Source organism: Microcaecilia unicolor, chromosome 1 (assembly GCF_901765095.1).
Source record: "Microcaecilia unicolor chromosome 1, aMicUni1.1, whole genome shotgun sequence".
Lineage (NCBI taxonomy): Eukaryota > Metazoa > Chordata > Amphibia > Gymnophiona > Siphonopidae > Microcaecilia > Microcaecilia unicolor.
Genome location: NC_044031.1, coordinates 537,378,149 through 537,450,237, shown reverse-complemented (window position 1 = coordinate 537,450,237; position 72,089 = coordinate 537,378,149).

Below are 72,089 nucleotides of genomic sequence, written 5' to 3'. Positions count from 1 at the left end.
AATGTCTCCATATGAAGGCATCATAACATTCAAAACACAGTTCACAGCTTCTATCATCGGTCTAAAAAGACCCCTGCCAAAACCGTTTTGTGCGAAAATAGTTTTTAAACATTAAATAAAATTATGGCATGGTCAATTTTCTTTGTCATGCACAACTTCCATATAAAGTATAAAGATATGTTGCTAAACAGCTAAACTTAACTTTGAGGTGATCTGAGGCAATCGGATGGTCCCGAATAATCCCAATGGGGACCCATTTCACCACTTGGCTTCCTCAGGGGATGTAGTGTACTGCCCACATAGCAACTTGATGCTATCAAGAGTTCAATCTATTATAGTGAGTTGGCTTTTCTCTCTCTTTTCTTGATTGAGTTTGGGCAGGGTTTTTTTGAGTGATATTTTCCTCTTTTGTATTTTGTTCCATTAGTACATGACCATTAACGCATGATCACTTACCTACACCTATTTTGTAGTTGGTAAAGGCTCACACGCTAATCGGTTATTTATTTATTTATTTGTTACATTTGTATCCCACATTTTCCCACTCATTTGCAGGCTCAATGTAGCACACAGCAATGCAACTGCGTTAACTGATTAGTGCAGAACACAGCCTACTCTCCACCCCCAACCCACCCCCAGTGCTAAAAAAATAAAGTTTATTTTTTAGCATGTGGAAAGTGCGCACATATGCAAAAATTACTATGGGCCACCCGAGCATGCCCCACAGTATGCAGGTTTTGCTGCAGTAGGCACACATTATTGCTTACTGCAGCTTAGTAAAAGGGCTTAGAATGAGAGAAGAGACTTCAAGAGGTTGTCCAGTCCACTTCTCTGTCCAGGATCACCTTACCAAAACTATGTGTGATAGATATTTGTCCATCTACTTTAAAAAAGTTTTAATGATGGAGATTCAACCACATCCCTAGGTAACTTGTTCCAGTTTGTGACAGCTTAAAAGTTCTTTCTAACTCTCTCCAGCTGCAATTTAAACCCATTATTTCATGCTGTTTCCCCAGTGAAGATGGAGCTTTAGAGGACCTGAATACAGTCCAAATTAAAATGAAGTTCTAAATAATTCATCCCCATTCTCTGGACTACCTATCCTCTGTAACACCTCTATATTCTCATTAATGGACCATTATCTAACCAATATACTCATGTTCTACTTCGATTAGTCTTAGAACTTTTTTTTTTATATCTAATAAGTGCTTCCTTTATTAATAGTGTAATCACAAGATGCAATGCAACCAGAATACAAAAATGTATACTTAGCAAACTAAACACATTTCATTCTATCACCTAGCTAAGATTATCCTAAAATAGTTTTGAAGGTTAAATGATAATTTGAATGCTTAAGGGTCTTATTTATAAAAATTTTTTCCATATACACAGTATAAGGAAAAATCTTTAATAAATAAAAGTTTAGATCTGTTTATTTGTTTAATTACTTTTTTCTTGCTTAAGACTTCAAAATAGTTTACAAATATAACCCCCCCCCCCCATTTCAATACATAGTTAAAAGCAATTACAGATAAAAGGTTAGAACTAATTAAACAGAAACACAGGTGGTATGCTACATATCAAAAGACATGCCTATGCAGCCAGGATATAACCCCTTTTCAAAATATGGAGGAGTATTCCTAAAAGGTGGTATGGGAGCATAGCCCTTGTATCTGAATTGATTTGGTTAGGCGCAAAGAATGGAAATTAGCAGGTAGGATTTGGGGGGAGATTTTTCTTTATATTCTCCTTCCTTATCCACAGATCTATTTATTTATTTATTTATTTATTTATTTATTGGTCTGGTTCTCCTGTCACTTTTCTTCAGACGGCCTTACACATCACTGTCATTATTGGGCTCCCAATCTTTGTTAAGAAGTTGCTTCTTCCTGGTACTGTATCCAGGAGAAGAATGGCAACACTGTGCTACATGTAGCATGCAAGGAGGGGCAATACTCCTGTGTTCAGACCCTGCTGCATTCTACGTATCTCCATGCATGTGCCCAAAATATCTGTGAGATTAAGAAACAGCTAGACAGCTCCAACTATGACAGTAAGCAGCTCTTCTGTATCCGTGTGTAATGTATACTTCACCTGAAAAAAGAATCAAGAAATGAACATATGGTGTGATTTAGTGGTGTGACCTAGCAGCAAAGGACCAAAAAAGGTCTGTCTTCATTTTCATTGCCCTTCCTTTTGCAGGTTACGCAGACTTAAACATTGCTATCATCAGGAAATATCTGCAAATGATCAAACTCCTCCTTGCATCAGGAGCCAATGTTAACGAACAGGTTCATACTGAGAATGGGCAAAGTAAAATGTGATGGATGGGGTTTGAGGGAGAGGCTGAACAGGAGCTATCTGGAGAAGGCACCACTCTTTGGGGATAGAGAGGTGTCTTGGACCATCTAGAAAACATGAATAAGGCCAGCCTAGTGACTCAGTGGTAAGGCCTTATAGAGGACTTAGGTTTAGTTCCATGCCCAGGCATGTGTTCCCTGATCCAGCCATGAATGCTATGGAGAGTATGGGCAATCCTCATTATTGCACAGGGTGATACACAGGGTTATTTTATAAAGGTTGTTTTACATGTGAAAAAGGTTTTTAATAAAACTACCCTACAGTATACACACACAAGTATGGATGATGACAAGACAACGTGTACTTCTATGCATGACACATATAGGGGTTCAGGGGGGAGAGAGGTTGGGAGGGTTGCACGTACATATTTATAGAATACATGAGTATAGGCATAGACTAGATGCAAATGTTTGTGTTGCGGGGAATGGTTCTGGCATATTTCATAAATGTGGAACCATACAATACAAATGCAAAGTGATGCACATTGGGAAGAATAATCCAACTCATAGTTACCTGATGCTGGGGTCCACCTTAAGAGTCAGCACTCAAGAACAAGATTTAGGCATCATTGTAGACAATATGCTGAAATCTTCTGCTCCATATGCAGCAGTGGCCAAAAAAGCAAATGGGATGCTAGGAATTATTAGAAAAGGGGTGCAAAATAAGACCAAGAATATTATAATGCCTCTGTATCATTCCATGGTACGACCTCACCTTCAGTATTGCATTCAGTTCTGGTCGCCGTATCTCAGAAAAGATATAATGGAATTAGAAAAGAGTGACCAAAATGATGAAGGTGATGGAACTCATCCTATATAAGGAAAGGCTAAAGAGGTTAGGACTTTTCAGCTTGGAAAACAGACGTCTGAGGGGGGATATGATTGAGGTCTATAAAATCATGAGCGGTGTAGAATAAATAGAAGAGAATTGATTTTTCACTCTTTCAAAAGTACAAAGACCAGGGGACACTCAATGAAATTACATGGAAATACTTTCAAACCCAATATTTTTTCACTCAAAGAATAATTAAGCTCTGCAACTTGTTGCTGGAGGATATGATAATGGTAGTTAGCATATCTGAGTTTAAAAAAGGTTTGGACAAGATCCTGGAGGAAAAGTTCATAGTCTGTTATTGAGATGGACATGGGGGAAGCCACTGCTTGCCCAGGGACTGGTAGCATGGAATGTTGATACTAACTGGGTTTCTGCCAGGTACTTGTGACCTGGATTGGCCACTGCTGGAAGCAGGATATTGGGCTAGATGGACCATAGGTCTGACCCAGTATGGCTATTCTTATGTTCTTATGACAGATATTTTAGACTGCCCCTACATGAGGGTCAAGGTCTTGAAATGTGTGATATATGAGATAAGAATCCAGTGAACATTGATCATAAAGAGAATTGAAGGTTTTTTTCCTTGTCTCTAAGATTAGTTTATCTGATGTATCTTATAATAACTGAATACTGACACCCTGATATAGGGTATTACAATAAACCAGGCTACTTAAAATCAATGAATGGATCACTGTTTCAAGGTCCTGTTTTCATTAAAAAGGGCCACAGCTTAGATAATAAAAGATCATGAGTACTATATAGAAAACTAGAAACTATATATCAAATAGTTGAAAGAATCATGACAGGATAATTTCCTCTACTAATCTACAGATCCTTAGGTTTTTTACAATTAAGTTTAAATGTATGTAGAACAATATAGCAAGGCAGAGCATCATTTGTGGTGAATCAACATGTGAATGCCCAGTTAATTCCAAGGTTTTGAATTAATTTTTTGCCAGGGATATTGGATATAGATTGAACAGCAAGACAACCAAGATTGTTTCTTCAGAGACTCCATAGAGCGATTGTCTTACTGAGGAAAGTATGGAGTTCTAACAATTCTGTTAAGAATGTCCTAAATCAGTCCATTAGTCTACCGAGTCTGCTCATTGCATCTCAAAACAGATATAAAGGAATTGTAAAAGGTACAGAGAGGGGCAACCAAAATGATTAAGGGGATGGAAGGATTCTCATACAGGGAAAGGCTAAAGAGATGAAGACTCTTCAGCTTGAAGAAGAGATGGCTGAGAGGAGATATAACAGAGGTCTATAAACTCCTGAATGGAGTGGAATAGTGAATCAATTGTTTACTTTTCAAAAAGTACAAAGTACAAAGACTAGGGGACACTCCACAAGTTACACAGTGGCACATTTAAAAGAAATAGGAGAAACTTTTTTCACTTGGCATATAGATAAGCTCAACTCATTGCCAGAAAGTGGTAAAAGCAGTTAACATAGCTGGACTTAAAAAAGGTTTCGGCAAGTTCCCAGAGATAAAGACCGAAAACTGTTATCAAGATAGTCTTGTTTATCTCTGGGGGTAAGTAGCACAGAACCTTGCTACAGTTTGAGATTCTGCCAAATATTTGTGACATGGATTGGCCAGTTTTAGACACAGGATGCTGGGCTAGATGGACATTTAGTCCATCACATCATGACAACACTTATATTCTTATGATATTGGCTATTCTCATATCCAAAAAAAGGATTATGGCATCCTTTTTACCATTAACCTTGATAAGGGTTTTGTGTTCTATTGCAAATAAAGCAGATTCATTGCTATGTCCCTGGAGAATCTTTATGTACACTGTTTCAAACAAAACTGTACAACTCTTGTTTTCTGCATAACTCTGTCGAAACTTGATGAATTTCTATAGCATTTGGGATTTATCACCCTTACAAAATTTGCAATAAGCCTACACTACATCAGCCACCTCACCTAAACAATGTCCCCACTTCATGCAGACAGTACTTTGCTTTAAACATAAAGAGTTACAGTGGTTTTCAGTCAGGAAGAGCTGATCCTTATTTTAAAAAAATTGTATTTAGAGAAAGGTAATGGCTCTCATAGACTGGTGCAAGAGTTTCCAAAAAAAGAAGTGGAAGAGAGGGAGCATAGAATATGTTTTGAAGAAATTGCGAGAAATGGGCTCAACTAATTATCAGTCAAGAAGAGGCAGGGCCTTATCAGTCTGATGAAGAAAACATTGCGACAGTTGACGAACCAGGTAGTGAAGTGACATTGTTTAGGTGATGTAACCAGGGTGAGTGTGGGCTTATTGCAATTTATTCAGGATGATATATTCCCAATTTTATAAAATTGGTCAAGTTTTGGCAGTTAAGCAGAAACAATCTTTATATATATATATATATATATATATATATATATATATATATATATATATATATCTACTATAATAAAACTCACCCTCAACGTTCTGAGGACACTAACGTCAGTGAAGCCAAGTTCTGACTTCCTTCAAAAAGGTTCGAAGGTTCGTGGTGGTGAAGCCACCAAAATCACTCTGGGCCCCGCCCTCGAGGGTGGAGCAATGGCGGAACAACGAAGGGGTTAGCAGGGAGGGAGGCAGGGAGGCGGGGGTTGGGAAATCGCTCCGGGCCCCACCCTCGAGGGCGGAGCAATGGCAGAACAATGAAGGGGTTGGCAGGGAGGGAGGCAGGGAGGCGGAGGGTGGGAAATCGCTCCAGGCCCCGCCCTCACATCAAACATCATGACGTTGGGGGCGGAGCAATGCGAGAACAACGAAGGGAGGGAGGGAGGTGTTGGCGATGAAAACCTTGCTAGCGCCCGTTTCATTTGCTCTGAAACGGGCTTCTTATACTAGTATATATATATATATATATATATATATATATATATATATATATATATATATATTTTAAACACAGTATAGTTTTGGACCTGTTTGAATACCATGGTTTCCATAAACTTGGAAAAGGCAGGTTTGCAAGTGGTCTATAGTATTTAAGATTTGCAAAATTTAGGCCTTCTTTCTTCAAAAGCAAACAAACCTTTTCTTTTTTCATGGCGGGCGACAAATTGATCTTGTTCCAACCTGGTATTAACCACTGAAGTATGGTGTTAGAACAAGTTCCTGTTCTTGACCAATCATGAAGGTATGGGATTCAAAGAGGAGATATAGAAGCCAATAGCCTGTAAAAAATGTCCTAGTCTGTGACAGAAATTATGTTGAACATAAAGAACTTATTTATGTAGGTATGACCAAATCTGTCAAATCTAAAGTTTAAAAAGATTTCTTTTTAACATACGTTTCTGTCTTGGCTTGACCAAAAGATGAGGGGATGGCAAATGGAATATTTTATTATCAAAATAAGTTGCAGCACACTAGCTGACCCTTTGGAGAAATGTAACACAAGTTTGGAAAGCTGCTTGGGCAATTTCCAGCCATCATAATAGATTCAAGCAGGATTCTTATTTTGCAGTTGTAATCACTTCCTTGAATCTAGTAATATTATTCTTTCACATTTGAACTTAACCAGGTTTAAGTCCCAGTGGTAGCATGGCAGACTACATATTGGATTAATAGAGTAATTTCTGAGAAAGGCTACCTTTTGCACAGCAGACTAAGATCACAGTCCAAGTCTTAATCTGCATGTCCACAGAACTCTCAACTAACTCATTAGGAAAATTCAGTAAACTGATTGCCAATACATTCATATTAATGTATAAAGATTCTTGAAAGTAATTATGATCTTGTTGTTTGGCTGCTATTGCTTGTCAACATTTGCATAAAAGGCAATTAAGCAGTGATCAGACCTGGACAAGGGCACTCTAAACTATGGCTCTTGAGATGGAACATGATTTCCTGATGCAAAACCATAATCTAACCAATGTTCTGCCGTATGAGTAGAAGACTGTACACATTCTGAACATCCCAGATCCTTTAGTGATAAAATTCCTTGTTCCCAGATCTTGCTGGATCATCTGTAGGCACACTGAAGTCATTAAGCACTACCATATTTTTGTGCATGCTGAGATTTTAAGGATTAAGTCATTTATTTCATCTAAGGAATACTGATCTGACATACGAGGATGAGAGATTAAAATACAGGATAATTTTAGTTTAATACAAAGAGAATCAGCGATGCATAAGGTCTTGGTATGGGAGGAGAGGAGGTCACAGAGGCCCTGAACCAGATTGATTATCTATCTATCTATCTATCTATCTATCTATCTATCTATCTATCTATCTATCTATCTATCTATCTATCTATCTATCTATCTATCTATCTATCTATCTATCTATCTATCTATCTATCTATGTGGAGGAGTAGCCTAATGGCTAGTGCAGTGGCTTGAGATCCAGGAGCACTGGGTTTGATTCCCACTGCAGTTCTTTGTGATTCTAGGGCAAGTCACTTAACCCTCTATTGCCCTAAGTACAAAACAAGTACCTGTATATAATATGCAGACTGCTTCAATTGTAACCATAGGAAGGCAGTAAATCAAATTTCATCCCTCTTATTATATACAGTTTTAGAGAGCTTGATGAATCGTTGACACTTCACTACCTTCTAATTTCTGGTTCCTTATTCTCTGTTTGCTAGGGATTAGTTCATGTTATGCACCTGTAACTGAGGTGCAGTATCCTGCTAGTGTGTAGTTTCTGTGTAGGGATCAGATTTTTCTGCTGCTCCAGTAGGTGATAAACTGGTAATCTAGAACAGTGCTTCCCAACATTCTCCTGGAGGCATATCTAGCCAGTCAAGTTTTCAGGATTACCACAATGAATATGGTCTCCAATATATGCAAACATATCTCATGCATATTCCGTGTGAAAATCCTGAAAACCTGAGTAGCTCCTTGTGCCTCCTTGAGGGGGTTATCAAACACTGTTCCAGATTTCAGTATGATATTTGTAGTGCTGTGTCTATGTGGTAACGTGGTTGTTATTTAAGTTTTGTCAGTGTTGCTCTGTTATTGTAGATGTGCTACTGATTCTGAGTTCATTTTTTACAGACTTCATAATGGAGGCAGTTCTATAACTCAGCACCTCCATTTAGGTAGAAGCCTATTCTATATCAAAACCTAGGTGCCATTTTAGAATACTGGCATAACCCAGTGCTGTTGCACCTAACACCAACAATAAACCTGGTATAAGTGTGGTCACCTAAATGCACCAGCGATGCATATAGCTTACAACCATCTATAAGTTACCTGTATAAGTGGGAACCCTGCTTATGTCCTAGCCATGCTCTGCCCTTGTGTATACTCTCTTGTAAATATACGATATACAAAATAGTTATATATTTACAGAATTGTGCTTAGGAGGAATATTGGCATATGCACATGGATATGTTAGCATTCTATATATTTATGCATGTAACACACATGTAAATGTAGCATCTAGTTTATAGAATTGTTCCAAACGTATCTGGTATTGGAGAGAAGTTGTGTTAAACTGTTACTGAGGAGACAACAGAACTAGAATATTAATTTATGATTAAATAATGGACTAATATTTGATTATGTATTTTTACTCTCGTAATAAATTGCTCTGAAGGAAGAGAAATTAAGATCAGTGCTTCATCAAAATCTTGGTTGTGGGATTTATTGGGTCTTTTAAGTACCTAGCAATGCCTCTCCTGTCATTCATAGGTTCTATCCATTATTTCTCTTTCCCAGTTCCTCAGCTATTCCTCACACCTTAAAGCTCAACTCTAGCTGAGAGCAGAAAAGCACAGTTGATAGTACAATAGACATGGTGTTTCTCTAATCTGTTCGCCATGCCACTGGTTCCTCTCCCACCTGATTCACAGCTGTTTGAAACAAATGGTATGCCACAACAATTTACAAAGTGTCTTATGGTCCAATCTGAGCTTGAGCTGTGTGGGTAAGAGAGGTGCTGGTGGAATAAAAAAACAAGTTAGAAAGAATTATAACCATTGCACCATCGACTTTGTGATCAACTGGGACTGTCCACCAGAGAGTGGACATCATGAGTGGTGCCCATAATGAAAACTTACATCAGGTACAGGTGATTATTGGTCTACCACTGCATACAGTGATTGAGTTTCTGTGTCAGAGACTACTACTACTACTACTTATTATTATTATTATTATTATTTCCATAATTCTACTAGACGTACGCAGCTCTATACACTTGCTGCAGAACAGATAGAATCCATAGTGGACAGTGTCATTGAATATTAGTATTAACTACCCCTATATTGTCTGTGTAGGGTCCGATTCAGTAAATGGTGCCCAAAGTTACGCGCTAAAATGATCTCTGTTAAACTAATATTATGCAATGGGTATTTGCCCTTTACAGAATACTAGCTTAGTGCAGATCTTGTGACTAACTAGGTACTGGAGTTACACCTGATGAAACCTGGTGCAATGCCAGCATCCAACTTAGGCATGGATATGACACTGCTTTATAACATTGTGGATGACTTCTGAAAATGCTCCCTGATTCACTCATACATCTGCCATAGTTATGCCCTTTTTGAATTGAGCATCATGAAATTTAGGGAAAGATATGATAGAATAGTGAATACACCAGATGCATGTGCAAATCTAAATTGATGCCAATTAACTCCAATTATTGATTGTGTTCACCTCATTAACTCATTAATTTGTGTACGCTTCTGGCCTGCACTCCAAAATTTGGACAACCTATATAGAAGCTGGGAGTTAGTACCAGGGTAGTCCATGAATAGAGCTCGGGTGGAGCCAGTACTTAACCAATTGGCAGTAATAGTCAGACCACTAACCAATTAAGTAAATGGATAAAGTTAGGACAACAAAAAGGCTGTCCTAACTTTATCTGCCAAGATAACTGCATGTTGGTCTGAATTTAGACCGTTACATGGTTAACTTCTGGCTGGCTACTGAACCAGATATTCAGTGCTGGAACTCCTGCAGTCCATAATGGACGGGGATCCTATTCCAGCTAAAATGGGTCTCTGGAACCTCTCTTTAGAGTCTATAAAGTAGTGAGAAGTTATGAGAGGAGTGAGAGAGATAACCAAGTCTTCTTGCCAGAAGAGGACTGTAAAGCTGTTGTAAATCAATGGAAGATACCCAACCTCAAGTGTTCTTTTTACTACTACTCATCTTAATGAGTCTGAGTCCCAAACACCAGAGGACATGTACCTGATATCAAAATCTCTATTGGGAAGTACAAACTCCCCCTCAAATCACAAGTCAGGAAGTTTCTGTGCATGCGTCTGATGTCAGACGCACGCACAAAAACTTGAACAGCTGATCATTCATGAAGCAACGCCCCGGCGCAGCCGAGAAGAGAACTTCGGCTGTCGGGGGTTGGGGTCCCCCATCAGCACAGTTACGTGACGGCAGCGGGGGAGTGTTTTCGTCTGGAAGGGGGGGTCGAGGGGGTCGCAGCAGGGGGTCCAGGGGTCCGTAACGCGGAGGGGGGTGTTGAAATCGGAGGGAGGGCAGAGTCTGGAACTCGGTGGGAGGGGCGGGAGGGGCACATGTCATGATGGTGCCTAGCAGACCACAGGAGCCACGGTCACAGGCAGGACAGAACGTTGGAGGTGAGAATTATATATATAGACTATAAATTATTGCCAATTAGTGCTTACTGATTCCAATTATTGGTACTTAATGCTAATTTTGTGCCAGTTAACTAATTTAGTTATGCATATAAATGACCTCTGTGTATTCAATTGCATGCCAAAGTTTTAGTACACTTTGAGGGGCATAATTGAACGAAAACGTCTATCTTCATGGGCGTTTATCTCCGAGAACGGGTCCATGAAGGGGCAGACCAAACCGTATTTTCGAAAAAAATAGACGTCCATGTTTTATTCGACAATTTGTGAGCTGGGCGTTTTTGTTTTTCAGTGATAATGGAAAATGAAAGCGCCCAGCTCAAAAACGAATAAATCCAAGGCATTTGTTCGTGGGAGGGCCAGGATTCGTAGTGCACTGGTCCCCCTCACATGCCAGAACACCAACCGGGCACTCTAGAGGGCACTTTTACAAAAACAAAAAAAAAGTAAAAGAGCTCCCAGGTGCATAGCACCCTTTCCTTGTGTGTTGAGCCCCCCAAATCCCCCTCAAAGCCCGCTGCCCACAAGTCTACACCATTATTATAGCCCTAAGGGGTGAAGGGGGGCACCTACATGTGGGTACAGTGGGTTTGGGGGGTTGGACGACTAATAAGCATTAAGCAGCACAATTGTAACAGGTAGGGGGGGATGGGCCTGGGTCCACCTGCCTGAAGTCCACTGCACCCCCTAAGAACTGCTCCAGGGACCTGCATACTGCTGCCAGGGAGGTGGGTATGACATTTGAGGGTGAAAATAAAAAGTTGTGAAACATCCTTTTTCGTGGTGGGAGGGGGTTAGTGACCACTGGGGGAGTCAGGGGAGGTCATCCCCGATTCCCTCTGAGGGTAATCTGGTCATTTAGGGCACTTTTTGGGGCCTTATTTGTGAAAAAACAGGGTCCAAGAAAAGTGCCCTAAATTCTAGCTACAAACGCATACTTTTTTTCCATTATCGGCAAAAGGCGCCCATCTCTCCTCGGCCGATAACCACGCCCCAGTTCCACCTTCACCACGCCTACAACACGCCCCCGTCAACTTTGTATGCGTCCGCGATGGAGTGCAGTTGAAAACGTCCAAAATCGCCTTTCCGTTATACCGATTTATTCGTTTTTGTGAGATAAACGTCTATCTCCCGATTTGGGTCAAAATCTAGGCGTTTTTCTCTTTCAATTATAAGGTGGTTTATAGAATTTAGGGGTTAACACACAGTTAGCAAGTGGTAAGAGGCTACCGTAAAAACATATTATATAGTTATAGTTTATTCATTCATTAAACCACTTTTTTTTAAACAATGTAAGTCAGGACGATGTACAATAAAATCAGTGTCCAGGAAAGGACTCCATTAAACTGATAGGAAAGGTAAAAGAACATCCATTCAGTACAATCAGTCACACGAATGTGCCATTGGTTGTAGGTTCTCATTAATGATGTAACAAACATACTTTATACTTTACTTATTCATTTCTTATATTCTGCCTACACCAATACTGGTTTGAAGCGGATAACAAAAAGACAGACCAGAGACATTAGTTCTGTGATGTACAGAATACAATCAATTTATATCCGTTTACATCCACACAACTAAGCTAACAGTAGTGATTAGACAAACACTTATTTGGATGCAAATATTTTTGAAAAACAGATTGACCTGACCCTGCGCCCACCAGACCTCTAAAAGGCCACAATAAAAAGTTGGGTTTTTAAACCAGCCTTAAACTTCTGAAAAGATGATTCTGAGCACAGAGAGGTTGAAAGGTTATTCCACAAAAATGGCACTAAAAAGTAAAATGCACTCTTCCTGGTAGATTCCCAGAAAGCCTGGGAGGGTCTGGGAAAAATGATTGCAAAGATCGAACTGGTACAAACAGAATTGTTAGTCTAGTCAAATAATCAAGTACTCCAGTACGAAGAGCCTTATAACTAAGAAGAAGAATTTTGAACTGAACTCTCTGTTCAATCAGTAGCCGATGAAGTTTAATAAGTAGTGGAGAAATGTGAGCAGTCGTGTACCTATATTTTGAAGAGTTTGTGGTCGTTTTATTTCAAATTTAGATACACCTTCATAAATAGTGTTGCAATAATCAAAATGAGAGCCTACAAACTCATGGTATAAGATGTGTAGGGCGTCATATATAACATGGTAACATAGTAGATGACGGCAGAAAAAGACCTGCTTGGTCCATTCAGTCTGCCCAACAAGATAAACTCATTTGTGCTACTTTTTGTGTATACCTTACCTTGATTTGTACCTGTCCTTTTCAGGGCACAGACCTGCCCAGCACTATCCCCGCCTCCCAACCACCAGCCCCGCTTCCCACCACCGGTTCTGGCACAGACCGTATAAGTCTGCCCAGCACTATCTCCGCCTCCCGCCACCCAATCTCGGCTAAGCTCCTTAGGATCCATTCCTTCTGAACAGGATTCCTTTATGTTTATCCCACGCGTGCTTGAATTCTGTTACCGTTTTCATTTCCACCACTTCTTAATCTGCATAAAGCGAAGAAGCCAGATTTAAGTACTGATGGAAAATTTTATTTGGAGTTCAACAAAACTCCTAGATACCTCAAGTTATCAACTGGTAGAAAAGGGGCACCAAAGAAAACAGGAGCAATGGAAGGAAGGGAGCACTACCTGTGTACCAACATGTGATAGTTTTCTACAGATTTAATACTAAATAGTGTTCCCTTAGCCATTTGGAGACCTCATCCAAACAAACTTGGAGGAGTCCCAAATCAGGCACCTTGCCGAGGTATAGTGAACAGAAAGAACATTGTTAGTATTAAGAGATAGTGTCATAGTTTGCCTGTTAGCACGTGTTAAGCTGTGTGTTTCTGCATATTTCTGATTTTGTCTCTGAGGGGGTGTGGCATGGGCACAGAGTAGGAAACCAAAAAGAAAGCAGACCTTGTGAAGAAAAACAGTCTTTATGAATTCATGAAAGCTTCCAGGAGTCAAATACAGTTGCCCGACATCGCCATGATGGAAAGCAGTTGAGGACATCCAAAATTGGTTTTCGATTATGCCGATTTAGGCGACCATGGGAGAAGGACGCCCATCTCCCGATTTGTGTCGAAAGATGGGCGCCCTTCTCTTTCGAAAAAGAGCTCATTAGTGTTTGCAAACTGACGAATGCAGAGTTAATGTGGGAGCACTTGGTTGAAGATGGTCCTTCATTAGTGACCTGCAAGAAAAAAAAATAGAAGGAATGCCCCTAAAAGGTGACACATTAAATCAGGGCTTAACATGCTACAAAATCCTGCTTGACAACATGTAAAGCCCAGATTTTGGTACACTTTAATAAAGGGGGCCCCTTTGTACCTGAGACAATGGAGGGATAAGTGGCTTGCCCAAGGCCACAAGGAGTGTCAGTGGGATTTGAACCCTGGTCTACTGATTCGCAGTCTGTTGCTCTAACCAAACCAGGTAATTATTGTATAATTTAAAAGGAAAGCATACATTTTGATATAATGGAAACTATAGGGTCAATATTCACTGGCGGTACTCAGCATTTTGCTGACCACACCAGCATTATGCCTGGAAATTCAAATGCTGGGCCATGACCAGGTTCCAGAATTCAATTTCCAGGTTTACGGAGCTGGCTATGCCATAGCCAGTCGAGTGCAATATTCAGCATTTTACCAGCTATGGGGCAACACATAAAGATAGGACTGTCTTTTATACGGTCCTATTTTTGTGGTGACCTTTGCCAGCTAAGTGCTGAATATCAGCAACTAATTAGCCAAGTGCTGACTACACACCTGGAATTCCCCCATAATAGCCAGTTTTGCATTAAGCGCTGACTGGTCATTTTCAGTGGCACTAACTGGTTAGCCCCAAACAGGCGATTTAACTACTACTACTACTACTTATCATTTCTATAGCACCTCTAGACATACGCAGCACTGTACACTGGACATAAAGAGACAGTCCCTGATCGACAGAGTTTACAATCTAATTAGGACAGACAAACAGGACAAAAAAGGGATAAAGGAAGTACTAAGGTGGGAATCATAAAACATAGGCACTGAATAAGTGAGTGAGGGTCAGGAGTTAAAAGCAGCATCAGAAGGTGGGCTTTTAGCCTGGATTTGAAGACGGCCAGAGATTTAACCAGCCAGGAGCCATTTCTGGCAAGTTGAATTGCTTTGAATATCGACTCCTATAATATATTATTTTTAATGATCTTGATATCCTAACAGACATTGTATATTATTTTAATGATACTTTTTTTTAAATTCATTTTATTATTTTTAATTATTTTCAATATAATGTTCAAGAAAATGGAGATTTGCCATGCTTTATTGTAAAATTTAACATTTCTGAACCAGTTTTGAATACTTGAGCACTCCACAGAATAGGTGAAAGACCTTATAGAAAGATAAAATAGAAAGTCTTGACACATAATTTAATAAGTTTTGAACCAGCATTAAATCCAATTAAAGTTTTGCGAAATTTTAATTAAGCTTGTGTGCATTTTATAAGAAAAAGAAAGAACTTATTGTCATGTCTCTGTCAACTTTATCCACGGAATCAATTCTTCATGAGTTGTCCTTGAGTATCTGTTGCTTCTATATGTATAGTTGTATTCCTTCTGTGTTACCAAGTCTCACAATAGCCCTTTGACTTCCTGCTGAACGAGGTCAGGCTTTTTCTACTCTTGCTGCTTTTGGAAGTTTAAAAAAATTGCATTGAAACTCTGAAGCAAACTACTTTTTTTTTCATATAGCATATGCCTTTGTTTGAATCTTTGGTTTAACTTTCATTTTCTCCTCATGGTGCAACTTGAAAGTTTTGTAGGTTGAAATAACTGGATAAAGTTTTGTAGGTTGAAATTACTGTTAAATTGCAATTACGTATTGCCTCAGTTGGATTTTGCTTCAAAATTGTAAAGCTATGTTAGTCATTTCCATTTTACTACTGTTACCAATGTTCTTTTAAATTAAGAGAGCAAATGACAGTCAGTGTTTCTTTAAATGCTGGACACGCTGGCTCAATTAGATCTGGATAATTCGGGTTGGTCCCTATCCAGGTATCAGCACTGAATGTTCAAGTCTGGAGCAGGGTCATTACTTGGATAACTACACCATTATCTAGCCTTTTTGCTAATTAAACTAGGCAGCAGTGGTGCAGCTAGGTGGGACCATGGGGGCCTGGGCCCCCCAAAAAAATTTGTTCTGGGCCCCTGGTTGACTGGCAGGGGTCTCCCAACCTCTGCCAGCTGAAGACTTCATCCAGCTGTGGTCCACAGCGGCACCACATGTCCGAAGAACAACAAAGAGAGTCCAATTCTCCTGCAAAAACACACAAAGAAACAACAAGTCAAGCGGAAGATATTCAGAAGGACCAGACTGAAGTCACAGATGTTGACTTCAGTCTGGTCCTTCTGAATATCTTCCGCTTGACTTGTTGTTCCACAGCGGCACCACAACATTACCTGCCCTGCTCTCTCTTCCCCTCACGTTGGGCACACTCCTTTTAGTGAAATTGGGCGTGCTCGCAAGCGAGCCTTCTCCAGAGTAGCCCCCACACTCTGGAATGCACTCCCAGAAAGGCTCCACTTAACACAAGGCTATCTCTACTTCAGGAAGCAGGTTAAAGCTTTGCTCTTCTACCTTTAATAGAAGAAGTAACTAACTTCTTAGTCTCATTCACACACACAAGGAGTGACATGGGCTGCACATACTGCAGCAGGACATGTTTATCCACTCCTACCCTAGCTGAGATATTTAACCATCTCTCTGACCTCATATATACCTTTCTTTAAATTAGTCACCTTATTTTCTAACTCCTCTTACTCTCTTACCTATCTATATGTTCCATCCTTGCTTATACCCTACACTGTCAATTAAAATGTTCTATTACATATTGTGTTGACATTGTAAGTAGTATACTATACCATAATTTGTATTGTTATTTGAATATTTTTACTGCTGTAATTGTCTCTCATGTTTGATTTATTCTTCATGTACACTGCCTTGAGTGAATTCCTTCAAAAAGGCGGTAAATAAATCCTAATAAATAAATAAATGAAGAGGTAGATATAATAGGTATATCAGAGACCTAATGGAAGGAGGACAATCAATGGGACACTGTGTTATAAGGGTACAAATTATATTGCAATGATAGACTGGATCAAATTGTGTGGGGGGGGGGGGATTGCACTGTATGTTAAAGAGGGAATTGAGTCAAATAAAATAAATATTCTACATGAAACAGATTTTAGCGTGGAATCCTGGTGGATAGAAATTTAATGTGTTAAGGAAAAGAGTATACTGGTAGGGCTTCACTACCATTCATCAGGACAGAATTTATTTATTTATTTATTTATTTATTTATTTTATTTTATGCGTTTGTATCCCACATTTTCCTACCTCTTTGCAGGTTCAAAGTGGCTTACAATGTATCGTTCTTGGTGGTAGTGGATTAGAACATAGTTACTTATTGTTACATGGAGAATTAGAGTAACATGGTAGAAGTTTAAAACAAGCCGATATTATAAAATAGTTACATATTGTTACATAGAGATTTTGAGTAACATAGTAGAAGTTTAGAACAAACAGATATTATAAAAATAGGTCTGTGTAAAGGTAAAGGAGACGCATGCATTTATATTTGTTGTTCTTTGTGGTATGCCTTGTTAAAAAGATGGGTCATATCATGGCTCATAGGCTGGGTAGGGTCTTGCTCTTGTTGGTCCATGCAGATCAGGCTGGATTCATGTTGGGATGTTATGCTTCCATGAACATCTTGCGAGCCATGGCGGCTTTACAGTTCAGGGGTGGAAAACCGGGGGATGCAATAATAACTAGTCTAGATGCAGAGAAAGTGTTTGATAAGATTCTTTGGGATTATTTGTTTTGGATTCTTCCTTAGTTTGGTATCTTGGGTGAGTTTTTAGAGGAGGGGTGCTTTATCGTCATCTAACGGCCCAAATTATGATCAATGGACAGGGCCGGTCTTAGGCCGAGGCGACCGAGGCGGCCGCATAGGGCCCCGCGCTTAGGGGGGCCCCACGCGGCGCCTCAGTCAGCCTCTTCCCAGGGCCGACGGCGATCTGACGACACGCTATTCTGCCCGCCCTGGCGCCCTCTTCCTCGAGGGCGGGACACTGAGAATGAACGAATCAGGAAGCTTCTCCATTCTGCTAGAGACGTCGGGTGCACTTGGGAGGGGGAGGAGCGCTTTCAGCGACGATGCCTGCTGTGCTCTCCAGTCAGATTCCAGCGAGTCAGCGACAAAGGCGGGTAAATTTAAAAGAAAAAGCATGCTTGTTGGTTGGGGGGGGAGAAGAGGGCGCCAGGGCGGGCAGGCAGTTGAACATGGGAGCGGGAGGGCAAGGGAGAGAGGACCTGGACATGGATGGCAGGGCTCAGGGAGAGAGGGGGACTGCTGGATAGGGATGAATGGAGGGGCAGGGGACAGAGGAGCATGGGAGGGCAGGGCTCAGGGAGATAGGGGAATTGCTGGATAGGGATGTATGGAGGGGACAGAGGAGCATGGATGGGAGGGCAGGGCTCAGGGAGAGGGGAATTGCTGGATATAGGGATGATGAATGGAGGAGGCAGGGGACAGAGGAGCATGGATGGGAGGGCAGGGCTCAGGGAGAGAGGGGAATTGCTTTATAGGGATGAATGGAGGGGGCAGGGGACAGAGGAGCATGGGAGGGCAGGGCTCAGGGAGTGAGGGGAATTGCTTTATAGGGATGAATGGAGGGGGCAGAGGACAGAGGAGCAGGGCAGGGCTCAGGGAGAGAGGGGAATTGCTGGACATGGAGGGCAGGGGAGAGAGGAGAAATGTTGGGCACGAATGGAGGGAAGGAAAGACTAAGGAAGGAGATGCACATGGATGGAGGGGAAGGGATAGAGGAGAAATGCTGGACATGGATGTAGGGAAGGGGAGGAAAGTAGATGCACATGGAAGGAGGGGAGTGAGGAGAAATGCTGGATATGCATGGAGGGGAAATTGCTGAATTTAAGGGCTGCATTGGAACACTGAAGGCAGATCCTGAAACTCGAGAAAGGATAGGGACAGGGCTATAGATGGTAGACAGGACACATAAGGACACAGGAGGATGGTGGACATGGTGAGAGAAAAAATATCAAATGGAAAGAAGACACTGCATAAAACAGAAGACACTGGGACCAAAGCGAATAGAATAACCAAATGATCAGACAACAAAGGTAGAAAAAAGTATTTTATTCAGAATTTATTAATTGGAATATGTCAGCTTTTGGAAATGTGCATCTGTGATATTTTGCATGTAAGTTTCAATTTTTCTAGTATTGCTGCATGCTGAGTCTGACTTCTTGAGGTAACTTTCCAGTTCAGTATTTTGCCTTCATATCTGTTGTGTCGTGTTTTTCATGTGTGATCAAGGTGCAGTATCCTGCTAGCGTGTAGCATTTGCAGCCCTTTTTGTCTTGTTTTTTTTACGAGGTAGTGTATTGGTGTTTTAGAGCCTGGTGTAATTACAGTTCTGCCTTTCCACGCATAAGGTTGTGCTCGTCCTGTCCTTGGAATTAGTGCTGTTATGGTTTGGTAAGGTTATGAGTGTGTTTTTGCACAAGTTTGTGTATAGTGTTTTGCAGTGGAGAGATTGTATGTCCGCACCTCTGACCCCACTCCCCCCCCGGGGTTATGAGAATTGGAACTACTAATTGTAGTGGACTTGAACTGAATAATTTCGGGGGGGGGGGGGTCATGATAGCATTGTGCTTATTATTTCAATCAGTTTTTCTGTACAAGTTTAGCTTCATTTGTCTTTATTTGAAATTTCATAAATAAAAGTTTTTCTAAAAATTGAATAATATTATCAATGGGGTGGAGCTGGGGTGGGGGCGTGGCTAGGATGGGGCGGGGCTAGGATGGGGCCCCACCAAATTGGTCTGCATAGGGCCCGGCACTTGCTAAGACCGGCCCTGTCAATGGAGACCTAACACCAGAGTTTACCCTGGCGTGTGGTACGTGCCAAGGATGTCCCCTCTCGCCAATGCTATTTGTGTTCTCCATAGAACCACTAGCGGCAAGATTCTACAATTGTCTTAAGTAGAGGGCCTCCACATGGGCTCCCAGGAGTACAAAATTAACCACTTTGCAGATGATATCCTTATCTATTTAGATAACACCACTATTATCATTCCTTTGCTGGTTTCCCTTATCTTCCAATATGGTTCTTTTTCGGGACTAAAAATTAATTTTCAAAATGAGGCTATGCCTGTTTTGCTCCATTGTGCTTGCCAGCAGCTGTCTACCTTTCCCTTTGCTTGGTCTTCAGGCACTTTGAAATTCTTGGTGATTTATCTGCATAAAGATATGGCAATTGTATCGCAAAAATGTCCAAGATAAATTGTAAGCTATAAAAAAGCTTTATGTCCGCTGGAAGGATTTACTACTCCCTTTGCGAGGGCAAGTGGCACTGATAAAAATGGTGTTGCTCCCCAAAGTACTTTACCCCTTACAAATGATGCTTCTCTGGATAGCTAAGAAGGACGAGGCCTCCTACAGAACAGTGAGCTCTTTCATATGGAGAGGGCGTAGAGCATGGATAGGTTATGCTAAACTTACTCGCACCTGAAGGCAGGGTGGGTTTAACTTGCCGGACCTTCACCTCTAATGTGGCTGCTTTAATGCAGTGGGTCTATGCATACTGGGATTTATAAATTTGCACCTAAATATATCTGGGAGAATTGCACACATCCTTATTCAGTCCTTAACAGCATACAGTTCCCACAACATGGAGGACTTCCACCTCTGCTGTGCCCTATATGCCAGGCATGGCACTGGTGGTGATCTTGCCTCAGAGGCGCTTCTGGCTTATCCCCTTCTGTAGAGATAGTTAATAATCCCAAATTCCTAGCAGGTCACGGTAGATCACATTTTTGTGAGTAGGCAGAACGTGGGTGTCGATACATTGGGCATTTTTTGAACCCAGTAGCTGCTCCCTTGGTCTGATTTTCTGGCTTTCCTTCAATTGCGTCACTTTTGTGTCACTCTCACTCCCCTGGGAGTGATGGGCCCTTCTTTCACCTTATTAAACAAGCTTTTCTGTCAACTGCCTTTTCCCGCTAACAAATTGGTGACTTGGTATGCTCTGGGTAGAGAATATGCACCCTGCTTTTCTTTTGCTAACTTGGCCTCATGGTGGGCTGTGCAATTGGGAGAGGCTATACCTGTGAAAGATCTCGCTGCCTGCTTTGAGGCAGCTTTTAGGGTCACTCCCAATGCTAACCTCCATGAGACACAGTTTACATTATTACACAGGATGTCTATAGCCAGAGCCAGGGGGAGGCAAATGGGTTTATGGGATAATGATCTATGCCTGAGATGTCAAAGCTCTGTAGGTACCCTGATACATTCTTGAAATGTGTGAAGTTGCAAGAGTTTTGGCATGGAGTTATGGATGCGTTGGAGCTAATGACCCACCCTGTCTCTTGAGTGGTCATATCAACTGATACTGCTGGGAGATGCAGTTGCTCTACAGGACCAGGGGGTTCTGGAATATCAGGTCCTCTTTATTAGCCTGGCTCTGGTATTAGCAAAGAAAATCATTTTGGGCCATTGGGTAGCGGAGCACCTGCCATCGCTGCAACAGTGGCATGCGGTCATGCTCCAGATGGCTCAGTGGGAACAACAATGATTCAAGTATGCCCACAACCTGACTAGATGACTACACTGTTCCATGTGGCAACTGTATGCTGAGAAATTCCCGAGGACCAGGGGAATCTCAGGGGTGGGGGAGGAGAGCTAGGATAGTGCAGATTGTTTGACAGTTTGACCGTTTCTTTGTTTAGCAGTTGTTTAAAAATAAAAAGAAATATATATGGGATGTTTAGCTATTGTAAAAATGGGGCAAACCATGCCCTACATACTTTACATGCTAAGTTTTTGATTGTTATTGCTTTGTTTCATGTTTTTACTATTCAATGCATTTGTATGCGGAACATTATTGCATTGCAGGGTTTGTGAACATTCTGTACTGTAATAAAGATTTTTTTTTTTTTAAAGAGTTGGTCCGTCCCAAGAAATAGCTCCAGCTCCAGCTGTACTTCCACTCCAGACCGGGTTTTTGAACTGCCCCAGTAGCAACTTCCCTGGCAGGAGTTCGGCTTTCACTACTTTTCTGTGAGCGTAGCTTGGAATCTTGTACTCCTCTGCTCTGCAATTTCCAAGAACCAGCTTCTTACTAACAGCAAGATGCATTCAGCTATTTTTTTTTTAATCTAAAATGATTTTGCTTTTGTTTGGCTGACCTATTGAGATTTCAAAAGCTAGCTGCTAAATGGCTTTAAGGTAAACAGTGATGTGCCTCGCAATAAACTTTCATGATTCATTTAATGGGAGCTAGGAGTCACTAAACAGAATGGGTCTTCTGTCATTTTAATACCTTGCCATGTGTCAACAAGAACAACCTTTTCACCAAGCTTTAGTATCTAGAAACAAATGGGCCCTTTGCTATAAAACATCGCATTATAACATTTATATTAAAAATAACCTATGTTAAGAATACAAAAATTCCCTATAGTACTAGCCAGTCAATAGATTGACAAATTGGAGAGGGGGAATAAGAAACAATTGTATCTATAAGCAGTATAATGAGCATAACTAAAGAATAATTATTAAGGCTAAATGTTTTTTAAATGAAGAGAATTCCCAATTTTCATGTCAAATGTAACTAGCCAGAACTGTAATGCAGTATATTGTGTCTTTAGCAAGCATTTTTGGGGGCTTTTGGGTCTCCAAGCTATGTGATATTCTCAGTTTCTAAAATGAAATTAATTTCTCAAACATAAACCCTAGCTCAAAAATATTATTTTCATAAATGCAGGTGTACAAAAGCCATTAAGAGGAAACTGCAGTCTATATCTAATGACTGCTTTACTTCAGCCACATTTCTGTATTTATGCTTTATTCTCAGTAGGATTATCCAGAAGAGAACTTAACAGATGTGGAAAAAAAACCCATAGATGATATAAATTAATCATTACCAATTGGAAGAATTAAAGTAAAGCAATGTAATCAAGTTAATAAATTCAAATTTCCCAAAATGTGCCTTCATTTTTATTTTCATCTGAATAAGCAAAAAAGTGAAACATGTTTGAAACAAAGGCAGTGCTGTATGTGCATCAGATATTTTTTAATAAAGACTATTATGCAATAATAAGCAGCTAGTTTATTTGATACTGTCAAAAGATGAATGAGTGCTTTATTTCCGAGAAAAGATATCAAAGTTCACCAGTTATTTATATTATTGCTACATGCTTAGGGGGAATTCATCAAGGAGAGCTAGGGGTCCTTTTACTAAGCCACAGTAAAAAGTGGCCTGTGGTATTGTAGGCATGTGTATTGGGCACGTGCCGGGCCAGATTTTACCGCAGCTACAAAAAATGGGTTTTTTTTAATGGGACGGGAAAAGGGTTTGCAGTAAAAATGAAACCAGCATGCGCCCAAAAATGACCTAAGCCCTTAACGCCACCCATTGATCTAGTGGTAAAGGCTCATGCACTACATATGCGGTGACTTTTTGACATGTACCAAGTGCTGATTACTGCTGGAACCTGTGCGCGTAGGAGGAAATAAATAATTCATCCAGGTGTTATGGGCGCATGTCAAACTGAAATTACCACCAGGAGGGTGTGCTGGCTTGATGGTAGTCTCATTTTGGTGCACTCTACAAGCACATAGAGCCTACTGCAGCTTAGTAAAAGGGCTCCCTAGTGACTTAAGTCGTGCTATTTTATCCTTAACACGACTTAAAAAGCCCTAATGTTGCTTGACCAAAAATGCTATGGCAACATTTAAGTCGCCACTGGTTAGGTAGTAGTGAGATGCAAAATATGCAAATGCATCTTATTACTATGCATCTCATTACTATGCAAATATTCTAACGTGACTTGCAGTGAAACACCACATGTCACATTAGAGCCGATAAATCACAGTAAAGCAACCTTAGCTTTTTGCTGGGGTTATTTTCTTCTGGCCCTCCATAGACATAAGCTTCCCTGGCACAAGGCCCACCCACCCCCTACAGGGGCTATCCTTAAAATTATTGGTGGTCTGGGGGTCCAGGGTGGTTGTCCTAGGATCTGGAGGGGGGTCTTCCTGAGGTCCAGGGGGTCTTCAGGCAGGAGTAATGTCCAGTTGTTTCTGTCCAGTCCTACACCAGCTTCAAAATGGTTCAACTACCACTAGGGGTCATATTACATTTTACAATCATTTTATAAAAATGCACAATTGGACATCATGGCTTTAATGTCAGGACTTATGTTTTGCTTTGATGGCAGCTGCTTTTTGCTAGCTAATGGTTGTAATTAATTCCACCATACATCCAGTGGATCCATGTCATTGTACCCCATCAGAAATCATTTCCATAAATTGCAAATTGTCACAGATAACCAACTGGCTTGCTTCACATAAATTAGCTCTAAATCCTAACAAATCTAAATATATCCTATTCTCCAACACAGAGACTCTTACATTGCCCTCGCCAATATTTCTTGCAAATGTATAAATCTCCCAGGATCACAGTCATGCTTGGAGTCATCTTAAATCCAGTCTCTCTTTGAAACCTCAGGTTTCACAAGTAGTCTGGCGTACTTTCTATAAATTATGTCTGATTCGTTCAATGTATTCCCTAGTTTTTCTGTCTGCTCTTAACATATTAGTTCACTCCTTGGTTATAACACAATTGGACTACTGTAACTCTCTTTATAAATGCCTCATTTGCTGACTTCAGACCATCCAGAATACCACTATCTGATTAATCTGTAACTTACAAAAACATGACCACATAACTCCCCATCTAATAATTCACATTGGCTCCTGATCACCCATCGCATTACTTACAAGATTTTACACCCAGTCTTTAAAGTTCTGGCCTCTACCGAACCACCTTACTTGTCACATATCATTCTCTATAGCCCAACAAGAATCCTACGATCTGCGCAACTAAACCAGCTAGTCATACAGAACCACAGAGAAATAATTCATGAGCACACCATGCTCGGTGTGTGACAAGTGCTTCACTTGCCACATGGCTGTTTCTTTTTTCTTCTTTTTTAAACCTTTTACCCACTGCAGTAAAAGGGGGCCTCAGTGTGTGTCAAAAACATACGCTGACACCAGTAAAGCCCCCCCCCCTTTGCCACAGCTTGGTAAAAGGACCCTTAAACGTGGAAATGCCCAAATTGTTTTGGTATAATGCCTGCTTCAGGGACCTCCTAAATGTGGAGGAGTGGCCTAGTGGTTAGGTTGGTGGACTTTGGTCCTGAGGAACTGAGTGCAATTCCCAGCACAGGCAGCTCCTTGTGACTATGGGCAAGTCACTTAACCCTCCATTGCCCACCACATTGAGCCTGCCATGAGTGGGAAAGTGCAGGGTACAAATGTAACTAAATAAATAAAGCATCAGGATACTGAGCTGAAAATTCTGCAAGACACCAGACAAGAAGTTGCTTTTGTATATATTTGATGCTTATGTCATCCTGACAGATTTTAGTGGGTTCATTTTGCCCTTGCTATATATATATTAAGGCAAGCTGCCTTGATCATTTTATCATCAAAGCATTTAGGAGGCCCCTGAAGCAGGCATTATGTGGAAACATGTTGGGCATTTGATATATGGTGGAATTAAATACAATTAACTGAAAGCGGGCAGTTATTTGGTTGTATGGAAGCACTGTTTTTATTTTTGTGATAATTCACTGTACTATGTCTTGAATTTTGTGTATGTATTTTTATGTAAAGTTACTTTGCAATTAAAATCTGTTCAATTATTTGAAATATTTTATAACTTATGTTTTCCTGATTGCTTTTCGTGTGACATGTTTTAATAAGTGATTAATTACAGTGGGTTTTCCTTACTAGAGAAATATTGTTCTAGAATTCTGGAATTAATTAGTGCATGGCTGTGGTAACAGTTAACAGACTGGACTGACACTTAGGATGCACTAATTCATGCACTAACTTTATAGCATGGAAAAAGTTAAGGGATGGACATGGACTGTACCTTGCAGTTACAGCATGATACCATGCATTAGCCATTACCACAGCAGATAAAGCTAACTAGGGGGATGCAGCCCATACATTTTTGTTTCACATTGTTTCCCATGTTGTTTTTAAAAATTTTCATTTTGTTTGAAATTTTTTATTATATTTTTATTTGTTAGTTTTGTTATGGGAGCAATATAAGAATGGGCAGTCTTTTGGAAAGAGCTTACATTCAGCAAACGTGTGCTCTCCGAAAAAGTAAGCACTTTTGCAAAAGGTGGGTAAAAAACAGGGGGGGGGGGTGGTGGTCATGGATTTGATATACTGCCTTGTCTATTGATATACCAGCTTGTCTATATGCTATTGTCCCTGTGTTAACTATATTGAGAGATGCTAGGCATACCCCCAAATTACCACAAAGACTTTACAGTTATCATGCATTGATTTTTTCAATTAATGCAAGGTAATTGCAATTTTTTACATTTTAGTAAAAAGGCCCCTTTTGAATGATTAAAGTAAAACCATTTCAGTAAATCCTTTGAATAACTAATAATGATTCACTATTACCAACACCAATTCTGCTTTTTAAAATTGTTCACACATTTTTTGCATTTTGCAGAAAATCTTAACAGCATAATTAATATTTTTTTAATTATTAAGGCAGAATTCAAAAGTGGTGCAAAAGAAAAATACAGTGTTATCAAAGGAGCCATAAGAAAAGACATTCAGTAAACAGGATGGTCAAAGAAAATAAATTCTGTTGTCTCAAAATTGAGTTTTGAAAAATGTTCCAACATCCAGAACTGGGTATCAGATACAAAGATAAGCAACAGAGCAGCTTCAACAGGGTCTGCAGAAACAGAGAAATACATCTGGTGTGATAAAGACCGGCCAAAATAGTCATTATTCTGTGCAATGAGATTTGTCTCATGTCTCTCTGTTGTTCATGATTCACTGATGGGAAACAAACACACTTGCCATTTGAGCCCTTTATTTCTTGGTTCTTGCAATATGCGTCATACAGACTTGAAATAAAAAATCATTAGTTTCTTGTTATGCTGAATTTCTGTGCATTAAGCTGTTATTATCACATAACTCCCTACTAATTAACATCTTTCTCTGTTAAACAGTTTTCTCTTTCATTGTTTCTATCATGTTAAGACATTCATTTTTATTTCTTTAGAATCCATTAATGTTTAAGAAGTCATTTTGGAGATCAATTTTCAAATAGTTTTGTAGTGACCAAAATAAACATAGTAACATAGTAGATGACGGCAGAAAAAGACCTGCACGGTCCATCCAGTCTGCCCAACAAGATGAACTCATGTGTATACCTTACCTTGATTTGTACCTGTCTTTTTCAGGGCACAGACCGTATAAGTCTGCCCAGTACTATCCCTTCCTCCCAACCACCAGCCCCGCCTCCCACCATCGGCTCTGGCACAGACCATATAAGTCTGCTCACCACTATCTTTGCCTCCCAACCACCAACCCCTCTTCCCCCCACCGGCTCTGGAATCTAGGCTTCCTATAAAGTCTAGCTGCCGTGTTCTGGGCAGTTTGAAGTTTCTTCATGATTTGGGGCTTACATCCAATGAAGATACTATTGCAGTAATCAGCGTGGGTGAGTACAGTGGATTGTACCAAATTGCGGAAGGTATTCAAGGGGAGATAAGACTTCACACGTTTCAACATCCACATCATGTTGAACATTTTCTTGGTGATGGATGTTGCGTGGTCTTCAAGGGATAAGTATTTATCCAATATAACTCCAAGGACTTTCAGATTGTTGGATATAGGAATTGTGATATCAGGAGTGGTGAGAGTAGTTGGATGGAATGTGGAATATTGGGAGGAGAGCAGTGGCGTAGCCAGAAGGCAATTTTGGGGTGGGCCAACAGGTTGGATGGGTGGGCACTAGAGTTGCCAACGTTTTTGAAAGAGAAAAAACAGCAACCTGATGCACTCATTCTCTGTCTCTACCCCACTCCCCATAACTTCAATGAGGGTTGCAGTGCAGGCTTCAGTGGCTGCAGGCCAATTGAGAGCTAAGGGAAGTACAATAGACTGCACTATTCAGCCCTATTGAGCCATGGTCCTCCAACACATATATGGTATTGAAGCCAAACACATTCTGCATCCAGAGAACCTCTTGGCCCTCCACCAACAATGGATACAGAGCACAGCAAGGACAATTCTCCATAAAACTCATCATACAAAGAAATTTTGTTTTCTAGTGTAATCTCAATTACAGACATATTATAAATTAACTTTAAAAAAAATCTATAAAACAAAAGTCACTCAGAACCTAGAGCAAATCTACCATGCCAACACTAACTTCCAAAAACAAAGATCCTACCTATGAAAAAGAAGTGCCTTAAATATTATAGTAGGGCCCTAAAGTACAAATACATTTATCAAGAAAGCTGAACAAGCCAAATTACTACAGAATGCTACATGGAAACTTCATGCTAACAGAATACCTCAGTCACACACACAAGACACAAATGCCAAATACAGAATAAGTGACCACAAACTCTAGAAATATAAATATCCAGCTAATTTCAGCCCATTACTTTTAGGTAAAATTTCAGCTGAACTTTATCAACCAGGTTTTCACAAGAAGAATCTTTTAAATCTAGTCAACTAAAAATTTGACTGGCTAGATTTAGGCCTGCCCTATGTGTTTGGTGTTGAACATCACACATTCCTGAAAGTCAGAGCTTAGGGGATAATTTTATAAACAGGGCACCTAGGTTAATAGGAGAGGAAGGTGACCTATAGCACCTAAATCCTGGAGAAAGCAGTTATAAATGTATGCATGCATGCACAATCTCCTGGATACAATATATTAGGGGAGATTATATGGCACCTAAAGAATTAGCATGGAAATCAGTGCCAACTAAGCTTGTTCTATAAGCAGTGCCTAGATTTAGGCATAGTATATAGATTACGCTTAGTTGATATCTCAGTACCTAAAACTATGCACATCCATTTACACCAATGAAAACATGACATAAATCTCGGTGCCTAGATTTATGTATGCTGGGCCTTATTCTATAACTACACGCATACATTTCGGAATGCCCACAAAATGCTTATTTCCCCACCCATAACCATGCCCCTTTTTGCTTGCACACATTAGAAGTTCAGCACACTTCATTACAGAATACACTTAGTGAGTTGTGCATGTAAATTCTAATTATTGCCAATTAGTGCTCATTATTGCTTGTTAAGTGCTGTCATCAGCGCTCATTAGCTTGCTATGTTTGTTAAGTTATGTGTGTTGTTATAGAATCTGCTTGGATTTTGGTGCGGATCCCTAGGTACGCTATATAGAATCCAGGGATGGTGGCTAAATTTGCATGTGCAAATTTGTCAGTGTGGCCAAATAGCGCATGCAACTTAATGGTTTAGCAAGCCAATTGGCACCAATAATTGGCCAATAACAAGCAATTATCGGCACTAATTGGCACTAATTAGAACTTATGTATGCAACTTTCTAAGCATATTCTGTAAAGCAGTTTGCAGCTCTCAAAAGGGGGCATGACCATGGGAGGGGCATGGGCGGTTCATGGGCGTTTCTAGAAATTACGTGCACTGTTATAGAATATATCCGATCTGTGCCTAAGTTATGCAGGGTCATTTACACCAGGTTTTACTTGGTGTAAATAGTCACGCCTAAATTTAGTCATGGGTCAGGGCACTATGAATATTCTATGAACTGTGCCTAACACACAGGTTATAGAATAGCGCTAAGCGTGGTTTTTCCCATGCTAGTTTATTCAGCACCATTTATAGAATCTAATCCAATATGTGTGATGAGTTCACATTTTTATCTAATATGCATGAAAATTGTGACTCCACCCATATTCTACCCAAACTCTGACCTGAAAGTTCTTACAGCACAAATATGCACCAAACTGCACTGTGCATACTTTTAGACATGATATAATTTTATTAGTTCATTTATATACATACATTAGCATTATAGAGGCAATTCTATAACAGGGTACCTCCATTTAGCTGACTGAACCTATTCTATAAGGACATCAGCAGATGTAAATGTCTTTGTAGAATACTAGTGAAAACCTAGCATCAACATACCAAAATGTGGGCATAAACATTTATGACAGGCATATGGCTTATGCAAATGATTGCACCTAAATGCAACGTCATGCACATGTAACTAATAGTATTATGTAAGTTGCCCACATAAGTGTCAGCCCTGCCTATGGCCCTCCCATGCTCCTCCCCTGTGCATTCCCTTCTAACAGTTATATGTTTTTCAATTTGAATGGATAATTACAGAACAGTAATTAGGTGCAATGCTGTCATTTATACTGATAAGTTTGCACTTACCCGCATGGATGGCAGTATTCTATAAATGTATGCATGCAATTGGCATATAAATTTAAGTGGCCTATTAGGGAATGAGGGGCTCTATATGTGAAAATGGTTTATAAAATTACATTCAATATGGCTAAACCTTGTCAACAAACCTGGACTGTACTACTTCCTCTCTCCATTCACAATAGTAACCTTAAAATCCATGTTGCCCACTTCCTCCCGACAGAATATAAACCTTAATCCTCTTCTCCTTCCCTGAGTAGTCATAAGCCAGGTTGCACCCTTCTGACATAAATGGCCCTGTTTACTAAGGTGTGCTAGTGTTTTTAGCGCATGTTAAAAATTAGCACGTGCTAATGCTTAGTAAACCTAAAGTCCTTAAAAGATCCCCCAACTTGATCCCCTTGTTTCATCTACTATAATAAAATGCACCCTCAACGTTCTGAGGACACTGACGTCACTGCAGGCACTCAGACACCGGTTCGTAAGTTCATGGTGGTGAAGCCAGAACACTCACCATGTCTCCATGCCCCGCCCTCGCGTCACACGTGATGACGTCGAGGGCGGAACATGTACACAACCACGCCAATGAACGAACGGGGAGGAGTAGGGAAACACCAACGAATCACAGCCGCCGAGGACATACCCATCACCCCGCCCCTTTCGCGACATTGCCCCGCCCCTGGTCGCCCCCTCTTCCCCCATCCCCTCCCCTCCCCTTACGCTACTATCCCTGGTGGTCTAGAGGTACCAGTTCACTCGGGCAGGAAAGAAAGAGCCCCCTCTTTCCTGCCCGGAGCACTGCTGCTAGTTGCCCTGCTGCATCCTCTGTGAGTCGGGCTCTCCACATTTCAAAATGGCCTCCGAGAGTTGAAGCAGCATCGCGAGACTTCAACTCTCGGCGGCCATTTTGAAATGCTGAGAGACGGACTCGCACAGGATGCAGCAGGACAGCTACCAGCAGCACTACGGGCAGGAAAGAGGGGGTTCTTTCTTTCCTGCCCCGAGTGAACAGGTACCTCTACACCACCAGGGATACTAGCATAAGGGGAGGGGAAGGGAGTCCTGTGCCCGCTAGCGCCCGTTTCATGACAGGCAGAAACGGGCCTTTTTTTACTAGGTATTTCCATAATATAGGTGCTTCCCCCCAATTTTTATTAGTAATTTTCAAATACTAATAATTTTGAAAAAGAAAAAGGCAATACCCAATAGAGGAGAATTACCAAACTAATGAGTACCTATTTAAAAATAAAGAAAACAATTATCAAATACAGTGCCATATCTATTTTAACTCCTGTCTAATACAATCACTTCTCATGACCTGTAAGAAAACTTTCCAGCTGTAACAATTCCCAGCTTCTATCACATTGAGGGGCATTTTCAAAAGGTCATTCAAGGATAAATTAGGACGCCCTCACAAAGTCGTCCAAAATCAGGTGGGTATAATCGAAAAATAGTATGGACATCCTTAGACATTCCATTATCGCAGTGCGAAACACCCAAATCAGGGACGCCCAAAGTATAGTAAAAAAGGACGCCCATCTTCCAGAACCGCCAAAGGATGCCCCCAACATTCACTCTTGCCAACATTTGTCATATGGTCCTTTGGAGGTTTTACGTCCTTATTACTATGGACTTCTTTGATGTATCTGGTTGTTCCACAAGTACAGTGCATGTAGTTGCGGATATCCAGGTACGGGAAATATAAAGAATATTAATGTGCAAAATACAGTAACAAAGACATGTTTCTTGCAGCACTGCCGAAGGACATCCATCTTACTAGGTCTGCTGCAGCAGTACACAGGACAAAGAGACAAACAGAGGGAATGGGGGAGATAGAGGAAGGAGTAGTGGTATCTGGGTTTGGGGGCTAGAAGGGGTAGGGAAAGCTGAAAAGGTAAAACACAAATGAAGCAGGTGAGGGTGAAAATGTTCTGACTATGGCACACAGACAAAGGTAACAGGTACTGAACAAACTCTCAGCTTTCTCTGCAAACAACAATTCAACTTTCTTTCCCAACAACGCTCTCGCCACTCCAACTGCACAAAATCGCTAATGGGTCTAAAGATGACTTCCCCCTTACCCTGGTTGCTTTTATTTTAGGTCTAACTAAGGACGCCCATGTTCCCACCCACGCAAAACCATTTTGCTAGCTGTTATACACTGGAGGCACCCATCTCGTAACATCACCCATAACACGCCCCCTGTGGGGATGACCATAGATGGGCATCCTCGCGCTGAGGACGTCCTTAAAGCCCTGTTTCGATTATTGGATTTGGGTGACCTTCTTTCACAGGGACGCCCATGTGCCTTTTGTGTTGCTTTTTGGACGCCCTTCTCTTTTGAAAATGAGACTGATTATGTAGCATTTAGAAAACAGAGACAAAGAGGCCAATATTCAACTATGCAAAGATGTATAATTTGAAACATTTAACCTGGACATTTTCTAATTATGACTTGGATAAAGTGGTATGGTAGCCATGTTAGTCCACTTTTAAAGGTAATAAATACAAATAAAACAAGACAAAGAAAAGAAAATAAGATGATACCTTTTTTAATGGAATAACAATACATTTTTTTGTTGCGCTTTCGAAGGTAACCCTTCTTCAGATCAGAAATTATGCCTAAATTCTGTGGCACTTTACATTCAGTCAGTGGCATAGCCATGGGAGGATGGGGGCCTTGGTTCCCCCCCCCCCCCCCCACACACACTTTAGGGTCAGGACCCCTCCGAACCTGAAGCACCCCCTTAAACAGTTGTCAGGGATGCTGAAGCCCTACCAGCCAAAGAAGTGCAGTGTCTGAGCTGCTCCCCTCCTCCATGCATTGCTTCTGTAATACGAAGTCTGCGGTTGCCTCCTGCTGCTGATGCCAGAACTCATTTCAATGACCCCCAAATTGACTGGGTAAATGTAATATCACCCATGATTATTGCATTCCCCAGTTTGTTAGCATTTCTAATTTCTGATAACATTTCTACATTTGTCTGTTCATCTTGGCCAGGTGGACAATAGTACACTCCTATCAATACCTTTTCCTTTTTACACCAAGATGTGTTTTATTTCCTACAGAATTTTCAATCTACTTGATTCAAGGCCCTCCTTATCATACAATGCTATCTCTCCACCAATTCGATCCACCCTATCACTACAATATAATTTGTATCCTGGTATGACAGTGTCCCACTGGTTGTCCTCCTTCCACCAGGTCTCAGAGATGCCTATTGTATCTAACGTTTCATTTAGTGCAATATATTCTAACTCTCCCATCTTATTTCTTAGGCTTCTGGCATTCGAGACATTTCAAACTATGTTTTTTGTTCCCATTTGCATCTTGCTCATCAGTTGGCAGTACTAATTTGAAATCTTTTGTCTGCTTTTTCTTTAAAGACACCTGGTCTACTATGGTCTCTATTGCATCCTCACTATCGGGATACCCTATCTTCTCTGTTTTGGTGATATCTTTCAAAGATACCTTGTTCTGAACCATGCGCTTTTGAACAACTGTCGGCCTTCCCCCAGGTTCTAGTTTAAAAGCTGCTCTATCTCCTTTTTAAATGCTGATGCTAGCAGCCTGGTCCCATCCTGGTTAAGGTAGAGTCCGTCATTCCAGAATAGGCTCCTCCTTCCCCAGAATATTGCCCAGTTTCTTACAAATCTAAAACCCTCCTCCCTGCACCATTGTCTCATCCATGCATTGAGACTCCGGAGCTCTGCCTGTCTCTTGGGCCTTGCTCATGGAACAGGGAGCACTTCAGAAAATGCTACCCTATAGGTTCTGGATTTGAGATTTCTACCTAAGAGTCTAAATTTGGCTTCCAGAACCTCTTTCCCACATTTTCCTATGCCATTGGTACCCACATGTACCAAGACAGCCGACTCCTCCCCAAAACTATCTAAAATCCTATCTAGGTGACGCATGAGGTCCACCACCTTCGCACCAGGCAGGCAAATGACCAGGCAAGTGACCAGGTGATTCTCATGTCCATCAGCTACCCAGCTATCTACATGCCTAATAATCGAATCACCAACTAAAACAGCCATCCTAACCTTTCCCTCCTGGTCAGTAGCTCCTGGAGACACATCCTCGGTGTGAGAGGATATTGCACCCCCTGGTGTGCTGGTCCTGTCTACAGGATTACTTCCAGATTTGCCAGGGTGATGCTCAGGCCTAATAATCAAATCACCAACTACAAAGAGATAAAGCCCAGGAAATAGCACATAGCTGAATCATTTTGTGACACCTATAAGCTGAAAGGGTACCTGGTATGGTGTTCTACAAAGTGGGTGGGATGTAATTCCTGTCTGTCTGGGAAGAGTCAATTTGGACTTAATCATAATGTCTCTTTAAAACAAGAGGCTCTGCATGAAACTCCAATCAATTGATCTCAAGAGTAGAAAGAGACCAGACCTCTGTACTTCAGTACGAAAAATTATGGGGCCCTTTTACTATAGTGCAGTAAAGTTTTATACCATGTATTAGTAACAAAAACTAGTGTGCAGTAAGTGCAAAGCCTGTGCAGCAAATGAAGAGGGGCATGCCCAGCATCCGCCTTCATTTACCGCACAGAACAGACACTTACTGCATGGGTACCACACGCAGTGGTAGATCGCTCAGTGGCTCATGTCTACTGCTTCTTCACAATCAAAGGATTTAAAATGACACTGATAACTCCTAGCAGTAGTATCACAGTCCTACTGCTAGGGGCATCCTTCCATAAGAGTGGGTCCTGGGGTGGGTCAGTGATAAGGAAAGGTCATGCTCTGGGGCAGAAGCTTTTATGCTAGGGGATGGGGTTTTAGACTTTGGGGTAGGGTTTGTGCCGGGGGGAGGATTGGGTTGAGGGGTTGTAGTTTCTGACTTGGGGTTCTGAATTTGAGGGAGATGAGATAGGGCTGTTAGAGGGATTGGGATCTGACTTCAGAGGGGTCAGACTAGGGGATAGATGCTGGGGAAACGTGCACCACTATGACACTTTAGGTGAACACAGGCACAATATTGGACTGCTGATAGTGCAGCTACACCTAACACCATAATCTCAGTCACAGTCGCACAGATGTTCTTCTAATCCAATTTTTCTCACTCTGGCCCTCAAAGACCAGGACAAGTCTGTGGATCAATATTCAGCCAGCGATGGTCAGTGTTTTTAAAACACTACTCCTGTTTCAGGGATTCAGTTTGCCTCCTCTAGATTTGTCTCACTGATTGTGTTGGTGCTTACGTTTGATCATTTCACTATAGTTTTGTAGTTGGCTGGATTGTGGGCTTTGTGGCAAGCTGTGCCTGCTGTGAACCAACTTGGGGGGTGAGAGGTCTCTTCTTAATTAATCCTATTAAACCAACTGCCCTATTTGCAATGCCAGTGGGCTATCATGAAGGAGTGCTAACCTCACAGAGCATCAAGTGTGGTTCCAGCCACAATGTTGGGCAGACTGGATGGATCATATGAGTCTTTATCAGCCATCATTTACTATATAACTATAGTACTATGACTGCTGCAAGCTAATTTAGACCTGCTTGTTCAGTACAGGGCCCTGTACAAGCACCTGCACTGAATATTTGGGTCTTCGGTGTCACCTAGAAGTTATGTAGGTATGACCTAAATTCATTGTAGTGTCCACATAGCTAATTAGGCACTTTTGTATGGTCTTACATGCCTGATTATCTATGTGGGTGTTGGCACTGAATATTGCTAGTTCCTACTAACTCCTGGCTCCTCCCCGACTCTGCCACTGGACCACCCCAGTGCTAACTAGTGAGTGCTGAGGCAGTCATACCCGATTTTCAGCAGTACTGTGGGGTTAAGTGCTGCTGAAAATCCAGAGATGACCTGCTCACCACGATTTGACCAGGCAAGTGAAATCATTCAGAATATCGACCTCCCGGTTTTTAAGGAAATCCACAATACATACAGTATGCAAAACACATTTGCATATAAAGAAGATAGCACAAACATAAATATCTAATGCATATCTATTATGGAAATCCTGAAGACCGGACTATTGAAGTGACCCACAAAGGTCAGTTTGAGAGTCCCTGGCCTAATCTGCTCTTCAACCCTCTCCCAATCTCATGATGGAAATTCCAACAGCTCCCTAAGGGGTGCTTTTACTAAGCTACATTAGGCACTAACACACACATAATGCAACTGAAAATGGAAATACTGCAAATGTGCTCAGGCATCTTGTGGTAACTTCAAAATGTGCATGTTCTAACCGTCCACTAAAAAATGTTCTTTTTTGAGTGGGTGTGCCAGGGATAGAGAGTGGGCATTCCTGCACTATCAACATTACTTTGCACTAACTGCTTGTAGTGCCCACAAAGTGGTGGCGGTAAGTGCTCATGCGGTAATTTTAAAAAATGGCCACTCGCTAATGGTTCGCTGCTCAGTAGGTCTGTTGTTGGATAACTTTGGCAGCCATTGCTTTAACCATTGTGGACTAAATTCTATAAATGGCACCAAAAGATTGGCACTGAAAAAAATAGTGCTTAGCGCTATTCTATAAATTACGCTCAAGGTTAGCAACATTTATAGAGTAATGCTTAGTGCCAGGATCTGCAACTACCTTTAGGCATGAGCATTTACACCAACTGAACCCTGCTGCTGTAAATCCTCATGCCTAAGTTAGGCTTGGACCCCCCCCCCCCTTATTCTATAACAGCACGCATAAATTACGGGAATGCCCCTGATCTGCTCATGACTTTCCCATGGATGTGCCCCCTTTTTGAAGCCACGTATAAAATTTATGCACAGATCTGAACATGTAAATTTAATTTATGCCAATTAGCACCAATAATTGATTGTTAAGGACCAATTATCAGCCCTAATTGGTTTGTTATTCAATTAAATTGTGCATGCAAATTGGTTTGGTTGTGTGTCCAAATTTACAGACACAATTTTTAGCAACATTTATAGGATTTAGGGATTTATGTGTTGGTAGCACTTACCGATCTTTGAAGGAACAAAGAACATTCACTGATGACCTTTCATGTAGGTGCTTTGCTGAAACACAGCATGCCGGGTCCTTTAATAAACTTTATATGTCAACCCATCCTTGGAGGCCCACTGTGCTTTTTTTCACTTGGCATGCACTAATGGCAAGATTAGCACAAAAAGAAAATAGGCCATTTTTACAGCCATTGTAAAAATGGTCTTAGCAAACAGGAAAGACCCACGAAAGGCACACTAAGGCCATTTCTTACCACACCTTTGTAAAAGGACCCCTTATTTCAGTATTTACTACAGGTTTATTATAGGTTTATTAATATATGTTAATGTGTTAATGTATGCTGCTCCACATAAATGTGTGTTAATGTGATTTAACACTCATTTTTTTAACCAGGTCCCATTATTGTTAATGAGGCCTATACAATAACTCACATTAACGCACATTAACATGAAATAACTTGCATTAACACGATAACATATGTTAGTAAATCTAGCCCTGTAATTTTAGATCATTGCTTCTTTTCTGATTCCCAGTGGAGATGGAGAAAAGCTGATCGTGATTCTCTTTATAACCTCCCTTTTATAAGATTTCACTATTAAATTATGAGTTCCACTTCACTTTAAGTACTGCTCCACTCGATGTTTTTGAACCACTGCCAAGATTCCTATTCATCTTTCAACCCGATCTGGTTTTCACTAGCCTTGCTTTAACTGTACATCCTAACTTTCTGCCTTTTCTGTTGCCTCTTAGTCCAGCTTGTCCATCTGTGTTTGCTTAAACTATCAGTCTTTCTTTTTCCGTGCTGCTGTCCAGCTTGATCAAAATACACTAGGTATGTCCCCACTTAGACAAAAAGAAAACACAACATACTTTTGCATTTTGTTTGGTTTCAGAACAGACCACCCCTAAATGTTGGCGCCAGAACTCATGTTTCAGTCTTCAAAGCTATGTGAGCCCACTGATTTACATGTTCCCTGACACAAAGCCCCATGGGAGTTTCTAAATAAAGAGGCTTCCACCAGCCAACTCCCAGTGGTCCATGACTGTTCTGTATGTTTAATGCCACAGAAAAGGCATACATAATCTCTTTTCTAATATGAATGAATACTTTGAAAACTAAGCAGCAGAATTGTACTTACTATTCTCTGAACAAAATTATCGCTACCGCAGTCTGTCATAGTGAAATCCATAATATAAATAGCAGAAAATACTGGATTGATTAAAAACACTTACTTTGCAGTTTATTGAAAAACAATGTACAATATAATAGTATCTTCTGAGAACTGTAATGCATACCTCTCTATTCACCTTCCTTGTTTTGTTGGATACTCACTGCTCCGTGAATATTTTGTCTCTCTCCTTTATTTCCTTACCTCTCTATTAGTCTCAGGTCAACAACCGCTAACTCCAGACTCCCTTCCTTTTATCTTGCTGCACCATATGCCTGGAATAGACTTCCTGAGCCGGTACGTCAAGCTCCATCTCTGGCCGTCTTCAAATCTAAGCTAAAAGCCCACCTTTTTGATGCTGCTTTTAACTCCTAACCCTTATTCACTTGTTATCATCCTAACTTTAATATTCCCTTATCTCTTGTTTGTCCTGTTTGTCTGTCCTAATTAGATTGTAAGCTCTGTTGAGCAGGGACTGTCTCTTCATGTTCAAGTGTACAGCGCTGCGTACGTCTAGTAGCGCTATAGAAATGATAAGTAGTAGTAGTAGTAGTTCTGTATTATTCACTATTTAAAAAGGATGCAGTGAGCATGGGAAGGGCAGTTCTATAACAGTGTACTCACATTTATGTGCCCCTTGTCCCCCTGATACTATAAAGGTCGCCAAAACCTGCGCATGCAAATTCTGCCTTTACTTAGCTCTTTTCCAAAGTTTGCAGTAAGCGTTGTTAGGACAGTTTCGGTGCTATAAGAGGACCTGAAACCTGATTGAGAGGAATGTAACATTGAGAGTTGGGTAACCAGGCCTTCCATTACTTTAACTAACAGTGGGATATAGGCTACAGGCCTGTAGTTTGAAACTTCATTCAAGCTGGATTGTGGGTTTTTGGAAATGAGTTAGAATTATTATATTAGCTCATGGTCATTTACTGCCCCATTTTAAAAAAGGCCTTTTTACCCACCATGGTAAAAAATGGCCTAGCACACACCAATTTCCTGTGCCCACACTAGCACAAGCCACTTTTTACCACAGCTTAGTAAAAGGGTCCCTTAGACATTAACGCATGAATGAGGTTAACATACATGTGAAAATGATATCTTAAAAAATTGTGGCCAGTATAAAAATATGTGCATAGCTTGATGGCAGGTACTTTAGCAGTGGGTGTGTGCATGGGTGGAGGTTAGCTGGAGCAAATTGGCAAAGCACATAAGAGTGGATGTAAATTCTAAGAAGTCGATATTCAGAAAGTTGCGCACCGCTTCTCGCTGACTGCCACTGGCGTTATGTCCAGAAATTCAGTGCTGTAGGAGTATTTCCCTGTGTGTCTCACCTTGCGGGCCTTGGCCTGTATAATCCTATGACAGCAAATGGAGACTGTAAACTCTGACCCGCACATCTCTGTGTCAGCAAGTAACAGCTTTGCAGCTTGTGGAAAATTACAGCAGAAGCTCAACACCAAGGACATGCTGTGGGCAAAGCAGGCCCCCTTATCTCCCTGAGAGGCTGGCTCCAGCAAGGCGGGTGAGAAACAGAAAATGCATACCAAAATGTAACAACTTGAAGGTCAAGAACAACGAACTGTTCTTGCCACGCAGTGAACCAAGGAAGATCCAGTTTGGTTCCTGCAGCCACCGGACCAAGAGGTACGGGGAGAGCGGGAACAAAGAAGAGTTAGTAAGAAGCCTTGGAAGAAGGTGGAGGTGAAAAGAAGACCAGTGAGACCTAATAAGGTCCACCAACTGATGAACTGTGTATCTGGAGGAAAGTATCGTGGTTCAGCTGTACCTGCCCTGCGTGACCTGCGACCTCCTGATCTGCTGCAGAGTTCCCTTCCAGCTGCGACTGAGACTCGCTGTGAATCCAGCTTGAGTCTGTGAGGTGTCCCGTGCCAGCTCCCGAGAGAAACGACCCTGAGGTCTAGGCCTGGTGAGAAACACGGTGATTCATTTCCTACTAGTCGGGGGCTAGTTAGTGGTATTTACCTGAGCAGAAGGCTGGTGCTGTCGTACTTGTGATTAGGAGAAGCTGCTAATAACTGTACTACCTCGTAACATAGTGTGACTGATCAGTGGTGTAATTTTATCTGGTAACCAGTAAGAATTAGAGTTTAGTAGTGTGACGTATGAGTGTAATTTTTATCAGCCAGTAATTTTGTAATCAGCCAAAGCTTGCAGAGTTCTATTTTGTATACCTTAGCTCTATTTTCTTACCTGACATACTATAATAAATCTAATATATATATCTCAGCCTACAATCTCAGCTACAGTTCTTTCTAACGGAAGTATTTGGCTAGGTTCCAAGGTTCCCACCCCTAGACCTAATTCAGGATTATTTGCTTGCAGATAGTTCTGCTTAGGGGAACCTGGACACAGGTAATTTATTATCTGTGATTTATCCTACAGTGCTGGGCCACAGACTTTGGTACTGAATTCCAGGGTTTGCAGATAAATGTTGACTTTGTGCCCTGAATGCCCCCAAAATAGCAGGTTTTCACATAGGCACTAACGAGTCATTTTCAGCGGCACTAGCTGGTTGGTAGTTGCTGAAAATTTATTTATTTATTTATTTGGATTTTGCTCACACTTTTTTCAGTAGTAGCTCAAGGTGAGTATTGCTCTGTTCCTGGAGGGCTCACAATCTAAGTTTGTACCTGAGGTAATGGAGGGTCATGGAAGTAGGGATGGAAGGGGGGAGGGGTGGGGGTAGATGGGGGAGGGTTCTTTTTCTCCTTTCTTCAATTCATGTGTCTGGGTGCGGGTGGTGTACAGTAAACATTTTGTTATAAATTTTAGAAGTTATGGTGAGCGAATTATCTAGAGTTGAGAGATCATTATTTTGTTTACTTGCTCTTGTTATGTGTTTGCCATCACATGATTGTTTAGTGGTGTTATATTAGCTGATGTTTTTGTGATTGCATCATTTCCTGCTCTATTGTCTCTCAGTAAAAATCTAATAAAGACTTCTATAAATTAAAAAAAAATGAGGTGGAGGAAGCTATTAGAGCTAAAAGAAAATTCTTCAGAAAATGGAAGAAGGATACAACTGAAAATAATAAGAAACAGCATAAGGAATGGCATGTCAAATACAAAGCGCTGCTAAGGAATGCAAAGAGACACTTTGAAAAAGATTGTGTTGGAGGTAAAAACACGATGGGCATAATCAAAATGGACGTCCAAGTTTTTTTAAGGTCATCCTCGTAAAATGTCCCGATGGAGGGGCGGGGAAACCCGTATTATCAAAGCAAGATGGACGTCCATCTTTCGTTTCGATAATACGGTCAGGGACACCAAAATCTTGAAATTTAAGTTGTACCTAGAGATGATTGTCCCTAGACTTGGTCATTTCTGATTTTCTGCGATAATGGAAACCAAGGACGTCCATCTCAGAAACGACCAAATGCAAGCCATTTGGTCATGGGAGGAGCCAGCATTTGTAGTGCACTGGTCCCCCTGACATGCCAGGACAGCAACCGGGCACCCTAGAGGGCACTGCAGTGGACTTCATAAATTGTTCCCAGCAGTGGTGTGCTGGTAAATGTTTAACAACAGGCTCTCTCCCCAGTCCACCTCTGCCCTCCCCTCCAATTACAGAGCTGGCTATAGCCAGGGAGAGAGCCTTGGCGGGGGGGGGGGGGGGGGGGGGGGGGGGGCAATGCATTACTCTCTCCAGGAAAAAAAATAAATGCCCCCAGGTTCCAATCTAATTCATGTTTAATGTGGGATAAAATGCCATAAATAAGTAAATAAATATAAACATTTAACGTTGAGAACCTGATTCTCATTAGAAGCCCTTTACCAGGAAAAAACAATCTCTGCAGTATACCTTAAATGACACAAACCAAATTAGCATACAGACCAGGAATTAGGAGAACAGACAGTATTGCCAACTCTGAAAAACAATGTGTTATCAAAATCTCAGGACCTAACAAACAGATCCCTATTCAGACACTTGGCCTTGCAGTCATACATGCAGAACAGAGATAGCCCCTATTCAAATTCTTCAAAAATTAGCCTGAAATCCTAAGAAGTTAGACTCTGCATGCAGCACAATACCAGAAAAACAGAAAGAAACATGGTGCTATACACTGCAAAATATGATAGTAGATGTAAATTCTCAAAGTGGACATATTCCAAACACTAAAATGAAAACAATTTTTTCTACCTTTGTTGTCTGGTGACTTTGTTTTTCTGATCATGCTGGCCCAATATCTGATTCTGCTGCTATCTGTTCCCTTGACTCCGTTTCCAGGGCTTCCTTTCCATTTATTTATTTTCTTTCCTCCTTTCTTCTTCATTTCTGGTGGATTTTGGAGGGCTCGCTGTTTCCTCCACAAACATAACAGGTAGGGGGGATGGGCCTGGGTACACCTGTCTGAAGTGCACTGCACCCACTAAAACTGCTCCAGGGACCTGCATACTGCTGTTGTGGACCTGAGTATGACATCTGAGGCTGGCATAGAGGCTGGCAAAAAATATTTTGAAAGATATATTTGAGGGTGGAAGGGGGTTGGTGACCATTGGGGGGGGTAAGGGGAGGTCATCCCCGATTCTCTACGGTGGTCACCTGGTCATTTCAGACACCTTTTTGTGCCTTGGTTGTAAGAAAAACATGACCAAGTAAAGTTGTCCTAGTGCTCGTCAGGGACACCCTTTTTTTTCCCATTATGGGTCAAGGACATCCATGTGTTAGGCACGCCCAAGTCCCGCCTTCGCTACGACTCCAATATGCCCCTTGAACTTTGGCCGTCCCTGCGATGGAAAGCAGTTGGGGACGTCCAAAATCAGCTTCGATTATACTGATTTGGATGACCCTGTGAGAAGGACATCCATCTTCTGATTTGTGTCGAAAGATGGGCGTTCTTCTATTTCGAAAATGAGCCCAATAGTAAAAAACTTTTTTTTGGTATATTAAAAGCAAGAAGCTGGCAAAAGAATCAGTTAGATCACTAGATGACCGAGGGATAATAGGGGCACCCAGGGAAGACAAACCCATTACAGAGAGATTAAATTAATTCTTTGTTTCGGTCTTCACTAAGATTTGCGAGAGATACTGTTGCCAGAAATGGCATTCAAAGCTGATGAGTCAGAAAAACTGAATGAAATCTCTATATACCTGGAAGATGTAATGACGCAATTTGACAAATTGAAGAGTAGCAAATCGCCTGAACCAGATGGTATTAAGCCCAGAGTACTGATAGATTTGGAAAATGAACTTGCAGAATTATTGTTAGTAATATGTAAATCTTTAAAATTAAGCATGGTACCAGAAAATTGGAGGGGCCAATGTAACGCCAATGTTTAAAAAAGGTTCAAGAGGTGATCAGGGAAATTATAGACCGGTAAGCCTGACGTCAAAACATGGATTAATGAAACAAATCCAACATGGATTTAGTGAAGGGAAATCTTGCCTCACCAATCTATTACATTTTTTGAAGGGGTGAACAAACATGTTGATAACGGTGAGCCAGTCGATATTGTTTATTTGACAAAGTACCTCATGAAAGACTCCAGAGGAAATTGGAGAGTCATGGGATAGAAGGTAGTGTTTTATTATGGATTAAACACTAGTTAAGAGATAGAAAACAGTGGATTAAATGGTCAGTATTCTCAATGGAGAAGGGTAGATAGTGGGGTTCCCCAGGGGTCTGTGCTCGGACCACTGCTTTTTAACATATTTATAAATGATCTAGAGATGGGAGAACTAGTGAAATAATTAAATTTGCTGATGACACGTGGTTATTCAAAGTTGTTATCACAAGAGGATTGTGAAAAATTACAAGAGGACCTTACAAAACTGGGAGACTGGGTATCCAAATGGCAGATGACGTTTAATGTGAGCAAGTGCAAAGTGATGTATGTGGGAAAGAGGAACCCGAAATATAGCTACGCAATGCAAGGTTCCACATTAGGAATCACCGACAAGGAAAGGGATTTAGGTGTCATTGTTGATGATACATTGAAACCCTCTGCTCAGTGTACAGCGGTGGCAAAGAAAGCAAATAGAATGTTAGGTATTATTAGGAAAGGAATAGAATGCTAGGTATTATTAGGAAAGGAATGGAAAAGAAAAATGAGAACATTATAATGCCTTTGTATCGCTCCATGGTGCGACTGCATCTCAAATATTGTGTGCAGTTCTGGTCACCGCATCTCAAAAAAGATATAGTGGAATTAGAAAGGTACAGAGAAGGGTGAAAAAAATGATAAAGGGGATGAAATGACTTCCCTATGAGGAAAGGCTAAAGCGGCTAAGGCTCTTTAGCTTGGAGAAGAGACAGCTGAGGGGAGATAAGATAGAGGTCTATAAAATAGTGAGTGGAATGGAACAGGAAGACATGAATCAATTGTTTACTCATTCCAAAATTACTAGGACTAGGGAGCATGCAATGGAGCTGCAAAGTAGTAAATTTAAAACTAATCAGAGAAAATATTTCTTCACTCAATGTGTAATTAAACACTGAAATTCATTGCCAGAGAATGTAGTAAAAGCAGTTAGCTCAGCGGGGTTTAAGAAAGGTTTGGCTAGCTTCCCAAAATAAAAGTCCATAAGCCATTATTAAAATGGACTTGGGGAAAAACCACAGTTTATTTCTAGGATAAGCAGCATAAAATGTTTTGGGATCTTGCCAGGTACTTGTGACCTGGATTAGTCACAACTTGAAATAGGATGATGGGCTTGATGGACCCTTGGTCTGTCCCAGTTTGGCAATACTTAAGTACTTATGTACAAGGGAAAACCTTGAATAGCAACTGCCAAAGAAACAAATATTGGAGATATTTGGGAAAAAAACAATATTTGTTGTGGTTTGAAAGCATATATATTGAAGAACACAAGAGAAGGACCTATAACACCTGCTTTCTTGATGCTCTCCACTTTGTACCCAATTATTTTTGTTTTATTTGTACCCTGTGCTTTCCCACTCATGGCAGGATCAATGTGGCTTACATGGAGCAATGGAGGGTTAAGTGATTTGCCCAGAGTCACAAGGAGCTGCCTGTGCCTGAAGTGGGAATGGGAATTGAACTCAGTTCCTCAGGACCAAAGCCCACCACCCTAACCACTAGGCCACTCCTCCCCTCCTTACACTGACAAACACCTATTCACTCAAATACATTTGCATTTTTTAATGTATTTCTGGAAGTCTTCAGACCTGAATAAGCCATCCTGATTGAAGATGATATAAATCCAAGCCAGTGTACTGCCACTTCCCATTACTTCCTTTATGAGTAACTCAAACACTTTTAACAAAATCAGTGCCAACCTTTAGAAATGTTCATCCTTTATTCTTATCATATAACCCCTCAAAGAAATTTAGCAGCTTTTATTTGCTTTTTTTAACACTGGCTAAAATTTCCCAGGCAAGGGCAAGTTTTTCTTTCTTTTTTATTTCTTCCTCATCATGGATCCTAATACTCATATTTTAAAAACATTTTAGCATGCTGTAATGCATAAAGTCCCATCTACAATATGGGCATCATCTCTCTTGTCTTAATCAAGACCCATCTGTTGCAGAGTGTGTGCATACTTTTGACTCATGTTCTGCACGAGGACCTCATGATCTTTGCATTGAAACCATATGAATTTCATATTTTTCTCATATTACATGTATCTTGTGTTGTTTCTGTAGAAGTTTAGAAAGTCCCACCAAGTACATTGGAGCCACACCTTAGCAATGCAGTTGGGTCCTTGATACTATTCATCTCTCTCTTGCTCTAGTCCCTCTCAGGATCATTTGGGATGCAAGCCAAAACAGAAATCAAATCCTTCTGGAGCTGGTGAGGCTAGAAGGAGGCAAGGGAAGCGAGGTAGGATTAAGGAGAAAATATTAAAGACAAAAGCAGCCTGCAGCCTTTCTGGTGCTATAGACCCCCTCTGGCTGATTCACATTCAGACACTGCTATTTATCATCTCTGACACCGCTGAGCACTGCTGAACAATTCACTTTTACTTAACTAAATACCTTATATTCAGTCTGTGCCAAAAAGTCCTACTGAACAGATTGTTTGGGGTCTGCTGTGTTGCCTGACCAAATATTAAACCCTTGGCCTGTTATTCAATGCTGCCAAAAAGAGCTTCATGTTGGCCATGGGCACTCATCCATGATGACATGAGAATACTGAAAGCCCCAATGCCACACAGACAGTTGTGCTCAATACAACAGTGACCAACTATGCTTGAAGTGAAGAGTCAGTTCAGCAGAGTGGATCAACTGAGCCAGCACAATGAAAATCCTTACTGAATTTGATCGTACCTAATGTACTTTATTGTACACTGTTTTGATCACTTTCAGGTTGCAGGCAGTACATAAGAAAGAAAATAAAATAAGCATGGAATGGATGAGCAAATGGAGCAACAGTGCCATTCTCTTTGATGCAGGTGGCCCAGCAATCACACAAGAGCACAAAGGGGGAGGGGAAGGGGGAGGCTCCATGTGGTGGGGAAGCATGGCACGGTGTGGTACATAAACAATCATCAAGAAAGAATATATAGCTATTTTAGATCCCCAAAAGGAATGCTATTGTATTGAATATTGGTTGTATTAGGCTTATTTGTAATACTTTAATGCAAACTATCTTGAACTGTTTGAGATTAAACAGATAATAAATGATGAATTAAATCAAATTTGAGGCATGGACACAACCAGACCACATGAGGAGCAGGGATTCCTACAGTCACTCCCCAGAGGCCATGCTGTATTCTCTCTACCTTTTGGCGGAGTGCACATGTAGGGGGAGGGGGAGGAATTGAACTCACTGGGTGCAGAAAATGGCAAATGATTAACTTTGCTACTTCCCCCATATTCTTTGTAGAAACATCCTATATGGGATCTGCATCAGTATGCTAAGCATATGGCAGTAAAAAAGTTACAGTAAAAAAGTTACAGTAGCTAAAGCTCTTGAGGTACTAGCAAGGGAAGAGAGTGTGTAGGTAGGGGCAAATAAAGGAACCACTAACCTTCCCATGAGCTTTTCACACATCTCTACATTTCTGGATGCAACCTATTATATAATGTCTCTGGCAAATTTACTTATTACTTCCATAAAATCTTGTCTGTATATTCGTTGAAACATGAAGACTGACTAATTGTTGGACCTGGTACAAGATCAACAAATTTTGTCAGGTTTTGTGGTTTTTGTTTTGTTTTTTTGGAATGTGTAACACCTAATGAATTTCTACTGAAATCAGTTGTGAATGATTCATTCATCCTTAGTCAAATGAGGATTTCCGTGAGAATTAATGCAATGGGGGAAAGAGGTGCAGGGGACTGAGTATTGATTTAATGAAACTAAACAAAGATATTTCTATTGAAGTATTCATTAGAAGACATACAGGTGAATTCTCGAAAGAGAAGGGCGCCCATCTTATTTATTTATTTATTGCATTTGTATCCCACATTTTCCCACCTATTTGCGGGTTCAGTATGGCTTACAATACATTGTGAATGATGGAAATACAATTTGTTACAACTCGGTTATGGATTACATTGTGAGGAGTTATGCGAAAACAAGTCAAAGTATCGTTAAGGGAATAGAACAATGGAAAAGAACAATGGAATCCTTCTCGCAAGGTCACCCAAATTGGCATAATCAAAACACGATTTTGGGCACCCTCAACTGCTTTCCATCGTGGGGATGACCAAAGTTCATGAGGGCATGTCGGCAGTGTAGCGAAGGCGAGACTGGGGCGTGCTTAGGAGATGGGCGTCCTCGGCTGATAATGGAAAAAAGAAGGGCGTCCCTGATGAACACTTGGGCGACTTTACTTGGTCCATTTTTTTTCATGACCAAGCATCAAAAAGGTGCCCAAACTGACCAGATGACCACTGAAGGGAATCAGGGATGACCTCCCCTTACCCCCCCCCCCCCCCCAGGGATCACTAATACCCTCCCACCCTCAAAAAAATCTTTAAAAATACTTTTTTGCAAGCCTCTATGCCAGCCTCAAATGCCATACTCAGGTGCATCACAGCAGTGTGCAGGTACCTAGAGCAGTTGCAGTGGGCGCAGTGTACTTCAGGCAGGCAGACCCAGGCCCACCCCCCTACCTTGTGGTGGTAAATGTGAGCCCTCCAAAACCCACCACAAACCCACTGTACCCACATATAAAGGTGCCCCCCTTCATCCCTAAGGGCTATGGTAGTGGTGTAAAGTTGTGGGGAGTGGGTTTTGGGGGGGGTTGGGGGTCTCAGCACACAAGGTAAGGGAGCTATGCACCTGGGACCTTTTTCTGAAGTCCACTGCACTGCCCCCTAGGGTGCCTGGTTGGTGTCCTGGCATGTGAGGGGGACCAGTGCACTAAGAATGCTGGCTCCTCCCATGACCTTGCAAATGTCTTGGATTTGGTCGTTTTTAAGATGGGCATCCTTGGTTTCCATTATCGCCGAAAACCGGGGATGACTATCTCAAAAATGACCTAAGGACGACCATTTCTAAGGTCGACCTAAATTTCATGATTTGGGCGTCCCTGACCGTATTATCGAAATGAAAGATGGACGCCCTCATGGAAACTTGGGCGCCCTGTTCGATTATGCCCCTCATATTGAACATGTAGAAATTGGGATGAGGGGTAGTTATCAACATTGGCTACCATTAAGACATATTACCACTTACTAATGCTATTTTAGCACAGGCCCTATTTTATACATTACTTATTATCAAATATTATTTTAGCACAGGCCCCATTTTAATTCATCACTTATTATCTAATCTAAGAAAGGGATCAGCCACTAGGATGGAGAAACTGGATCCACTACGGTGAGAGCAATACAGGAGCAGTGGACTTTGTTCCTGGGGAACTAGGTTCAATTCCCACTGCAGCTCCTTGTGACTCTGGGCAAGTCACTTAACCCTCCATTGCCCCTGGTACAAAATAAGTAACTCAGTGTAGTAGTAGTAGTAGTAATATACATAAACCACTTTGAATGTAGTTGCAAAAACCTCAGAAAGGTGGTATACCAACCAGCTTATAATCGAACGAGAATAACGCCCAAGTTCCGACCTAAATCGGGAGATGGGCGTTCTTCTCACAAAAACAAATAAAGCGGTATAATCGAAAGCCGAACTTTGGACGCTTTCAACTGCACTCCGTCGCGGATGCGGACAAAGTTGACGGGGGCGTATCGAAGGCGTGTCGAAGGCGGAACTGGGGCGTGGTTATCGGGCGAACAGAGATGGGCGCCCTTCGCCGATAATGGAACAGTTTTGAGCTAGAATTTAGGACACTTTTCCTGGACCCTGTTTTTTGACGAATAAGGCCCCCAAAAGTGCCCTAAATGACCAGATGACCCCCAGAGGGAGTCGGGGATGACCTCCCCTGACTCCCCCAGTGGTCACTAACCCCCTCCCACCACAACAAATGATGTTTCACAACTTTTTACTTTCACCCTCAAATGTCATACCCTCCTCCCAAGCAGCAGTATGCAGGTCCCTGGAGCAGTTGTTAGGGGGTGCAGTGGACGTCAGGCAGGTGGACCCAGGCCCATCCCCCCCCTACCTGTTACAATTGTGCTGCTTAATGCTACTAGTCGTCCAACCCCCCCAAACCCACTGTACCCACATGTAGGTGCCCCCCTTCACCTCTTAGGGCTATAGTAATGATGTAGACTTGTGGGCAGTGGGTTTTGAGGGGGATTTGGGGGGCTCAACACCCAAGGGAAGGGTGCTATGCACCTGGGAGCTCTTTTACCTTTTATTTGGTTTTTGTAAAAGTGCCCCCTAGGGTGCCCGGTTGGTGTCCTGGCATGTGAGGGGGACCAGTGCACTATGAATCCTGGCCCCTCCCACGAACAAATGCCTTGGATTTATTCGTTTTTGAGCTGGGCGATTTCATATTCCATTATCGCTGAAAAGCAAAAACGCCCAGCTCACACCTTGACGAATAAAACATGGGCGTCTTTTTCTTTTAAAAAATACGATCCGCCCCGCCCCTTCACGGACCCGTTCTCGGAGATAAACGCCCATGGAGATAGGCGTTTCTGTTCCATTATGCCCCTCCAAGTCTCATTTCCCTTTCCCCCTTACTGTTTCCTAAATAGGAGGCAGTATGGGCTCAGGTAGTAAATCACCCTGTGCCAATATTTTTATTTTAGTGCATGGACATTTTATGATTTCCATTTAAAATAATGAAAATTCCTGCTGCTGTAAAAGTGGCCTCAGTGCACAGCAATTTTTACATGATCACACTACCACAGCCCACTTTTTACCACAGCTTTGTATAACAGCCCCTAATCTTTCAATACAATACATTGCACCTCAATCCCACTTCTTTCAATTTCAAACCACAAACTTATTTTTCCTTAGAGAAAGTGTCAACTATAACAGAAGTCCATTTAGTATAATTGACTGCAGTTCTTACAAAAAATCTCACAGAATTTCCAATGTTTAAGACAACACCTTAGTTTCAAATTCAATAAAGAATGCTAAAGTTGTCATTTGCTTTATTTATCTGACCCAAATTTATAAGGATCAGTAGAATTCCAGGGAGAATATTATTCTTTCACAGTAGATGCTATTAATTTGATCAATAATTTTGACCAGTTTAAGACAAATTAGTTTGTCAGACTAGGTAAGAACATAAATCATTAGTGTCCTAACAATCTTCCCTGAAGTCAAAATTCTAATAATTCTGGTACAGTCACTCTCCTTTACCCATTCAACAGCACTGGTATTCATTAATCTCAGTCAGTATATTTATATGACTTACATATAAACTCATGATCAAAACTGTGGATATACCAGATACTTTGTGATAATAACTTTTGTGAATACATTGTTCCAAAAACAACAAAATAATTTCATTGAAAGCCTGGGATATGCTAACATGGTGACAATGAAGGGGAAACGCCAGGTTTTTCCCTCAGAGCAAAGAGTACAACCCTCTACTTTGATGACTGGCCTGATGGATTCCTTTCTACTAAAGAGAATCCACAGAAAGTGGAGAACTCAATAGATCCCACGAGGCGTGAAACGAAAAATAAAAAGGTGGGAAAATAAGCCAGGCTATCCAAAGAATGGAACCAAATTATCTTTTCTTAAAAAACAAAATTTAATAATCTTCAAACAAATAATAATGTAACAATAACACATTAAAATTGACTCGACACAACGTTGTGTTTCGGCCGAATGGCCTACATCAGGAGTCTGGATTCTGGGAAACAGCTGCATACATGAACAGGAACAACGTTAAAAGTCAGAGCCCCCAAGGAAACCTGTCGAGCATCGCAGTTCAGAAGAGAGAAAACGTGGAAGACTTAAGAGTTATCAAATCCCTTCGCCTGTCTCTTGTAGATCCCGCCACGTTATTATTTGTTTGAAGATTATTAAATTTTGTTTTTTAAGAAAAGATAATTTGGTTCCATTCTTTGGATAGCCTGGCTTATTTTCCCACCTTTTTATTTTTCGGATTCCTTTCTACAACATGAGTGTCAGTTCCCTCTTCAAGTCAGCAAGGTGCTGGCAGACTCAATGTCATTGCCAGATGGGATGGCGTCTGACCTTTGTTCTGATCTATTTCTCACTCCTGACCTACAGACACCCCTCCACCCCACCCCATCTTGGACATTTTTGGCTACCTATTGGAACCAGACACACAGTGACTCAGTAAGATAGACTGGATGTCTCTGCACCATGAGGGAGAACTATTGAGGCAGATTTAATGTTGCTTCTGGGACATCAAGTTCTATGGGAAGGATCAGTTGGGGGTAAAAGTACTTCAGTGCTGGGTGAACCTTCTGCTCGAAGTCAAGAATTTCCTTCACAGTCAGTGTTTACAGAGACTGTGCTGTAGAGACCATCAGTTTTTACCTTGGAGTCAATAATGGACTGCTGTAGTGGATTTGGGTAAAGCTCTTTCTCTTCAAATTTTCAATATGAATGCTAATTTTCAGCTTAATACTGCTGATATTTTGAAATGTCGAAATTAAATAGAACAGACTGTAGCCATTTTGAATGATCAATCTGTTCAAATAAAAAAACATTCAACTGGTTGAATCGTCATTGCTACAAGAAAATACACAGCTGCGAATTGAAGGTTCGGAGAATAATGCAAAATATGCTAATTTGAGACTAATTAATTTTCCTCGCTTGCCTCTCATGACACCTAGCAATATGTTTAGGTGCTATCTCAAGGAAATTTTGCAAATACCGGAGGAATCTTATCCTCCAGTGTCTTGAGTATATTACTTCCCATCAGGGAAAAAAAAACTCCTTTAAAAAACAAGACTCAGCACCAGATACAGATGTTTTGAATGTCTCTGAGATTCTTGAAACCCCAGACACAGATTTGGTTATGCTGGCTATGATGGTAGTTACTTTCTCACTGCTTTCAGATTGAGTTTGGTTGTTAAAAAATATTTTTTTAAGAAAAGGGATGTTTCCTGGTTTGTACGATCAGGATATTTCCTGATTTTACCAAAAACCCAGAGAAGGAAAAGTTTTCTTCTTATGAAAACAAGTATTCTCCAGTTAGGAGTGCTTTTTTTCTTAAAATACCCTTGCAAGTGAATTGTTAAACTAAAGTCAGTTAAGTATGTGCTTTTGAACCTGTACAGCTCTCTACTTTTATTAGTAGCAGAGAGGTATTGTCTGGCTCTCCAGAAAGGCAAGTAGTTTAAAAATCTGCATTTAGATGTTTATAACATAAGAACATAAGAATAGCAATACTGGGTCAGACTAAGGGTCCTTCTAGCCCAGTATCCTGTTTTCCAAACCGTGGCCAAGCCAGTTCACAAGTACTGGCAGAAACCCAAATCATGGCAACATTTCATACTACAAATCCCAGGGCAAGCAGTTGAATCCCATGTCTGTCTCAATAGCAGATTATGGACTTTTCCTCCAGGAATTTGTCCAAACCTTTTTTAAACCCAGATACACTAACTGCTGTTACAACATCCTCCAGCAAAGCATTCCAGAGCTTAACTATTCGTTGAGTGAAAAAAAATTTCCTCCTATTTGTTTTAAAAGTATTTCCGTGTAACTTGCTTGAGTGTCCCCCTAGTCTTTGTACTTTTGGAATGAGTAAAATATTGATTTACTTCTACTCATTCTACACCACTCAGGATTTTGTAGACCTCAACCGTATCTCCCCTCATCCATCTCTTTTCCAAGCTGAAGAAACCTCTTTCGCTTTTTCCTCATACAAGAGGAGTTCCATCCCCTTTATCATTTTGGTTGCTCTTCTTTGAGCCTTTTCTAATTCTGCTATATCTTTTTTGAGATACGGCGACCAGAACTGAATGCAATACTCAAGGTGCAGATGCACCATGGAGTGATGCAAAGGCATTATAGTATTTTCGGTCTCACTCACCATCCCTTTCCTAATAATTTCTAGCATCCTGTTTGCTTTTTTGGCTGCCGCCACATATAGAACAGAAGATTTCAGTGTATTATCTACGACGACACCCAGATCTTTTTCTTGAGTGTGACTCCATGGTAGACCTAGCATCAGGTAACTATAATTCGGATTATTCTTTCCAATATGAATGACCTTATATTTCATCTGCCATTTGGACACCCAGTCTTCCGATTTCCTTTATCCATATGTTTGTTCACGCCTTCAAATAAAAAAGCAAATTAGTGAGGCAAGACTTCCCTCAGCTGAATGGAAAACAAAAATGAGGATGTTATAATGCCTTTGTATCGCACCATGGTACGACCGCACCTCAAATATTGTGTTCAATTCAGGTCGCCGTATCTCAAAAAAGATATAGTGGAATTAGAAAAGGTGCAGAGAAGGGCGGCAAAGATTGTCAAGGGAATGGGACGACTTCCCTATGAGGAAAGGCTAAAGCGGCTAGGGCTTTTCAGCTTGGAGAAAGGCGGCTGAGGGGAGATATGATAGAGGTCTATAAAATAATGAGTGGAGTAGAACGGGTAGATGTGAAGCATCTGTTTACACTATCACATTGGCCACCCTCCAATCTTCAGGTGCTATGGATGATTTTGATGACAGTTACATATTTCTAACAGCAGATCAGCAATTTCATGCTTGAGTTCTTTGAGTACCCTTGGATGTATGCCATCCAGTCCAGGTGATTTACTACTCTTTAATGCATTAGGTTGAAGCTATAATAAAGATTTCTTTGTATCAACTACTGATCTGCTCTGTTTCCTCATAAGGGCAGTTGCATGCATAACTGCCAAGTAGCACCAATCAACACCAATTATAGTCAATAACTGGTTGTTAAGGCAAATTAGTAACATAGTAAATGATGGTAGATAAAGACCTGTATGGTCCATCCAGTCTGCCCAACACTTTATATGTATATCCGAGTTTGATTTGTCCTTGCCTTTCTCAGGGCACAGACTGTAGAAGTCTGCCCAGTACTGTTCTTGTACTAAGTTCTGAAGCTAACATCGAAGCCCCTTAAAATTTACACTGGAGCCCATCCCTATCTATTCAGTCACGATCAGGGCATAGACCGTATAATTAATCTCTTAGGTTATGCATGTAAATGGCCGTATTCTATATAGTTGCACATCCAAAGTTGCACTAGTTGGAAATTTGGGTGTGCAACTTTCTAGAATTAGGGAATAGTGCCTCCGGATAAATTAGCATTTTTTAAAAACTGGATTATGAATGACTGATAACAAATGGCAATTGTAAATGTTACATACTGTCAGAATATATTACGCGATCAAATTGTAAATTTCTACCACTTCTCACAAAACGTGGCTATTTCTCACTTGTCAATAAAAATGTTTTGAAAATAATCCACATAGAATTGATAAAATCTTGAATGGCTAGTTCATTAGCAACTGGCACAAAACCTGCTCTTCACTATACTTCACTTCTGACCACTAATTTACATCATCACTAGGTCTGTGTCCATTTCTCAAATGCACTCTGTCCAAAACTAACAACTCTCTCATTAATTATTTTTTACTGAAAATATCTTCCAATACCATGTGTTCTCTTTAAAAGTGAATTATCTATTCTTTTAAACATTTACTCAAATACTATTAAAATACTTTCCAAGCTTTCTCCTCCATTTCAGTCTTACTATTTTTCTCACAAATCAAACTATTTTATTTTCCCTTTCACAACCCTTAATTTCACCTGAACACTCTCAAACAGGTCCTCTCAGTCCAACCGTTGTCTCCAAAGGCTTTCTATGGTGCAGTAGTGTGGCAGATAGGATTCATACATTCTTTTATTATTCTATTCCTTGCATGGATGGCAGAACCCATTTGAAAAATCTTCATATTCAAACTCCCTGTTTAACAATGCCTTTGAACATTATTTATCCATACACACAACCCCCACACAACATGCCTTCTTTCCAAACACATGCTCCCCCAGTCTCTCTATGCTTTGAATACTGAATTTCAGCCTGCTGCCTTACAAACAAGTACAGTTTGTGTGGACAAACTCCATCTCCAGGGCCACTGCCCTACAGGCATCAACCCTTTTTCTTTTGATTTGATTAACTCTTTCAGTCTGACCATTGGTTTGAGGATAAAAGCCAGACAAAAAGTTCAATTTATAAGGTCTTACATAGACTTCGTCAAAACCTCAAAGTAAACTGGACTCCCGGATTGGAGACAATGGACACTGGTAACCCATGCAAGTGAAAAACTTCTTGAAGAAGTGCCGAGATAAAGCAGGTATAGATAGTAAACCAGATAATGAGATGAAAAGAGCCATCTTGGAAAATTGGTCGATGACCACCCAAATGGTGGTAAATCCTTCTGAATTGGAGAGGTCAATCATGAAGTCCATGGCTATGTGGGTCCATGAAGTATTTGGCACAGGAAGAGATTGATGCAACCCCCATGGACATGAATGAGAAAGCTTGTGGCAAGCGCAAACTGAGCAGGAGATTACAAAGTTGCACACATTTGGCAAACTCCAGGATGTCACACCAGCTTAGCGTTATGTCCCCACCTAAATACAGCATCCCAGAGTCACCTAGATACTACAGCCTTGCCTGGAGGTGCCGATAGACATGTGGATAACAGGATTTTGGCTATATCTAGGATAGGTTGCAAATCAGGACTCTCATCTGTAGGCTTGAAGGATCGGGAGAGAGCATCTGCTCATATGTTCTTCTCAGCCACGTGAAAGACCACTCGAGAATCAAAATGAGCAAAAATCAATGACCAATGAGCTTGGTGGGAGTTGAGCCTGTGAGCATCCTGAAAATAAAGGAGGTTCTTGTGGATAGTGGTCAAAGTGAATCGGTGTTTAGTTCCCTTAAGGAGGTGGTACCACTCCTCCAATGCCATCTGAATGGCTAGTAATTCTCAGTCTTCAATAGTATAGTTCTTCTCAGCAGTTGAAAACTTCTTGGAAAAGAAGGCACAAGGTAAAAGCTTACCCTTGGCATCAGATTGGGAAAGAACATTGCAGGCCCCAATGGAAGGAGTACTAACTTCAATGAAGAAAGGATTTTCTGGATCAGGATGACGGAGTACTGGGTTGGAAGTAAAAGCTTGTTTTAGGAGGTCAAAGGTCTGTGCAGCCTCTTCTGGTCAGTCTTGGGTGTTAGTATCCTTTCTAGTTAAAACAGTGAGAGGGGCAGCAATGGTTGAGTATCCATTGAATAAATTATCAATAATAATTTGCAAATCCTTGAAAAAATTTCAGGGCTCATTGTCTTATGGGATGAGGCCAATCATAGATGGCAGACTGCTTTGTGGGATCCATCTTAAGGCCTTGATTGGATATGATGTAGCCTGACAAAGAAAACTCTCTCCATTCAAACGTCCACTTCTCTAATTTTGCGTAAATGTGATTCTCTTGGAGAACCTAGTTACTTCTTCCTGATGATGAGCAAGCATTTTGGAATAAATCAGTATATCATCTAAGTAGACCAATAGGAAGCTCTGTAACAGGTCCCAAAAGACATCATTCATGAAGTTTTGGAAGACAGCTGGGGGGCATGACTAAATACTCGTAATGTCCATCTCTGGTGTTAAACATCATTTTCCATTTGTCTCTCTCTCTCTCTCTGAAGTGAATCACTTTGTAAGCTCCCCTAAGATCCAACTTAGTGAAGATGCATGCTCCTTGAATATGGTCAAACAGCTCGGATATCAATGGAAGTGGATATTTATTCTTGACAGTGATAGCATTGATAATCAAGAGTCCAAACAGTGTTGGTGACAGGCATCACTCCAGGCAGAAATCTCACCATTCTCCCTATCTATTTCAGGATTATGCTTTTGTAGCCAGGATAAGCCCAGGAAAATTGGATTTACAAATGTCTGGAGGACATAGAAGATGATAGCCTTCCTGTGGAGGGCTCCTATTCTCAGGCATAGAGGTACAGTTCTAGCTATGAGATGCCCCTGGATGCTTCCATATACTGAGGAGACCGGAATGGCCTTGGTTGAATTCTGGATGGGGATTTTATAATGCCAAACGAGAACCTCATCAATAAAGTTCCCTCTAGCTCTGGAGACAATAAATGCCTTGATAAATTTTAACTCTTGACCTAGGTCTAGCAAAGTTGGAACCTGAAAGAGGGAATCCTGGAGGATAAACCTAGTGTTGTTTCCTCAGCCAGAGCTAGGCTCAAACGTTTCTCGACTTTTTAGGGCATTTAAGGGTGTAATATTCTTTCTCACCATAGTACAGACACAAGTTCAGAATCCTGCATCTATGCTTTTCCTGTTCTAAAATAGAAGAGTAGTCCACTTGCATAGGTTCCCCAGAATCTGATGGTGAATCCTCCTTGTTAGGAGAGTGCATGGCATGCTGGAAGCTAGGTTCCAGACAGATTTCTCTGCAGGAAGTTTGTCATTCCCGGGCTCGTTCCTGGAACCAGATATCCACCCAGTTACAAAGGCAGTTAAGGTCATACAAAGTAATAGGGAGATCCCATCCTGCCAGCTCGTCTTTAATCTGGGGTGCCAAACCTTGCTAGAAGACTGCACCAAGACTCTCATTATTCCAATTTAACTCCAAGGCTAAAGTACAGAACTGGATGGTGTAGTTTCCGAGGGTTTGTGATCCCTGTCTTAGTTTCAGGAGTTCTGAAGCTTCATAAGAGGCCTTCCCAGGTTCTTTGAAGACCCTCCAAAATTGCTCAAGCAAGTTGTGAAAATTGTTGAGCACTGGGTCATTCCATTCCCAGAAAGGAGAAGTTCATGCTAGAGCTTGGACCATCAGCAGGATGATGTAGGCTACATGGGCTCTATCCTTCGCTTAGAATTCAAAAATTATCAGACATTGGTTAAGGAACCCTCTACAGGTTTAGGGATCAGCATTATATCTATGAGGGGTACCTGATTGAGCATAAGCCACTGCTGTGGCTGAACTGACCAAAGACATCACAAGATCTTGAGCAAAAGAGGTTGAGACAGGGGTGATACTGACAATTGTAGCTGGTCCACATGAGTAGACAGTTCCTGGCAGAACCAGACTGCTGCTGAAACTGAAGGGCCAATTGCTGGAGCAATTACAGGGCGGGGACTTGCAAGGAGACCTGTTGAAAAGGCTAAGAGGCAGTGAATCCAGCTCCCTTAAATGAGTCCCAAGCTCCTGACATCATCAAAGGGCACCTCAAAGAACTCCCACTGCTGGCCCCTTAAGAAGTGACCACTGCACGTGCGTACCTAGTAGGAACACCAGCAGAGGAATCTGTCCGACCCATGGAAGGTTCCGAGATGCTGGGAGTGGGTCATCATGCTTCAAGAGTGGTTGGCAACCCTGGAGAAAGCCTTAGAACCTTTTCCCGATGCCTGATAGTGACACAAGGTGAGCCGGAGTAAGGAAGGGCACAGTCACGACCATGACACATAGGTTTACAAATATAATCACTGAATCTAAACTAGTGAGGAATACTGGGCTCTGTGACATTTTTAGGAAAAATAAATGTTTCTATTTCAAAAATGGCTAAGATAAACATGTATGTTCAGCTACATAAACCTTTATATGCCTGGTTTGACCTGCTGATATTTTAGACATTTATTTGTCTAACATGAATATTCATATTGCATGTTACCAGAGCATAAATGTCCATTTTTCCACATTGGCAGATCCTATTCTAAAATACTAGCAGAACTTGAAACATCCCAAATTGAATATCTCAATTCTGATTTGGAAGTCCTTTCTAAAATGCTACTCAGAGTATAGTTTCAGAACTGTCTCTTAGTTCAAATCCAGTACCACAATGAGTGCTGGCATGGGGTCATGTTCGGAGTTGATACAAATCCTATACAGAACTCCTCCCTCAGTTTATAATTAAAAAAATAATAATAATCTTTTTTCTTCACAACATCTCTTGTGACCTTCATATGAAAGTGGATTGCTACAACTAGTAGTGGTTTTACATGAAGATTTATATATTTTACACTTCTAACATCTGCTTTAACTGCTGGTTTCTGGCTGGTTAAAAATCAAATAGTGGTGCCTTTACCTTTTCCAGTAGAAGCCATAGTTGTATAACATACCCTGGTCTTTGTATGTGTCTTGACAGTATGTCTGTTACCTGATGCAGATTTGTGCACAACACGGCCCTGTGTTAGTATCCATTGTAGTACTGGTGATCTCAGCAAACGTATTTGAGCCAGGTGACGCTTTAAAAAAAAAATTATCAGCAAATTAAACATTTCAAAGAATTCTTTCAATAAGGACTGATGATTATATTTGTACTCAAGGATCTTAATGTAACTCGCCTTGAGCTCAGATTTAGTAAAAAGGTGAGTAATACATTTATGATCCAAGTTTGTGAAACTGCGAGCCAGCAGTTTGTATTATATCATATTTTGGTTTAGAAATGAAACTCCCTATCTTCCTGGTTAGATTTTTTGTTAAGAAGAGATCACGGTTATAATTTATAAACACTCTTAGAACAATCTAAATTAGTATACAATACGGTGGCTATTTTACAAGCATTCTTTGCAATTTACATGTGCAGATACCGACATTTACATGTGCATATCAAATAAACGTAGAAATCCCAATTTTGGAAAGGTAAGATTTACATGTGCAAATCGCAAATATGCACATGTGAAGGGCAGGACTGGTGTGAGACCAAAATATAGAAGTGTATTCCCTGTTTCAGAATGGGAATGCATGTCTATGAGCACCATTCTGAAAGTCGGAAGTTATAGCAACCCTCAGGGATGTCTAGGCTTTTTCAGATTTTTCATTTTGGGCAGTGCTGTACTAGAGGGATTAGGGGAGGTTGTCCTCTTAATCCCCCCCCCCCCCCAAATTGAGTCTGCCAAATGCTCTGTTCTTAATTGAACACATAGAGACATGTAGGTTTCTAAAATGGCACAAATACACATCTATGTGTCGATACTTGCATGTGTATGCTCTGAAATACTCATGATATATTCATATAAGAGCTGACAGATGTGTATGTTACCATGTTGTCCATGTTGATATCTGTCACACCCAAGTGTAAGTGAGCCCTTAATCCACAGTCAGATTGGCACCACCTGCTTAAATCCAGCTGACGGTAGACGAGTCAGTCTCAGCTGGGGTAAGTCGAAACAGGAATCTGGAAGAGGCTAGAAGTGGAGCTGGAAGCCGAAGCTGGAGCTGGTAGCTGAAGCAAGCCACAGGAATACTAGTCAGCCTGTTGCAGAGGTGAAGTGAAAGCATTTTCCCGCCCTTTAAAAAGCCCCTGATCTCTGACATCATCGAGAGACGCTCCAGAAAATGCTGACCCCCCCCCCCCCTCCCCACCCGCCGAGAATGCAACCAAAGAGTCTGGAGCCAGTTCCAAGGTGAGCCAGCAGAGAAGGAGCACGGCAGCGACCGTGACAATATTTCAAATGTTGACACTTTTAAAATGGATTATCCTGCCACTTATAGCCAATGCTTACACATCTGTGCCTACATATATTTTAGGAGAAGTTCTAGGTCAGCAGATCCTTTTCTAAAACATTAGCAGAAATTGACAAGTCCCGACTTGGATGTCCCTGTTTCTACGTTGTATCTGAAATGGGGCTTTAACTAGATAGAAATAGTTCTAATCATAATCATAGATTAATCTGCCTCCAACATGAGCAAGGGGAAAAAAGATATGTCAATTTAATTTCTTTAAAACCCAAGACTTCTGGTGTCTTGTTAATGTCTTTACCTGCTATAGTGACTGAAATACAATATGTGCAGACTTACTGATCAGACTAAATGCAATTCAGAACTGACCTTGTAAACTGTTATTGTATTGTTTAACATGGAACAGGCAAATAAAGCTATGCTGAATAGAGCTCTTTAATATCAAAGATCCAGTCTGAACTCATTTTCATGGCTGTCCTTTTCACCATTATCAGCCCTTATAATCTTTTATCTTCTTCTGCAATTTAAACAGGCCACTAGTTGTGAGCATTACCTCATATCCTTTCCTGATTTATCTAACATCGGCATATTTCTGTAATCAAATTTTATTCCAATCTTGCTTTCCTAGCCAAGTTAATTGCCACCACCCCTTAAGGAAAAGAATCTAATATGTAAACACATTTCATTCAAGGGGCATCTTAAGATATTCTATAAAGCCATTTTTTTAAAAATGAGTTAATATTCCTGTCTCTGTATTTCTTCCAGTGATACAGAACAATTTTGATTGTCTCCGTGGAAATTGCTCACTGACCTGAAAGCTCCTTTTCAAAGGGAAACTCCTATGACTTTGTACCTGTTTCCTAATACCCATGTTTCGCTTGTGCTGTTATTGTACTGAGGAGTCTCCAAGGCAGCACATGTCTGCTTGTATTTGTTAACAGATGCACTATTGTGTTGTCAGGAGTTTCCTTATGGAGTCTCTCCTAAAGAGAATAACAGTTGTTCAGGACCAGCTCCAGAATGTGGCTATTTTCTTCTACAGTGACATGGCTATACCTTTCCACTCAATGCACTAGGCTTCGGGTACATCCAATTTTAGTAGAGTACATATATTAATATTAATCTCTCAAGTACTCACTACTTACCCAAAAATTCACACCTTTACCATATAACTTTTATTTACTTAACATCAAAGGATATGAACCATCTTCACATATACCATATATAAGGAATACTGGGGTTGCTTCATGTGATATATATGGTATATGTGAAGATGGTTCATATCCTTTGATGTTAAGTAAATAAAAGTTATATGGTAAAGATGTGAATTTTTCAGTAAGTAGTGAGTACTTGAGAGATTAATATACCTTTCCACTGCCATCTATGGTTCAACCTCAGAGCCCGCTTCCTTCACCTCTAGAATATGTTCTACCTCCATGACAAACCTAGAAAGTACATGCTTCTATCCTACCTCACCAAGAAATTTGCCCAAAGCATTATACAACATATTAACAACACAAATTCACACAATATAAATTCTAAAATATTATACCACCACCCCAAAAACCAAGAGCCACCCTCCAATACTGCACAGAGTAGTGGCTGTAGCTGGCTGCAATGTTTGGAAACACTCCAGTCAAGGCACAGCTATATGCACAGACCCTAATCACACAATATATGTGACTATAAAATCCTGTGACGAGGTTATAAGAATTCTATGAACCATATTGTGTATGCTTTTCCAACTTGTTAAATAAATGTGTACTATGAAGTGAAGGAAATGCAGCTGAAGATTCATATGCACCACTCTGTTCTATAGAACCCACTGTCTCTACTGCAGTGCTATGCCCTTTCTGCTTGTTGATAGTGCTATAGAGTAGCATCTCTCAAGTCCGAACCAAAGGCCATTACTGCTGTAGTCTCTGGACTAGCCTCAGATCCCTCTTCCTTTACCTCTAGTCCAGAATATGTTTTACCTCTATGACAGGACTAAGGAGTACATGCTTCTATCCTACCTCACTACAAAATTTTCTCAAAGCATTGTACAAAATATTAACAATATAAATTCATACAAATTTTTTTGATGTCTTCTCCCTTTCCCTTTTACCCTCCCGTACTCTCTGTTGTCCCACATGTTCCTTCTTAAATCTTATTTGTCCTTCACATATCTAGATCAGAAACACTGCTTACTTCAGTATTTAACTTCCTGCTCATTATTCCTAGTTTTAAGTAGGTGTTTGGTCTTTGGTAACTCTCCTGTAGTTTCTTAATTACTATTTACAAGTTAGGTTTTTTCACAATGATTTGCATGCCAATATGCATGAGGCAAAAAAATGTGAAATGTGTTACCTATAGCTTTCCCTACATAACATTTTATTTGTTGAGTATACAGATCTTCATAACCATAAGTTTTGCCATATGGGGACAGACCGAAGGTCCATCAAGCCCAGCATCCTGTTCCAACAGTGGCCAATCCAGGTTACAGTTACCCGACAAGATCCCAAAACAGTACAGTTTGCCCATAACTTAAATTACAACAGTATTGCCAATCACACTTACTTTAACTGAAAGAGGAAAAGCAGGACAATGTTAGTTCCAGACATCACTTTCGAGTATTTCATTTGTAGCAATAAAGTTAACTGAATCAAACTAAAAATCTGGTTCTGCAGTGCCAGTTCAAGATGGAACAATAAGTCATAAGTTGGACTGTGGATTTTACCTGTCCAAAATGTAGATTGTCGTATAACATAGTAACATAGTAGATGATGGCAGAAAAAGACCTGCACGGTCCATCCAGTCTGCCCAACAAGATAACTCATATTTGCTGCTTTTTGTGTATACCCTTCTTTGATTTATACCTGTGCTCTTCAGGGCACAGACCATATAAGTCTGCCCAGCACTATCCCCGCCTCCCAACCACCAGCCCCTCCTCCCAACCACCGGCTCTGGCACAGACCGTATAAGTCTGCCCAGCACTATCCTCACCTCCCAACCACCAGCCCTGCCTCCCAACCACCGCCTCTGGCACAGACTGTACAAGTCTGTCCAGCACTATCCCCGCCTCCCAACCACCAGTCCCGCTGCCCACCACCGGCTCTGGCACAGACCGTATAAGTCTGCCCAGCACTATCCCCGCCTCCCAACCACCAGCCCCGCCTCCCAATCTTGACTAAGCTCCTGAGGATCCATTCCTTCGGCACAGGATTCCTTTATGCTTATCCCACGCATGTTTGAATTCCGTTACCGTTTTCATTTCCACCACCTCCCGCCAGTAGCGTAGCCACAGGTGGGCCTGGGTGGGCCAGGGCCCACCCACTTAGGGCTCAAGCCCACCCAACAGAAGCACATGTTTAGCGGTAGCTGGTGGGGATCCTAAGCTCCGCCAGCTGAAGACATCCCCCTGATAGTATTTAAAATGCTGCTCTCCACGATACTGGCACCTGTGCATGCTCAGTTTTCAGCGCATGCCTACTGCAGACTGCCAAGGTGGAAAGAAGCGTTTTCCCACCAGCTCAGATATTTTCCTGGTGGGGGTTGGGAAGAACTCTTGGTGCCCACCCATTTCTTGCCTAGGCCCACCCAAAATCTGTTGTCTGGTTACGCCCCTGCCTCCCGCAGGAGGGCATTCCAAGCATCCACTACTCTCTCCGTGAAAAAATACTTCCTGACATTTTTCTTGAGTCTGCCCCCCTTCAATCTCATTTCATGTCCTCTCGTTCTACCACCTTCCCATCTCCGGAAAAGGTTTGTTTGCAGATTAATACCTTTCAAATATTTGAACGTCTGTATCATATCACCCCTGTTTCTCCTTTCCTCCAGAGTATACATGTTTAGTTCAGCAAGTCTCTCCTCATACGTCTTGTAACACAAATCCCATACCATTCTCGTAGCTTTTCTTTGCACCGCTTCAATTCTTTTTACATCCTTAACAAGATACGGCCTCCAAAACTGAACACAATACTCCAGGTGGGGCCTCACCAACGACTTATACAGGGGCATCAACACCCCCTTTCTTCTGCTGGTCACACCTCTCTCTATACAGCCTAACAACCTTATAGCTACGGCCACCGCCTTGTCACACTGTTTCGTCGCCTTCAAATCCTCAAATACTATCACCCCAAGATCCCTCTCTCCGCCCGTACCTATCAGACTCTCCCCGCCTAACTCATACGTCTCCCGTGGATTTCTAATCCCTAAGTGCATCACTTTGCATTTCTTGGCATTGAATTTTAATTTATAATTACTATAGACTCCAGAACATATGAAAATTATTTCACTTTTATTAACAATAAATATCAATCATCAATACAAACATACATACACTATAATATCTCCCTCAAACATTCACACGCTCCTGCCATCCATCCATATACTTTATACCCAAAGTGTACAAATTACAAATTACCTCCCACGAGGATAAAACAGCTGGTCATAAATCAATACAGTATACATGTACCAATCAAAGATTGGTTACCCAATAGATTCATCATGAATACTGGTACAATATATCTTTGAAAAACCTATATATAGTCTGTGTTCATTGTTCTTAACGTAACTGAAACAATTTTGTAAATGTACACCGTATACATGAGTTGTGGAACTGTTCCTCCAACACAAATGTTGTTTCCTGTGGAGGACTAGTGTCACTAAGGACGTCCAAAACCCACAACTTGAGGAGGCTGGGAACGTGTATCCAAGTAAGAAAACATCACATGAACATCACATGAACACAGACTATATATAGGTTTTTCAAAGATATATTGTACCAGTATTCATGATGAATCTATTGGGTAACCAATCTTTGATTGGTACATGTATACTGTATTGATTTATGACCAGCTGTTTTATCCTCGTGGGAGGTAATTTGTAATTTGTACACTTTGGGTATAAAGTATATGGATGGATGGCAGGAGCGTGTGAATGTTTGAGGGAGATATTATAGTGTATGTATGTTTGTATTGATGATTGATATTTATTGTTAATAAAAGTGAAATAATTTTCATATGTTCTGGAGTCTATAGTAATTATAAATTGATACTGACTCTGGTTGTGTCAAAAATCCCTATAGTTAATTAGTTGGATTGAATTTTAATTGCCAAACCTTAGACCATTCTTCTAGCTTCCTCAGATCCTTTTTCATGTTTTCCACTCCCTCCCGGGTGTCCACTCTGTTACAGATCTTAGTATCATCCGCAAATAGGCAAACTTTACCTTCTAACCCTTCGGCAATGTCACTCACAAATATACTGAAGGGCTCCCTCCTGTAGTCCTTCAGTAACTTTGAGGGCCTGCTAGTGGAATACACAGGGCGCAAGGGCAGGAAGAGACCAGCGGGCAGGCTGAGCAAGAACAGCAACAATGCACATACAAATTGCCAGGGTGTGCATGATGGCAGCCTGCCAGATTGTAACCATCACATCAGCCTTATGTCACACATTCTTACTGGGTAGAGCAATCAGAAACCCTGGGTCAATGGGCACATGGCACTCATATTCTACTTCAAAGAGGGGTGAAAAGGGCCAAGACGTACAAATCTCAGACATGCCCCCTTGAGCTAAAAAGAGTGTGCTCTGAAAATTAGAAGGGGAACAGAGTGAGAATACGTGGGAAATTTAGTTTCCAGGTTTCAGATCCCTCCCACCTCTCAACATTCTACTTCAAATGTTATCAATAGAAATCAAACAAAATAAAACATGGAAAAGAAAATAAGATGATACCTTTTTTATTGGACATAACTTAATACATTTCTTGATTAGCTCTCGAAGGTTGCCCTTCTTTGTCAGATCGGAATGTGTTAGCAGATAGTATATATAAGAGAAACATCAAAGCATTACTTTGACAGTCTGACAGTGTGGGAGGTTGGGGGTATGCATGGGGACATCAAAGCATTTCATTGATATTCTAACAGGATGGGTGTTGGTAGGTGAGAGGAGGGTAATAAACAGAGAAATAAACAGAGAAATACAGCTTTATGGTTTATAATGGGTTAGAAAACCCAGATCCTTATTAAGTCCTGTTTGTTGAGTGTCAAAATATTCAGTCATTCTTATTTCAAAGGTCTTACATTCCTGTATTGTTTTAAAATTACCTTTCAGTATTCTTACTGTGAAATCACTGGTGCAGTGTTTTGGTCTTGTGAAGTGTTGGCCCACAGGGGTGGGGGCTTGACTGGCACCGGCTATTTTCATGTGATGTCTGTGCAGATTGAATCTTGTCTTAAGCATCTGGCCTGTTTCTCCAATATAGCATCCTTCGTTACATTTTTTACACTGAATGATATATACCACATTGGAAGATGAGCATGTAAAATAGTCCTTTATGTTGAATATTTTTCCTTTGTGAATGACTATGTGACAAGACCCCACAGTCATTCACAAAGGAAAAAGTTTTATTATTAGTATTATTAGTATTGTGTGTCACATTCTGTATCGGATAGGAATAAGAACAGCATACTTATATGTTTTATGACAGAGCCCACTGACCAATTTTGTAGCTGCCCTCTGGACTGATTCCATTCTGTTTATCTTTCCATAGGTGTGGTCTCCAGAATTCTAAATGGGGCCTCACCAGAGACTTGTAGAAGGGCACTATCACCTCTTTCTTTTCTGCTGGTCATCCCTCTGCTTATGCACCTGAGCATTCTGTCTTTGAGCATTACCTTTTCTACCTGTTTGGCCACCTTAAGTTCATCAGACACAATCACCCCCAAGTCCCGCTCTTCTTTCATACACAAAAGCACTTCACTCTCTATACTGTACTGTTCCCTTGGGTTTTGTGACCAAAGTGCATGGCCCTGCATTTCTTAGAGTTAAATCTTAGTTGCCAATTTTCGGACCTTTCTTCAAACTTTGCTAGATCCTTCCTCATACTGTCCACAGATTTTGGTATCATCCATAAAGAGACGAACCTTTCCAGACAGTCCTTCCACAATATCACTCACAAAGATATTAAAAAGAGCCAGCTCAAGGACCGATCCCCGCAGTACTCCACTGATAATATCCCTCCATTTACCACTACCCTCTGTCTCCTTCCACTCCAGTTCTTAACCTAGTCAATCACTTTAGGTCCCATACTGAGGGCATTCAGTTTACTTATCAGTCACCTGTGCAGAACCATGTCAAAGGCTTTGCTATAATCTAAGTACACCACATCCAGCACCCCTCCCACATCCAACTGTTTGGTCACCCAATCAGATTTGTCTGACAAGATATGCCTCTAGTGAAACCATGCTGCCTCGGGTGCTGCAGTGCGTTCATTTCAAGAAACCTCGCAATCCTCCACTTTAAAAGCATTTCCATTAGTTTGCTCACCATTGAGGTCAGACTGACTGGTCTGTAATTTGCAACCTCCTCTTTACTTCTGTTCTTGTGCAGAGGGACCATATTCGCCCTTCTCCAGTCCTCCAGGACCACTCCAGATTCTAAGGAAGCATTGAAGAGGTCAGACAGCGGAGCTTCCAGAACTTCTCAGACTTCCTTGAGTACCCTCTAATGTATAAAATCAGGCCCCCATAGCTTTGTCTACTTTTAGTTTGGCCAACTCCTCATGAACATAGTCCTCTGAGAATCGGTCTTAGTCTACTATACATCCATCCTCATTATCATTTGCTTTCTGCAGTCCTGCCCCCGGTCTTTCATCCGTGTATCGACTATCTTTCCCTCCATTTGCCTCTTTCCTGACAGCTTTTCCAGCTTCTCTTAGCTTTTCTAGGTATTTTTGCCTGTTTTCCTCTTTCTGATCATCTTGTAACATAAGAAGGTTAACCATTTTTTTCTTACCTTTTCAGCTATTATGTTTGAGAACCAGAGTGGTCTTCTTTTCCTCTTACTTTTATGTACTTTTCTAACATAAAGGTTTGTAGCCTTTAAAATATCTCCTTTCAGTTTCATCCACTGCTGTTCTACTTACTTCAGCTGTTACCATCCAGCTCTTTCCTGAGAAATTCCTCAATTTCTGCATAATTAGTTGTTTTGAAATCTAGGACCTTCAAACTTGAATAAGCCCTATCCTCATATTGAACCACACCATTTGGTGATCACAAGATGCCAAATGGTCTCCTACCATAACATCAAAAACATTCTCCCTGTTTGTAAGCACCAGGTCTAGAATCACTCCATCCCATGTCAGTTCTGTTACCCACTGCTGGAACAATTCTTCCTGTAGAGAATCTAAGATCCCTTTGCTTCTAGATGACCCCACATCAGGGGTGCCCCAATTGATGTCTAGCATATTAAAGTCACCTATTGGTAGTATTCTCCTTTCTTAGCTATCTAGTGAATGTCTTCAATTAAGTCTCTGTCCATTTCTTCTGACTATGAGGGTGACCTGTATATTACACCAATGTAAATACATTTTCCTTTCCCTCTTACCAGTTTAACCCACAGTGCTTTTTCTTTACCCCATATGTCCTGCAATTCTATCACTTTAATATTATTCTTAACATATAATGCCACTCTTCCACCCTTTTTTCCTACCTTGTCATTCCTGAATAGATTATAGCCGGGTATAACTATGTCCTAGTTATGGTTTTCCATGAGCCACGTCTCTGTGACCGCCATTAAATCCAAGTCAGCTTCTATCATTGGAGCCTCTAGATCTAGAAATGTGTTTCTCATACTATGGTATTGGTATCCTGTTAAAGGTGAACATTGTGAGAGCTTTGATGACTACTATTTTCATCATTTGGATCAAGCAAGATCTGTGAGTTAATGACTCACAATGGGAGAAGTTAAAAGACAGCAAAATCTTTGAATGAAGTATTGATGCAAGCAATGGACTCTAGCTTAAATATTAACGAAGAATATCTTTAATGCAGGAATTATATGTGTGCATAATATACACCGCTGTTTTTCATTGAGTGGATGATGACACGCATGACATGTGAAAGTAAGCTGCATGGTGGTTGGAGTGGTTGAGTAATTAATTAATGTGCAAATAAAAAAACCCTTTTACATGATTAATGGGTGTGTAGAGTACTATTTGTATTAGTGATTAAATTTTAACTGCCAGACCCTCGACCATTCTTCCAACGTTCGGAGATCCCTTGTCATTGTTTCTACTCCCTCCAGTGTATCCACTCTATTGGCTATTTTCGTGTCATCTGCAAAAAGGCACACCTTTCCTTCCAACCCTTCAGCAATATCTCCCACAAATATATTAAACAGAATAGGGCCCAGCACCGACCTCTGAGGAACTCCACTGCTTACCTTCCTTTCCTCCGAGTGGATTCCATTTACCACCACCCTCTGCCACCTGTCGGTCAACCAGTTTCTTCTCCAGTTCACCACTTTCGGTTCTAAGTTCAACCCTTTCATCTTATTCACGAGTCTTCTGGGGGGGACCATAGGCGGTCCGTGGTCCAACTGTTTGGGGAGGCTAAAGGGGGCGGGGTTAGGGGTGGGCCAGGACGGGGCTTACATCCATAATTGTCAGACAACACTGAAAAAAAAATAAGTAAAAATAAAATAATCACAATTAATACCTTTTTTAAATTTAGATATCAGATATGTATCATATGTCAAAGAATAAAGTGATTGCTCAAAGCATATACTAACCACAATCGCTCAACTGCAAAACACTGTGCACAACTTTGTGCAAAAACACACTCATAACCTTACTGTACCATAAATATTGCATTGGGCAGACCTAATACACCAATATACCACCATACGGAAAATGCAGACCGTCAACAATATGAAACAAGGGATCATAATATCACAATTCTCATGTAGAGCCACAAAACACCCTTTTAGGGTGGATAGTGTTCACAATGAGCTCCTTTTATTAACAACCATATGTAGATCCTTCAAGAGGTAGTGTGTCATGATTTAGGTTCTACACCCTTTCTGATGTTTTGGTGCCACCTCAGCAAGGCCAACACACAACCTCTCCACTGCAAAACACTATACATAAACTTGTGCAAAAACACACTCATAACCTTACCAAACCATACCAGCACTAATTCCAAGGACAGGAGGAGCTACAGCCTTATGCGTGAAAAGGAAGCACTATAATTACACCGGGCTCTAAAACACCAGTACACAGCCTACTGAAACAAAAAAAACAAAAACCAAAAAGAGCTGCAAATACTACACGCTAGCAGAATACTGCATCTTGATCACACATGAAAAACACATGACACAACAGATATGAAGGCAAAATACTGAACTGGAAAGTTACCTCAAGAAGTCAAACTCAGCATGCAGCAATACTAGAAAAATTGAAACGTGCACGCAAAATATCACAGATGCACATTTCCAAAAGCTCACATATTCCAATTAATAAATTCTGAATTAAACTTTGCTGTCTGAGCATTTAGTTTTTCTATTAGCTTTGGTCCCCGTGTCTTCTGTTTTATGCAGTGTCTTCTTTCCATTTGATATTTTTTCTCTCACCATGTCTATCATTCTTCTGTCCCCTTATGCATCCTGTCTTCCATCTGTAGCCCTGTCCCTACCCTTTCTCCAGTTTCAACATCTGCCCTCAAAGTGTTCCAATCCAGCCCTTAAATTTAGCAATTATCCCTCCATCCATATCCAGCATTTGTCCTAACTCCACTCCCCTCCATTCCATCCATATCCAACAACTCTCCATTCTCCCCTGCCCTCCCTCCATCCATCCATATCCAGCAAATTTCCTTTTTTCCCCTGCCCCCATTTGTCCATCCATGTCCAGCAATTCTCCTCTTCCCTGCCCTGCCCTCCATCCATCCATCCATGTCCAGCAACTCTCCATTCTCCCCTGCTCCTCCTCCATCCATCTCCAGCAGTTCTCCTCCCTCCCCTCCACTCACCCATGTCCAGCAATTCTCCCTTGTTTCTCTCATTGCAGTATCTATTCCTCTCCCTCTTTAACTCCCGAATGCAGCGTCTATCCCTCTCCCTTGTTCCCACCACCTGATGCAGCATCTATCCCTCTCCCTCGTCCCCCCCCCCCCCCCCGATGCAGCGTCTATCCCTCTCACTCCCTCCCTGCAGTCCCTCTAATTCAGATCGTGGCTACTGGCAGGCTCTCTCTCTCATTCCCCCCCCCCCCCCCCGAGAAAATTGAAAAACAAGCAGCCTGCATGACCTCCCAGTACGTTCACACTGCCTTCCCCAAAATCATGGGGCAGGGGAGACAGGGGGTCTGAAAAATATT